This window comes from Quercus lobata, chromosome 10, assembly GCF_001633185.2.
Source record: "Quercus lobata isolate SW786 chromosome 10, ValleyOak3.0 Primary Assembly, whole genome shotgun sequence".
NCBI lineage: Eukaryota > Viridiplantae > Streptophyta > Magnoliopsida > Fagales > Fagaceae > Quercus > Quercus lobata.
The window spans coordinates 36,445,831-36,517,919 of record NC_044913.1 but is presented as its reverse complement, the minus strand read 5'-3'; the positions used below and the strand labels follow the sequence as shown (position 1 = coordinate 36,517,919).

Sequence of the window (72,089 nt, the reverse complement as noted above, 5' to 3'; positions counted from 1 at the left end):
TTCCTTTTTCTCCACTCAGACTCAGTGTGTCTGTGTTGTCATTGTAATTGTAGTCATATGACCTTGTCTACAGTGGAAGGAAAACCACAAGAGGAACAGTGACTGGAGAGCTGTATTATTAAGGCTGCAAACTCTCTGGATCGCTAAAAAGCTACTGCCTGGTCCAAACTTGGGGGTCATAGTCCTTTCCTCTTTGGCTTGTAATGCAAGTGAAAATTTGGCTTAAAAGAAAAGTGATACTTCTTTTGTCGAAAATCGAAATGATTGATTTTCACGTGGAGCAGATCAGGGTTCAACTCCAAATGTTTTTTTTTTTTTACTATTTTGTTGACTTAAAAAGACATTTAAAAAATAAATTAAACTTTTTTTTTTTAAAAAGAGTTTTAATATATAATATTCACTTCTGATGATTACACTATTTGTTATTAGATCAAAACACAAATTAGTTTTTTGTGCAACCATAAAAAACAATGGTTTTGAAACCCGAACCGTTTAATGAACCTTAAAAAGAAGAGGTTTAAAATTTTTGTGGTTGGACTAGAATCAAAACAAGAGTGAACCGTGATGATATCATAATTAATTTATTAATTATTTAAAATATAAATAAATATATTAAATTAGTAAAATTTGAAAATTTGACTAAAATAGCCCAAAATAAGTATAGATAATTATATAACTTTCTTAATACAAATAAGAATTATTAAATTCTAAGAAAACATAAATAGATATTGAGTTTCTAAATTATCTTAAGTCATGACAAAGCACAATATATTTTTATGGGCAAATTACAATAAACTTGCATGTGGTTTGACCTGTTTACACATTGCCTACCCGTGGTTTAAAACTTAACACTTTGCCTATCTGTGTTTAACTCTATTAAGTTTCCATTACACACCTCCATTAAAATCAAGAATAAAAATGTATTTTCTCTTCCCTTTTATGTCTCTTTCCTCCAAAAACAAAAAAAAAAAAATACATAAAAAAAAACAAAAAAAAAGATCAAAATGGGTTATTTCAAACCCAAGAATATGCATCTCTTAGAACATGGCTCAAATAAAAAAAAAATAATAATAATAAAAAAAAAATTCAAACCTAGAACACAAGAACACAACATTTGTAAATATAGTTCAAATGTTCATAAAAGTGTTCACAAAAATGGCATCTGCCTAAGCCTTGGCCCTTTTTGGGTTTAGATTGTTAGTTGTGGCCCTAAGGCCTTCCATCATATTAGTCCATGAATATCCTTGATGCTGAAAGAAGAAGAAGAAGATGAAAGTGGAGGAATACTGAAAGCAGAAGTAGAAAAAGAAGGAAGTAGGACCTGATAGACACAGCATGGAAATTACTAATGGTAAATTTTGATTTCTCAAGTTCAATAATATTTATTGTTCATAAAAACATACTTAGATAAAAAGAAGAAAGATTGAGGTATGATCACCGATTTCAAAATTGTCATCGAGCTTCCAAAATTGAGATTGTCACGTCATTTACTGAAAAAATTTGTGGCATTAGCTTAGATGAACCAAAATCCTCCATACCTCTGGCAAATAAAAATGCTAGTTGTTTTGGTGAAGGTAGAAGTGCAGTTTCCTTGTTGAACATCAAGATCACATCAAATATGGTTGTGGGTTTGTCCTACAAATGTCCTGTTGAGATACATAAACATAGCACTCCTTTGCTTCCAAGAAAATTGAAACCTATGAAGCGTTGCAGTCCGATTTCCCTCATCCTTGTAGATACTCAATTTTGCACCCATAATTTAATCAAGGAAGATGGCTAGAATGACCATTCATATACCCGAAAAAAAAATTCATAGTTGCATTATATGCATTAATTCATTCATTGCATATCATAGAAACGATCTTGAGATTCTAACAGTCGCGACTATATGTCGGATTTCCAAATCAGACTGTCGGATTGAAAGATATTGCACGATTAAGTTTGCACGGTCTACATGCATTTTGTTTGGGTGGAACCAACCATGCACTATTAATTTAAATTAATTCTGATTGGTTAGACAATTAAAATTAATCAAATAATTTTGTGATTGGTTGTTAGTTAGTGTCAAAAGTATACTTGCATGCAGGGGAATAAAGAGGATAATTAGATAACAACAAAATTGTGGATAATCAAGACTTTTTGGAGTGTTTATCTACAAGATAATCATTGCTGAAAAGACCTGAATCATCAAAAAAGGAGTTTAATTTTTAGAATATGGATTAAAAACGCGTCTAAGTGCAAGTCTTGGCTCAAGAAACCTCAAAATAGGAGTCCAAAATGGATTCAAACTCAAACGCGGGTCCAGCACCCAAGAGGACCATTCGGCACTCTTGAAGTGCCAATCGGCACTTCTCAAGTGCTGATTGGCACAAATTTGAGGCTTAGGCTGAGGGCTTCTTACCTTTTTCAATTTTTTAGAGATAAAGACGTGTCCCAATTTGTATTCTGATCATTTAGCTAATTTTTCAAACATCCCAGCCCCTATAAATAAAGGATGCCTCTTAAAATTCAGGAAACTTTTTCACGCTTTATGATCCCCCTTTTTCTGGCTCTTCTCTTCTTTTGCATTCTCCCTTACGTAAAAGATGTTTTGGAGGCTCTTGCCTTAGGAATTTCTTTTCTGTAAATAAAATATTTTAGGCTTCAAAGAGTTGAATAAATTTCTTTGAATCCTAAAATATCATTTCACTAAGAAGAGCACGCATGCAAGAGGTAGTTAATTTCATTTCTTTTTCTAGTCTTCTCTATTAATTTTGTTTGATGATGCATGTTTGATTATTTCTTATTCTAGATATAATTGCCATGTTTTGTTTAAAATTTTTCTTTATATATGTTCTTAGATGATTGTTTGTTATGATTTTTTCTTTTGAATCTCAAAATCTACTATCAAAGATTTTTTTTTTTTTTTTTTTTAACACACATAACTGAATTTTTCAGATCTAATTTTTTAACTCTAAAAAATTATCTATATTTTTATTAAATGTATATCTGATTTTTTAACTCTAAAGCTAATTTGCATTTTCATTAAATGCAGATTTGATTTTTTTGAATCTAAAAACTAATATGCAATTTCATTAAATGTAGATCTAATTTTTTAAAACTCTCAAAATTGATCTGTATTTTCATTAAATGCAAATTTGATTTTTTAAAACTTTTAAAACTAATCTATGTTTTCATTAAATACTGATCTGAATTTTTTTTTTTTTTTTTTTTAACTTTCAAAACTAATATGCATTTTCATTAAATACAAATCTGATTTTTTTAGAAAAAGTTTCCTTTATGACACAATTGCAGATTTTGAAATTTAAAAGAAGAAATTAAAAATTAGATTGAAGTTTTTTTTTTAATATGTGATGCATGTAGAATAAATTTATCTCATGAGTGTAAATCCTTTTTCAAAAAAGTCTTTTTTTATGTTATATCCAACAACAAATCTGATATATATATATATATATATATATATATATATATATAAACTAAAAATCATTTTTTTAATTGTTCAAAACAAGTCTGATCTTTTTCTTTACAAATCTAATTTTTTTTATCTACATAAAAACAGATTTGATTTTTCTCTACAAATCAAAAAATTTTATTCACGAAATAAATCTGAATTTTTCTAAAAAAGATGATACATTTATAAGATAAATTTACTTGAATTAATTTCAGTCAATGTCTGTCATGTATGTTCAACATATCATTACATCATGCAAAAAGGGTATATTGGTCATTAGAGTCTAGAAGACTAGACTCTGTCTGGGCGGAATGGGTGCCTAACACCTTCCCATTCCGTAACCTAGCCTCTGAATTTAGGTTTTTGAATAGGTAGATTAGTGTCTTATTTATTTATTTATTTATTTTTTGGTAGATTGTAACTAGGAACAAAAGCTTTGTATTCTTTGACATAGATTGTAACTAGGATTCAAAGCATTGTAAGGTTTAATTTACCAAGATTGTATTTATCTTTGTTCAATCAATGACAGTGAAGTATCTTGTTCATGTATTTTGTATTTAGTTTTTCCTTTCTTTTTTTTTTTTTTTTTTTTTTTTTTGGCATAAAAATTAAGTGGTGACTCCACACAACTTACCCAAAAAAGAGTGGTGCCCTTAAAGGCAATCGAATCTCTCTTTTTTCAGAGCACCTTTGTAGTCTCTCACAGTGGTGACTTCGTTGGGGATGTCGAGGGCTAAGCTTTGTGTTAGACTTGAGTGACCAACAATATACCCTTCCCTTTTGCATGATATTGTTGTTTGTTTGTTTATTTATGTCTTGAGATGTTTGTATGATATTTTTTGTTTATGTTGCCATGATTGTTTGTTAAGAGCTTTCCCTAACTGTCATAGTGTGTGCCATCAAAACAACAAAAATGTATGCACACCTCTCAACAATATGGTGGTAGTAGCCATGGATCATCGATCTTCATTAGATTTGGGTACCCAGTGGTGAACTCTCCAACTGATAGCCTAAAGTCACTGGATCATTTCTTATTGACTGTAAAGGACAGACCATGCCGTTCGGACCAATGCAATGTTCATTACATTACAAGTTGGGAGGTGTAATGTCCTAGCTATGGGAAACAATAAAACAACAAACCCACCCTACAATGTAATGACTTAGAACCTACCCTTAGGCCAGTCCATGTTAAAATTGCATTGCAAGTTGTGTGTGTTTGTCTTTGATTGATGTAGATGGGGACTTGGCTTTGATTGACCTGACCAAGCCTTTTCTTAGGGGAGAATTTGGTCAAGATCTGAAGGAAGGCTTCAAAGAGAACCCAAGGCTAACACTCAAGCTAGTAGCTCCAGTTCCAAGCCCATCACGGTACTGAAGCCCATGAGCATAGAAGACACTCTGCTGCTGCAACATCACAATCCCATATTCAACCTACAAGATAGTTCAAGCCACAAGAAGTCTGAAGCTCCTAACAATATGGTAATAAGGCTGAATAAGGCTGAAGAGTAACTAAGAGGAGAATAAGGCTGACCATAATCCACCAACCATGGCAAGTGAGACGAAGATCAATAAGAGGATAAACAAGATGGAAGAGATGATTAAGAGAGCTCGTAAGATGGAGGACCTCATGGAATACCAATCCTTCTCACTTTTCCCCGATATGAGATTGCTCCCAAATTCAAGATGCCAACCTTGGACAAGTTTAAAGGGACTGGCTACCCAAAGTCCCATTTGAAGATGTATACGAGGGCCATGTAACCCCTAGGAGCAACTGAAGAACTACTTGCTCAAATGTTCCAAAATATCCTAACTAGAGCCGCTCTTAAGTGGTTCCTCAACCTAGATGATGCTAGAGCAAGGAGTTGGAAGGACATCTGTCGTGAGTTTCACAATCAGTACAAATACAACATAGAAGTGGATATAACAAGGAGGGATCTCGAGACCATGAAGCAAGAACCAAAAAAATCTTTCTCTACCTTCATTATCAAGTGGAGGTCCAAAGCCGCACAGATGATGAATAGGCCAAGCGAAGAAGAACAATTAGATATGGTTGTAAAGAATTTATTACTTGTATACAATAAGTACTTGTTTGCTCAGTTTTTTCCTAATTTTAAAGCTTTGATTGTTGCTGGAACCCAAATTGAGGATGCAATAAATTGAGTGTGAAGATGTAACTGAAACCATAAATTACCCGACATCAACAAATGAGGGGGATGAATGTTCAAATATTGTGTAAAACACCTATGAATGTCTAGACCCCCAATTTACAAATTAGCAACACAATCTTATAATCAAACAATGTATGTGTGGAATATGAAAATAAACTAAAACAGAATTGGTAAAATAATTTAAACCGAAATTAATCACAACCACAACAGTAATTAAAAGGCAAAGATTAAAGGAAGAGAGATGCAAACAAAAAGACAACACAGCGATGTGTTATCGAAGAGGAAACCGAAGTCCTCGGCAAAAAACCTCTCCGCCGGCCTCCAAGCGGTTAATAATCCATTAGAGAATAAAGTTAGGATACATGAATAGCAAAAGACCCTCCAAACTTCTTGTTCCAACAGGGTTACGCCGAACCTTGTCTTCTCTAACTTATTGGATCCCGCAATCGCCCATTGCATCAACCAAAATGAATTGGTCCTTTATGAATTGCTTCCCAAGTACCAAAATACCTTTTCATAGATATGGGTATGGTGAGATAAGGATTTGGCTAATGTACCTCTCAAGGATATATCAATGGAGAGGGTGAGAGTAGAGGAATTTGGAGAATCAAAGGATGAAGATTGTGGATGAGTCAATCTTGCTTTTCTTTAGGGTTTCTCTCTCAAAATTCTCTCTGGAAGCTTTCTACATTTCGTGGGTATAAGAGTATTTATAGTAGGGTGAGTGAGGAATGTGAACAGTCAGTTTTCATCAAATAGGGCATTCTGGGGACTCGAGCTCGCAATTGGTACGAGCCGTGAGTTTGAGTCGCGAGCTAACTACCTAGCCAATCTGGAAGTTTTGTCATGTAATGCTTCAGCTAGTGTGACCCTTCAGCTCCCCTGCATGCTTCACATGTGCCACCTTTGGCGACTCGCCAGTCGCGAGATCTAGTCGCGAGGCTCTTCTTGAGTGCACACTCTTGAGCTTTTCATCACACTCTTTCACACACTACCATTACATGATTCTCACCTAAATACATGGTTTCTAAATGCTGAATTACAGAAAAAAAAAAAAAAAAAAAAAAAAAAAAAAAAAAATCACGAAATAAAGCCAACAAAATGATTGAATAAATTCAACCTTACAGGGCAGACACTTCAAACCCCAATCAAATCACCCAATACCTACAAATGGGGGGAGACACTTCGAACCCCAATCAAATGGCCCAACATCCACACATGGGGGGAGACACTTCAAACCCCAAGACACCGATCTATATGACCCAACAAAGATTGCCTACATCACAAGGTGGGGAGACACTTCAAACCCCCACATTTGGAGACAGACAACCTAATAGAAGCCTTGAATAAATCTGCCCAACAAACACCTATTGAAGAAGAAGAGGTCCTCAAGCAACTAAAGAAGACACAAGCCAATATATCTTTATGGGGTTTACTCATGACCTCATACAAGCATCGTCAAAATCTAATGGACCTTCTCAACCAAATCCAAGTCCCTACTACCACAACTTCCCAAGATTTGAATGCTATGATTGGGTCCATAAATAGGGAACTCACTGTTTCCTACTCTAACAAAGATTTGACAAGGAAGGGGGGAAGCACCACAATAACCCATTGCATATTACCGTAGATGCCAAAGGTAAAAGGATTCCTATGGTTCTAATTGATGACGAAAGTGCCTTAAATGTGTGTCCTTTGAAGACTGTAAGTTGCTTGGATTTAAGCATTGAATATATTGTGCCTATTGATCAGCATGTGAGGGCATATGACAACAGCAAAAGGGAGGTCTTGGGAACCGTGATACTAGAGCTCACTATAAGACCAATGATCAAGAAAGTGGAGTTTTAAGTCTTGAACATAGCATCATGTTTCAATATGCTTCTTGGGCAACCATGGATCCATGACACAGAGGCTATACCTTCATCCCTATACCAAAAGGTTCGATTTTCACATGAAGGAGCCATAGTTACTAAATATGGCGATACTTTGACCGTGCCAAAGTCCATTTCTGGTATTGATTCTGAGAAGGAGCCATTAACCTTGGATGGCTTTGAAATTGATAGACTTGGCTTTGAAAGAAGTGAAGAAGAAGTGTAGAGGATCCCCATGGACTTTGCTCCCTACAGCAACAATAACCTGGTGGCAATGATGAAGAGAATGAATTACCTTCTAGGAATGAACTTGGGGAAGACTATGAAGAAGTCAATTGTTCAAGACCCAATAATTCCTACTGCCACACCACCTTTTGGGCTAGGCTATAAGCCCACTGATGATGACTTGTTAGAGATGGAGGTGAGAAGAATGGCCCGAGCCATGGCTAAAGCAAAGGGACTTCCTTCTCCCCCGGAACCCCTAAGGCCTTGTATTTTCACATTGAATGGAAAGTTTGTCAAAGCTGGTGATAGTTAATGCTATTGGGGATTCCTTGAACCAAGGTATGATCCTGAGATAAGAACAATGATGCTTGGGTTTGAGCCGTTATTTAATTGCAACAACAAGCTTCCATAATTAAAAGAGGAAGACACAACCTAGGTCCCTACTGATTGGGTAGATTCCATGGACCCTGATGTAATGACTACGCTTCTAGGAGATGCCATTTGCAATATAGAAGAAGAAGAGTATTGGGAAGCTTGCCAACATGCATTGAAAAGCCCGTATGAAGCAAGGACAAGTGATGAAGAAGGTGGACAAGTCCCTAGTAATGAAGATGAAGGTAGCAATAACAAGGGTGATAGTAGTAGTGATAGCAGCAGTAGTGACAATGGACATGGTGAGGATGATAGCAACAGTGATAGTGAAAGCAACAATAGTGAAGACTATGATAGCCAATATAGCGGCAATGACTGGGACAAACCCCCTTGTGATAGAGAAGATGAAGATGAAGGGCTTTACTATGAAGACTATGATGATGATGTAGACTATTATGATGGAGATATAGAAGATGATGCTGAAATTGAACCTATAGACATGGGAAGCGATGCCAGAAATGATCAATGTAGGCTAGTAAACGTGCTAGAGGCTGCAAGAGAAGAGATTGAAGAAGCCGATGATGTAGACTATGATGATTACCCCTATGGGCGTCTCTCGGATTGGAGCTGCATTACTAACGTTAGTTCAAAGTCATGCCCTCGATATGACAAGCATGGTAGAGAAATTCTTGAGTTAGGATCATTCTACAACTCAGAGCTTGGCTCACTAACCCCATACACTGAGGAAAAAGATGACATAAATGCTAGATTGGCCGCTCTAGACCAAAAACTTATGATCCATAGTCTCAAAAGCCTAACACTTGAGAATTCTGAAAGTGATGACGAGAAGATGGAAGGGAATAAGTCAGAATACCTCCCTCAATACACCCACCCGAGCAACAAAGGAAAGCAAGATCTGTTTAATGAGTTAATGGACAACATAGAGCACTTGGATGCTTGTGTGACTGCCAAGCCCACATATATGGAGATTGATGATGAAGGCATGGATTATATGGATGAAGACCCCTTGGTACTGATGTTGAGGGAAGAAGGAACTCGCTGGGAGCCACACGCCATCATTGAAGCCACAACTTAGTTGAGGAATTGGGCATGGGAGGGAGCCGCCCACCCTAAGGAGGACTCTGTGAGAAATGTCAAGACCGTCAAGCCAATCACTTCTATCAAGAAGAACAAGACCATCGAGCTAGTCACTCATGCCAAAAACATAGTTTCTATTCCTATTGAATATGTTTCTGTTAGTATTATTGTTCCTATTGAGTTTGTTTGGATAGTATTCCAATAGAGTTAGTTTCTGTTGAGTCTGTTAAAAACTCTTTTCTTTATAATATGATTTTTGATTCTAGTTATTTGCTGGCTTTGAATGTTTTTATTTATGAAATTGGTAAAGAAACTCTTAATGATAAGGAATTAAAACAAGGGCATGTAAAACCTATAAAAGAAGAAACCCAACCTATTAACCTGGATCTGATGATGAACCTAAAATGATACAAGTGGGCAATACCTTAACCACCTCTGAGAAAGATGCATTAGTTACCTTACTGATAGAATTCAAAGAGGTATTTGCATGGTCATACGAAGATATGTCTGGTATTGATACAAATATAGTACAGCATTGCGGTGCTGAAAAAGGATGAGAAAGTTAGAATGTGTGTAGACTTCCGAGACTTGAATAAGGCTAGCCCAAAAGATGATTTTCCCTTGCCTCACATTAATATCTTGGTTGATAATACAGCAGGACATGCCTTGCTGTCATTTATGGATGGGTTTTCATTGTACAATCAGATAAAGATGGCTCTAGAAGATATGGAGAAAACTTCCTTCATTACTCCATGAGGGACGTATTGCTACAAGGTCATGCCATTTGGCCTTAAAAATGCTGGTGCTACTTACCAACGTGTAACCACTACTTTGTTACATGATTTGATCCACAAAGAAGTGGAAGTTTATGTTGAAGACATGATAGTGAAGTCCAAAGATCTTAAGGGCCACATACCATCCTTACGAAAGTTCTTCGAAAGAATCCAATTCTATAAGCTGCGATTGAATCCCAAGAAGTGCGCTTTTGGTGTAACATCCAGAAAAATATTGGGATTTATGGTAAGTCAGAGGGGAATTGAAGTTAATCCAGAAAAAATCAAGGCCATTGTAGTGATGAAGCATTCCAAAACTGAGAAGGAGATTCGAGAGTTTCTAGGGAGGATACAGTACATTAGCAAATTCATAGCCTAGCTCACCATGACATGTAAACCAATTTTTCAATTACTCAAAAAGGAAGTCCCCACATTATGGAATGAACAATGCCAAGAAGCTTTTGAGAAGATTAAGAATTATTTGATGAAGCCACCAAAATTGGTTCCATTGGTACCTGAAAAGCCATTATTGTTGTATCTCATAACTACGGATACAATGATGAGGGCTTTGCTTGCTCAATACCTAGAGGAGTCTAAGAAGGAGAATGTGATTTACTACATCAACAAGAAGATGTTTCCTTATGAAGAAAAGTATTCACCACTTGAGAAGACATGTGTAGCACTTGTATGGGCAACTCACAAACTCAGACATTAAAAATCTGTGAAGGGGAGAGCAATTGCTAATCACTTAGCCCACTGTTCACCAGAAGAAGCTAAAGAGATCCAAGGAGACTTTCCAGATGAGGATATCATGAAGATTGAGGTAGAATCATGGATGATGTATTTCAGTGGAGCAATTAATTAAAATGGAAGTGGTATTGGAGTTCTCCTAATTTCTCCAAAAGGGACACATATCCCATTCTCTGGTAGGCTTAACTTTCCTGCCACTAGTAATGTCACTGAATATGAAGCTTGCATTATGGGGTTATGAGCAGCCTTGGGTCTTCGAGTAAAAGATTTGGAAGTATATGGTGATTCAACTTTGATAATTTCTTAGATTCAGAATAGATGGAAGATCAAGGAAGAGAGGCTGATGCCTTATCATGAATGTCTTCAAAAGTGGGCCTCAAAATTCAGCAAGATCCAATACCAATATGTGCCAAGGATGCAGAATCAAATTGCAGATGCTTTAACAACAACTGCCTCCATGATGGATGGACCTAAGGAAGATGAAGCTAGACCCATAGTGATGGAACAAAAAGAGGAGCCAGTTTATTGCATGTCAATAGAATAAGATGAGGGAAAGAATGGGGAAGGTGAATGGTATTCAGACATCTTACAATACCTCAAGGGTGGGACATACCCACCGTTTGCAGATAAGAATGACCAATTGACCATCAAAAGACTACCACTAATTATATTATTTATGGGGAGAGGCTTTACAGAAGATCATATGATGGAATTCACCTTCTTTGTGTGACCACCAAGGAATCATAGCAAATAATTGAAGAAGTCTATGAGTCAAGCTATGGGCCACATATTAATGCACACATGCTATTGTAGACACTTGATTTTGCACCTATGATTTAATCAAGGAAGATGACTGGAGTGACTATCCATGTACCAAAAAAAAAGTCATTCTTGCATCACACGTATCATTTTATTCTTGCATCACATGCATCATTTTGCCTTTTCATTACATGCATTAATTCATTCATTTCATATCATAAAAATTATCTTGAGATTCTAACGGTCACAACGGTGTTTCCGGTTTTCGAATCAGATCATCGGATCAAAAGATATCACGTGATCAAGTTTGCACGGTTAACATGCATTGTGTCTAGGTAGAATCGACAACACATGATCAGTTTAAATTAATTCTGATTGGTTAAACAATTAAAAGTAATTAAATAATCTTGTGATTGGTTGATAATTAGTGTTTAAAATAGGGATGCATGCATGAGAATAAAAGGGATGATTGGATAACAATAAAACTGTGGATAATCTGAACTTTATCAAGATTTATTTTAAGGTATTTATCTTCAAGATAATTACTCTTAAAAAATCCTGAATTATCCAGAAAAGAGACAAAAAATCATAAACGGAGGTTGAAAACACGTTTAGGTACAAGGACCAGCCAAAAAATCCTAGAAGGAGAGACCAAATAGCACCCGAACACGAGTTCGACCTCCCAGAGCCAATTCGGCACTTTTGGAGTGCCAAACGGCACTTTAAAAGGGCCAAATTTCCCTTGGTTGGGCTTTGGCCCAATGCCCTTCTGGTGACGATAATGCACACCCTTTTCGATCTTTTCGCAAAAGGATGCGGTTGGATTCAAACCTTAATCATTTGTACCCATTTTTTAGAGTCTTCTGGCCTCTATAAATAGAGACTGAACCTCATAATTTAGCACATTTTTTTAAAATTTTTTTTTTTACACTCTGATAGGCATACGTTTTTGACTCTCAAACCACGCATATTTTCTGATCCTCTCTCTACGTGTTGCTGCAAAATTAGGGTTTTAAGGTTTCAAAGAGAATTGAACAAATTTCTTTGAACCCTAAAACATCCTCTCAAGAACAAAGTGTGCTCATGCAAGAGGTTGTTTCCTTCACCCTTCTCTTGTGATGTGATGATGCATATTATATCTTTCTTTTTTTTCAAATATCTATGAATTGTTAGTTGTCCTTTTGTTTAAAGCATGATATTTTCTATATGATTGTTATAATCTTTTTCTTGAATGTTAATAAATTTGCATGTGAACAATTATTTTTCTTAAAACAAAATAGATTTTCATCTTTATGAGATGTAGATCTGTATTTTCTTGAAACAAAATAGATTGGCATCTTTATAAGATGTAGATCTGAATTTTTCTTTAAAAAAAATTGATCTCCATCTTTACAAGATGTAGATTTGAATTTTTTCTCAATACAAAAACTGATTTGTATCTTTCTTAAGATGTAGATCTGAGTTTTCTCAAAAAAAGAGATTTGCATCTTTATGAGATGCAGATCTAAATTTTTCTCAAATCTGATTTTCTTAATACATGCAAATTGTTGAAATAAAGAAAGAGATTATGTATTGCTATGTTTGTGTTTATTTTAATTAATGATTGCATAATTTTAGATTATGAGTGAAGTTTTCTTCTTAGAAAATATTTTTTTTTTTAAATATATAATAAAACAGTTTTGAATTTTTGTCATCAAAAATCTTTTTATTTATTTTTATATAACAAAATAGATCTGAATTTTTGTCATCACAAAACCTTTTTTTTACATCCCACAAAGTAGATATGATATTTTGAATCAAAATCATTTTTTTAACAATAAAAATAGGTCTAATTTTTTAAACAAAAGAAGAGATTTCATCCATACATAAATTTGTGTGATTTAATTTTTCATTCACATGTTCAACATATCATGCATGACATGCATAGCATAGTAAATTGGTCACAAGAGTCTAGAAGACTAGACTTTGTCTGGGTGGAATGGGTGCCTAAAACCTTCCCATTCCGTAACCTAGCCTCTGGATTTAGGTTTTTGGTCTAGTAGATCTAGCCTTATCTTCATTTGTTTTGGGTAGAATGTGTAAAGTTGTGATTTACAAATATGTATTTTGTTGGCTTTTATTCCGTGCAAAATTTGATTGTAATTTTATTCAATCATTTGTACCCTGTATTTATTGTGGGATTTGTTTGTAAGGGTTGTGTGATAGAGAGAGAGTGTGAAGAATCAAGCAATTGAAGCTAGAAGATTTCTCGCGGGTTGCTCATGACTAAGCATCCCGCGAAGTGAAGCATGTGCCTTGCACATGACTAGAATGCGAAGAGTCAGTACAGATGGAGACAGTTGTGTTTCGCGAGTATTTCACGGGTAAAGCCTTCCCGTGAGACACTTGCGAAACATTCTGTTATGCCAGATTGTATTATCTGATGCATACTTTCTGTACCCACACTATATATACCCACATTACCCACAAATGTGAAGGAGTACAACTGAGAGAAAACCCTAGTCAAACACCTTGAGAGTTAGAGATTATCATACCCATATATCTCTACACATAAGCTTGTAGATTTTTTCAACTCCTATCTCTCCATTCCATACCATTGAGAGGTTGATAGCCCAAAAACTTACCACACCCTTTCAGAGTGTTAAGTGAGGATTTGGTGCTGCTGGGAAGCATTGGAAGAAGCCAAGGATGACAGATGCAATATGGAGCTTGTTGCGGGATCCGGAGAGCTAGACAAGACACGGTTCCTAGAAGCCTTGTTGGAGTAGGAGCTTGGAGGGCTTAGGTACAGCAGGTAGATTAGGCTTGGAGGGTCTCTTACTAACCCATGTATCCCAACTGATTGTCTAGTGGATCGATTACCGCTTGGAGGGCGGCGGAGAGGTTTTTTGCCGAGTTCTTCGGTTTCCTCTTCGATAACACATTGGCGTGTTATCTGTGTTTGCTTTCTTCTTCCCTACTCTTTTGCATTTCATTTTACTACTGTGATTATATGAATATATGTTAGAGTAGTTTGTTTGTTTATCTACTCGCATTTACACTATTCCGCACTTAGAATTAAGTTAGTGTAAAATCTATCGAGCTGTAACTTTTATTTGGGGGTCTAAACAGCCCTTGTGTTTATAACACATTTTCGAGCTTTCAGAATGTAACTAGGACAACAAGCTATGTAAATATTTGTTAGATTGTAACTAGGATCCAAAGTTATGTAACTTTTTAATTTTCTTTCAGAATTTTATTCAATCAATGAATGGAACTATTCAGTCATGTATTTTGTAATTAGTATTTTTTCTTATTTTTCTATATAAAGAAAAATAAGTGGCGACTCCATACCACTTACTCAAAAAGAGAGGTGCCCCAAAGGTACCTAAATCTCTATTTTGAGGGACATGTCTCTCATAGCTATCACGAAAGATAATAAGGCAAGGGTATTATTGGACCACTATGGAAGCCGACTACGCAGCTCATGTTCGCAAGTGCCATCAATGCCAAGTCCATGGAGATTTGAAGCACATGCCACCTATGCCATTACATACCATGACTTCACCCTGGCCATTTTCTACATGGTGAATAGATATTATTGGGAAGACTCATCCAACAACATCCAATGGCCATGAATTTATACTTGTTGCTATTGATTATTTCACTAAATGGGTAGAAGCTGCCTCATACAAGGTTTTGAACTCAAAGAAAGTTTCTCAGTTTATTCAAACTGATATCATTTATAGATATGGAGTACCACATGAAATTGTCTCTAACAATGGATTGCATTTCAAGGGAGAAACAGAAAAGCTGCTGCGACAGTTCAATATTCAGCACCACAAATGCTCACCTTACCGTCCTCAGACTAATGGGGGAGTTGAGGTTGCTAACAAAAACATAGGGTGAATCTTGAAAAAGAGCACGAAGAACTACAAGGATAGGCACCTACAATTACCCTATGCACTTTAGGGGTATAGGATATCAATTCGATCTTCCAAAGTAGCTACTCCTTATTCATTGGTGTATGGGATGGAAGCAATCATTCCCATTGAAATGGGTGTCCAATCATTGAGAACAGTATTGGAAAATGATATCCCTGAAGAAGACTAGTTGCAAAGCAGATATGATCAATTGTGCATGCTGGATGAGAAAAGACTCAAGGCCCTATATCACATTCAGGGTTATCAAAGGAGGCTCAGGAAAGCTTTTGACAAGAAGGTAAGAACTAGAGATTTGAAGTTGAGATATTTAATGCTAAAAGAGATCCGAGCCTCGATTTAAGAAACAAACGGGAAGTTCAAGAAAAATTGGGCCGGCCCATATATTATCAAGCAGATATACTCTGGAGGAGTAGTGAGGTTGATGGACTTAGATGCAAATCCTTTCACTGTACCAACCAACATGGATCAATTGAGGAAACACCACATTTAAGGTGGTAGTCTGAAAACACCACGTCTGAAGTGGTTGTAAATTATGTTATTTCCATTCATTGGCTCATAAAAAAAAGGGTAGATTGAAAACCCAAAAGGGCAATCTACGCAAAAGGAGAGTAAAAAAAGGAAAAGAGAGTGAGAGAGTCTGCTAGGCTAAAAACTTGAAAAGGATGGCCTAGGCAAAAATTAAGGTAAATAAAAATGAACTATGTGATGACTTAATCCTTCTGCCAAGGAGGTACATAGGCAACCATACATTGGTTTGGTCACAACTTTCCCAAACCTACCATTTATCCATTAAAAAAAAAAAAAAATCCCAAAATTCTACCATTCCATTAAATCATGCCATTGCACAGAAATCAAAACTCAAACCCTAAACCAAGCCATACAAAAAAACCAAACCCTAAAAACCTAAACCCTAAATAGAACCATTAACTTGAAAGTCCTAAATAATTCCTAAGCTTAAGAGTTTCACATCAACATTTAAAATAAATATGTTCAAAGCCAAAAATAAGAAGATCATTTCGTCTTCAGTCTTTTCTCTTTTGGTTGATCATTGATTTCCTCTGTGCTAGATACTTTGTCACTTTTGTCCCTCCTTTTGAATTCATAGTTGTCATCATCATGTCTTTCTTGATTGTCTCCAAGAAATTGTTTTCTCATAGCAACCATGTAAGCCTCTTTGTCAGCAACCTTGTCCACCAACCAGTTAGAGTATTCTGTAATCATCTTATGAAAGTGAACCTTGACAAGAGATTGATCCACTCGGTCAGTCATCTCCAAACCCAATAACATGTTACTTATAGAAATAGGATGTGTGTCCACAGGAGTGAAAGGTTTTCTTCCTTTTCCACCGAGCATTCCTTATAGAAAGTTGCCCTCCTTAATCCAACTATGAAGATGTGATTTGATCCTAGAGACTACGGCAAAGGGAGTGGACACTTCCACCAATAACAATTCCATCAAATTAACGTACCGGATTTCGTGCAGAAATTTCACCTAGTCACTTTTAGTTTGACACTCAGTTTTGATGACAGTCCTATTAAGAAAACTGCCAGGACCATAATTACCAACTGTAGGCCTAGCAATCGTATCTAGTATTTCCATCAACCATATCTGTAAGGTCAAGGGACTTGCAAGAAAGTTTTATGACTCTCCACCATGAAATATAGAGTCCAATCCTAAAAGAGTTCCTGCTAAGATCAAAGAAACAGGATTATTGCCATCCTTAATTTGACTCACAATACTTATGGCTCGAGCATTCATAAAACCGTGCCTTCCAGAGCAAAGCAAAATTTTTCCCATGAAGCCAAAGTTTTTCTCCATGTTGTCAATCACTCCATAAGTACGTTTGTTAATCAATCTTGAAAGAATTGCACGAAGATTCACCATATGTCATTCAATCATACTACTAGTTATTGAAGCAAGAAGACCTCGAGCATCAGACAAAAATTCCCTATGCTTGGGATCACAAGAAACTACTACGGATTTCTTGCTTGGATTATAACCCAGAATAGCTTAAAATTCTTCAATTGTGGGACAAAGTTTAGCAATTTTGAACTGGAACACATGATCTTCAAGATCCCAGAACTTCACAGCAGCACGGAGGAAGTCCTACTTGATTTTGACGCTTCTCAAACCCTTAATTCCCTCTAGTTTGTAGGTTGTAAAATTGGTCTTGGTACTAAAATTAAAGCTATGAACCCATCTATTGATATCAAGAATGGTTGAATGAGAAGAATTTTGGTTGTTAGCCATAGGTGACTTTTGCTTGTGATTATTGTGTCTTGCTAACCTTGATGTAGAGATTTGTTTACAGGATAGATGCTAAAATAAGCTACCTCAATCCTTAACCAGGTTTAAATAAGTTTCAAGAGTTTGTAGCTAACTAGGAGAGTGTTTCATGGTCACAAACATAGGAAATATTTTTCAAAAAACTCAAATACGCGATAAACACATTGAAAAAGCATGAAGAGTTGGCCCACGGTGGGATGTGCCAGTTGGCACCTTGAAGTGCCATTCGGCACTTTAAGAGTGCCGATCGGCCCTTTGAAAGTGCCGATCGGCCCTTTGAAAGTGCTGATCGACACTCCTCAAGTGCCAATTTGCACACATCACCACCAAGGACCCACTTATCATGTTTTGTGTTTTTGGGCACCTTTCATATCCCTTTTTGACACTATTTAACACTCAAAAAGATTTTTTTTTGTTAAACTGGGGCATTCAGACATGTCTTGTCCATTTGTAAAAAAAAAAGGGTCACCTTCGTAATTTCTTGCAAAAAATCTAATCAAAATTGAGATTTTTCAAAGTCAAGTGTTTGATATCGTATTTTGTCCGCCCTTGATTTGCATGCTAGACCCAAAAAAAACCAAAAATATCATTTTCTCTCTATGGGGCCGCGAGAACATCCAGAATGACGTGGTGTAACTCATTCGGACATCAGAGCACCCAAAGTGCCTTTTCCAGCTAAAATGACCAAAATGCCCCTAGTCAACCTAGGGTTAACCAGAGGTCAAACAAGGTCAAAATCCACAAAAAATAACACCTTTCATAGTTTTTCATCAAACCCAAACTTCTCGAAGATTTTTAGCCACTTTGACCAAGTTTAACCAAAGTTGACTCTAGGTGGGCCCAAAAACCCTAATTCTGATTCAGTCATCAGAATAGGTTGAAACTAATGTCATTGCAAAAATGATCAAATTCTCATTCCGGAGACTATTTATTGGTCGAAATTGTAGTTAGAACAACTGAGATATCACGAAAACCGGGTTAACGCATTGATTAATAAACCGCTAACTTCCTAGAGCCATAACTTTTGATCCGACCATTGGATTTTTGAGTTCCATACCTTTTTCGAAACTAAAAATCAAGATATTTCCAAGGGTTTCAAGATCAACCCAATCAGAGGCCTTTTGAAACCGGCAGTCCTTGAAGAGCAGCCTCGAAATTCGCACCCGGGGCTATAAATAGCCCCAGGCATGCCCTAGACTGAGGGGACACACATTTTTCTAAATTTTTCTCTCTACCCAGTTCCTCTCTACTTTTTTTCTCTCTTCAAAACACCAAAAAACACCCAAAAACACTTCAAAAAAGACATCAAACTTTCTTGATTCTTGCATCTTCACCAACAACTCGAGGTAGTGTTCTTGTACTCAATCTTCTTCTCCTTGGTTCTACACTTTGGATTTGGGTTTCAGGGGCATGGATGTAGTCTTTTTGGCTATCATCCACACCCCTAGCCTTCTAAATTTTTTTCTAGCATTTATATATATATATATATATATATATATATATATATATATGTTAGCTTAAATAACATGATTTATTGCTTTCTCTAGCATGCTTCTTGCTTTATGTGTGTTCTTTCCTTAGATCTGTATGTTTATGTGCTATTTGCCACATTTTATGCTTAGATCTACGTCCTTTCATGCTTATATATTTAGATCTACATGCTTAGGGTTTTATGCCATGCTTTCCTCTATTTTGTTTCTCTTTTTGCTTTATTTTGATGTTAGGGTTATATGCTCACATGCTTGATATCATTTCTATGGTTATGCTTTGCTTGGATCTTTGTCTTCGTGTGCTTTTTGCCATGTTTTATGCTTAGATCTGCATTCGTACATGCTTACATACTTGGATTCATGTTCTTCCATGTTTATGTGCTAGCTTTCACACGTTCACACACATTGCCATGCTTATATGTCTAGATCTATGTTTTCACATGCTTACGTGCTTGGATCTATGCTTTACGTCATCTTCCTTGTGCTTGTGCACTCCATGCCATGTTTGTGTGCCTAGGCCTAGACTTTTTGTCATGCCATGTGCTATTGTAGCCCTTTTGTTCCTTTTATCACATTTTCTTGTGTTTTGGCCTTTTGGTTCAAACTTGATCTAGGCCCTATGGTATTTGTCATCGTCCATACACCTTGGCCCATATCAAAGGGTTTGGATCACCCATTTTTCATGTCTGTGCTTGCTTGCTTCTATGCTTTATGCTTGTGTTAGCCTCTCTTGTTCTAGACTTTGCCACGTTTGGTGCCCTTAGTGGGTTCATGGTTGTATGGTTACATTCGACACCTATGAGGCCTTGTTTGGATGTACCCATTCGGGATGCATCGCCATGATGCCGGTTGTTTCATGCACACCTATCCCCTTTTCCACTCCATGCGACAATTACTTACCATGTTTTTTTTGTGCCACCCATTGGCTTTATGTGCATCTTTACATGCTTGTTGACATGTTCATGCACGAGTCTTGCTTGTTAGTGTGTCATCCATGTTTCAACACAATGAGGCTATGGACATTGGATCCAAACCTACATTTGTCCCTCGTGGACACCACCTTTTGTTTGCTCTTGCTTGTTTTCCCTTTACTTGTTGTTTGCTATCTTGCTTGTCTGCTCCTTTGCTCGCATCTTGTATGCTATGCCTATCATTACTATCTTGCTTGTTCGTGTTGCGCCCTTTTGCTATTATCTATGCATCTCTCCCTTTCAATTGCTTGTTTGCTAGTTTCTTGTCTTTACCTTTACATGTACCCACATGGAGTGAGGACACATGGAGCTAGGGCGCGATCTCCTAGGCACAAGCAAAAAGGGTGTGGATGCAAGCTTGCCAATATGAGTCGAGCGGCTTTGTTCAGTAGGTTTAGGGTTTAGCTTTTCCCTTTGGTTATGTACTCTTTTAAACCCCTTCCTTCCTCCTCCCTTTCTCCTTTAGATGGTTTGTATTAAGTATATGATGCTATGTACCATTCGTCCTTATCTCTAGAGTATGGCGACCCCTGTTTATTTTCCTGTACCTATATTTTAGGCCATGCTCTAGGGATGTAGTCAACTAGAAACAGGTGACTAATCATACCTTAGAAAAACCCAATGATTGGTGGCGACTCCACTTACCTTTGGTAACCACCTAAAATTTGGCCCAAATTCCTGCCACAAAACCAAAGGTAAACCTACCTTCCTCCATCGAGAGAGAGAGAGAGCACCTGAAGCTCCATGCGAACAACACACATGCATATACATCGGGAAGGCCTCCAACGAGCCCCAAGCATCGAAGCTGTTGCCACAGCGGGTGGTTGAACGAAGGCATGATGGCAACGGTCTTTTTCGCTTAGCTGGTCGAGGCTAGGCGTCAACAAACTTGAAAGTTCAAATATGTGTATAAACACCCTTGAACGTTTAGACCCCCAATTACAAAACAACCAATTCAAGGTTTATGACAAATACTAAGTGTGCGGAAAATGAACACAAGCTATAAACAGAATTGGTAACCAATCTAAGCCAATTAAAATCACATCCACAGCAGAAAATAAAAGGCAAAGATTAAGGGAAGAGAGATGCAAACACAAGGACAACACACAATGCGTTATCGAAGAGGAAGCCAAAGCCCTCCGCGTAAAACCTCTCCCCCGCCCTCCAAGCGGTCAATAATCCACTAGAAAATGTAGTTGGGATACATGAACAGCAATAGACCCTCCAAGCCTAATCTACCCGATGTACCTAAGCCCTCCAAGCTTCTTGCTCCAACGAGGTTGCGCCGAACCTTTTTCTTTTCTAGCTTACCGAATTCCGCTATAATCCATAGCATCTGCCATCCTTGGCATTTTCCAATGCTTCCCAAAGCTTCAAAAACACTCAACACTCTAAATGGGTGTGGGTAGTGTTTGGATAGAAATCTCCTCTCAATAGGTATGACAATGAGAGAGGGAATGAGAAGAGACTACAAAGATTTCTCTCTAAGAATAAGTAGCTCTCTCTAATTGAATGGGTGTTTTGAAGAAACCTCCCTTAGGGTTTTTCTTTCTCAATGGTCACCCATATTTTGTGGGAATCAGGGGTATTTATACTGGTGTGTGAATGGAATGCAAAGAGTCAATTTTTCCAAAACAGGGCTGGCTGGCGACTTGACCTCACGACTTGACTAAGTCGCGAGTTCAAGCCGCGAGCTAGCTGAATGGCCAGTCTGGATTTTTGTCCTGTAGTGCTCCAGCTGGCATGACTGTTTAGCTCCCTTGCATGCTCTGCGCATGTGTAACTTTTGGTGGCTTGCAAGCCGCGAGCCTCCCGCGAGTCCTAGCCGCGAGTCTCTGCTTCACTGCACTGTCTTGAGCATTTCTTCACACTCTCTCACACACTACCCTTACATGATTCCCACCTAAATACAGGGTTTCTAAGTGCTGTATTACAAGAAAATTTGTCACGGAATAAAGCCAACACATGGTTGATTAAATTCAACCTTACAAAACTGGTGACTCCACTGGGGATTGGTGAGCATTTAGCCTTTAGAGCTTTTGATAGAACCATAATCTTTGGACATTGGCTTTCAAAAACAAAAAAATTGGCATGGGCCTCCAGGGCTTTCCTTTTGAAAAAGGTTTCTACTACTTCCTAGTAGACTATTTTCAAAAGATCAAAAAATCATTTTCTAGAAAAATCCTTTTTCAAAAAGGGAGGCTTTGAGGTATTTTCACATGGGGTTTTATAGCTTTCCCCACATGCTTTACTACTTTTCTTCACATGCAAACATAGAAAATTTAATTTCTGCTACACCTTTATCTGCTTTCCATATATATGTCTGTTGCGCTTTGAAAAAGTCTTTCCCCTTCATTAAGGATTGCATGACATATACACCCTTTTGAGCCGAACCCGGGCTCCACATCACTGGCGTAGTCTTATCTCTTTTGGGGATTTCATCACCCTATCTTTAGATGTATGGACCAAAATATTGGCAGTGTTACCCATAGTTAGATTTAGGGCTGATGTTGTAGGCACTTTTGGGTCCATGGGTGGACAAGAGTTGCTGAAAAGGCCCCCTTAAGCCTTCCTGCCCCATAATTTCCATGAAGGGAAGGGTATGGCAATTAAGTCCCCTAGGACAGGAACCACATACTAGTTAAGCCTTTGCATACAGTTGGCCTAGTTATGTCAAACCTGTGAGTACTAGATCAAGCCCAGAGCCCATCAAGACTAGGTGAAACCTAAAGAGTTGACATCCAAGCTTAGGAAAGGATACCCTTATAGGGCTAGAGGTCAGGGGAAAGTGTTTTGTAATAGGTGTGCCCTTTTTGCTTGCGCCAAAGAAATCGTGCTCTACTCCAGGTTCCTTCTATCCTGCTTGCACAGCATCCATGATTAAACCCCCTTGGAAAGGCAACCCCATTGCTTGTACATGCTAGACCATACCCTAACCCTAAGGGTTTACAACCCTACAAGGGCACTTATGCATACATTGATTGGTTCTGTCACCTAATTGTTCAAAGATAAAATTTTTGGCAAGTAACTGAAACTCCATTCAAGGGGGAGGTGCTACTGGAAAATTGTCAAGAATCCCAAGACATCATAAGTCCAAGAAAGATTGTTAGGGGGCCGTGATCCTCAGAGAGATACAAAGGTTGAAAAGACCATGCTGTCCATGTTATCAAGGGATCCAAGTGTCCGAGAGCTTCCCCGAGAAGTCCACATTGTCAAAAGCCAAGTTCTTTCTTGCAGTTGCACTTCTTGTAAAAGGCCCACTATTGGAGCCAATGAACTCAGTTTGTAGAAAAACAAGTCTTGTACAAGCATGTAATCAAAGAATTGGTCCTTCCCGTATTGTTAAGAATATCATGAAAGTTTCAGTTACTTGCCAATCTTGTGCATTAATCTTGCATAATAGTAGAAAATCATCATGATAAATACCCGATCAAGGGTGCAAGGCCAATTTTTTCTAAAAATGGTAGATGCATGTTAAATAGCAAGGGCATAACCTAACTTGATTTTGGTGTTGTGTTTCCACTTTGTCAAATGCACCCTATTTCTTTCACTTCCCGCTTTCTCAGGATCAAAAGATTGCTAAAAGGCAACAGGCTAAGCTACCACCACATTGTGATCCCATTATCACTAGGTCTCGTGCAAGAGAGATGTCTACTAGTGGTACTTCTCCCCTTGAGGAAACTTTTCAGGAAGTTGCTCTTCTGAAGGAGTAAATGGTAGAAATGATGCGTATGATGCAACAACTAGTTGTAGGAGGAGGGCTAAACTCTTTCGGTCATAGTCAAGAGGGTCCTTAAACTGAGAATAAAAATCTGCCTTCGTTAGTACAGGAACAAGGCCATCATGTACCGCCCCAGGGCAATGACCAGGAAATAGATCCTTCTAAGGAAAAGAACCTTGAGTCTAGGTATGGCCAAGTTAAGAACTAGGTGGAAACTCAAGCTGAGAAGCTTTGTATCATAGAGGGCTCCAGTGTCCACGGAAGCGTCGATCTAGACAATCTGACCAACTTCCCTCAGGTCATTATGCCTCCTAAGTTCAAGGCACCATAGTTCGTCAAGTATGATGGTACAGGAGACCCTTACGTGAACTTGCGCATTTTCTATAGGAAGATGGCTCCCTACAGGGATAATCACCCCCTACTTTGCCAGATTTTTCCTGATAGTCTAACTGGCCCCACAGCCACATGGTATGTGAGATTGGAAAAGACCTCTAGCTGGAGGAAAATGGCCAACTCTCTCTTAGAGTACTACAGGTTCAACACCGAGATAGCTCCCGATCGTATTGTTCTTCAAAGGATGGAAAAGAAGATTGGGGAATCCTTTCGCAAGTATGCTTAGAGGTGGCGTGAGCTAGCTGCACAAGTGCAACCCCCAATGATGGAGAATGAGATGATCAAGTGGTTCATTGACAACCTCAAGCCTCCTTATTATGAGAAGATGATCAGCACCTAAGTCACTCATTTCGCTAGCCTCAACCCTATCGGGAAGTGCATTGACAAGGGTATTAGGAGCAAAAAGATCATGGATTCTAAGTCTCTGAGTTCCATAGTTGAATGACTAGTCACAAGACTAAGGAAGCCGATGTTCATATGGTTGATAATGCCTCAGAAAGGCCTAGGGGTGTTGCTCCCGCTTATGCTACCCCAGCTACTAGACCTTATCAGCAACAGAATTAGTCTACTCAAGCCCCTAACAGAGCTTTTAATCAGAAAGGAAGGCCAGATCAACCATGTCCCCCCAGGAGGGAAAACCGGAAGTACACTCCGTTACCCATGCCCATGGCAAATCTCTATGCTTACCTATTAGAAAGGAAGTTAGTGACCCCACTGTTTCAGAGGCCTTGAGAAGGTCCTCTCCCATCGGGATTTGACTTGTCTAAGAAGTGTGAACATCATTTTGGGGCTAAGGGGCATACTCTAGAAGAATGTTTCCTGTTGAGAGATCATGTCCAAGATCCCATAGTTAACAAGTTGATATAGTTCAATAATGCAGCCGCTCTGAACATCATCACAAACCCTTTACTAAAACATTAGGAAGGGAATGTGAACGGCATAATCATGGTGGAAGAAAGGATTCCGAATTTCTCCTCACCGTTATTCCCATGGAAGGCTATGCTTCGATCCTTGGTCCAAGAGAGCCACCTCGATCTCAAAGGTATGGGAGCCCCGGGATTTGATTGGGGAATCTGCTCATTCTGTGACAGTGAAGATAGTCATGCCCTGTTTGATTATAAAGTGCTTCAAGCACAAGTGCAAAGTTTTGCCGAACGCGGTATCATTTGGGTTGAAAGGGAAATTGTGCGAAAAGGTGACTGTATGGCAGCCAGCTTATGTCCTCTAGCTACCCAGTCAGGAGCCAGTTGCAATGCTATATCAATTTGGTCAAAGAAGGAGCGGGACGAATATTTATTGAAACACCTTGGCCAAATTGCTCCAGCACCGTCCTCTTTAGTGGTCATTGAGGAAATCGTAGAATCACCTACAGATTCAAGGAAAGGGCAAGTCTCGCCAGCCATTAAGGGATTCACTCCTCTAGTTCTTGCCTTACCTGTGGTCACAGGGCCAGCCTCACCATCAGTTTAGTAGGGAACCGCCATTTCTCCTACTATCTGAGGTTTTGATCCTCTTATTTTGCCAAAGCTTGCCTTAGGAATCTCTGGGGTATTTGGCTCAAGGGCTCTTAAAGCCATGTTGCCAAGTCTGGTGGTCATTAATCCAAAGACGTTCACCATAGCGCCCAATTTGTAAACTCAGGAAGGTGTTATCATTCGGTTGCCAAAGTCGTTCCCTTATGAAGATAGTCATTGCGTCCCTTGGAAATATGATGTGTCCTTGATCTCCACTCGAATCATAAAAGAGGAGGTCTGTTCCAATTTCTCTTCAGGTCTATTTGAGCTCACTAGGAGTGGACGTTGCTATACTCTCGAGGAGGTAGAAAAGAGAAGGAAAAAGATGGGTAAGGGTACCACTAAACCCATTAGGAACAGAGTTACAACCGAAGAAGTAGAGGAGTTCTTGAAAGTTATTATTAAGGACATATTTTATGTAATTGGCTAATTCTTTGACAAAATGCATTTTACTTGTAATTAGGTAGATCTAGGATGTATTTAATACTTCAAGGAACAAGAGTTCAACTCTAGTATTGAAGCCATGCAAATCTATCCAAGAAACAAGTGAAGAAGTGTTGATTTTTTAAAGCTTGATAGTTGCTCGACACCTCTCGATAGCTAGGCTATCTATCGAGCTCTTCAGCTTCTTTTTATCGCAATCTCTATACCTCTCAATAGCGAGGTCGATCAATCAAGCAACTTTTTGTCCCCTTAATAGCTCCTCAAGAGCTCTCGATAACTCATAACAGATAGGCTCAATAGCTTCTCAACACCTCTCGATCGATTAAGAATTACGAAATTCAAATTTCCAGATCTGATTTTTGGCCCATGTTTATGTATTTGTGTAGGGTTTCTTTTCTCACAATCCTAGACCTATATAAGGCTTATTTTATAGGCCGTCACATAAGAGAATACAAGGAGAACATATGCAAAAGGTGACCGATGCCTTATTCTCTCTGAAAGAAGCTACTGCATCTTTGCGCCTTAGGGTTTTGTAACCAAGTGCTTCTTGATCTTCATTGTTGATGAAGTGAAGAACTTTGCAGCCAGCAATCTTCTTCAAATTGGTATGTTAGTCACGTACTAAGAGCCATGCATCATTAGTTAGTCACATACTGGGATCCATACAAAAAGAGTGGCATTCATATATTGAAAAGTTCAAAGGTTCTAAAATAGTAGAAGGTTTCTACTATGAGTTCATCTACAGGGATTGTATAGTCTAGGGATAAAGGTTTTGTACTAGATCTAAAACTTCTCTTTACTATAGTGGATTGCTTTTCGGGAAGGTTTCCCCCCAGGTTTCTTACTGTGAAACTAGTTTGTTTCATTGGTTTTCCTAGGTCATCATATCTTATCTTATTTATTTTTCCGTTGCATGATTTTGACATGATATTGATGTTTGTTTGTTTTAACAAGTTTTATTTATTATAAATCTAATTAACAACTTGGGTTTAAAACTTGTTAATTCTATTAACCGGGGTCTAAATTTCCCAACAGTTATCAGAAACTTAGAGTATAGTGTGATTCAACATTTAAACAAGTTGCCAGCTCAGATATCCATCTTGGCATTATTACTATCCTCTGAGGTCCACTACAATGCTCTCTTAAAAGTCTGAGAATACAAAGAGAACATATGCAAAAGGTGACCGATGCCTTATTCTCTCTGAATGAAGCTACTCCATCTTTGCGCCTTAGGGTTTTGTAACCAAGTGCTTCTTGATCTTCATTGTTGATGAAGTGAAGAACTTTGCAGCCAACAATCTTCTTCAAGTTGGTGTATTAGTCACGTACTACGAGCCATGCATCATTGGTTAGTCACGTGAATTCATCATCTACAGGGATTGTAGAGTCTAGGGACAAAGGTTTTGTACTAGATCTAAAGCTTTTCTTTACTATAGTGGATTGCTTTTTGGGAAGGTTTCCCCCTAGGTTTTTTTACTGTGAAACTAGTTTGTTTCATTAGTTTTCCTGGATCATCATATCTTGTCTTATTTATTTTTCTGCTACATGATTTTGATGATTTTGACATGATATTGATGTTTGTTTGTTTTAACAAGTTTTATTTATTATAAATCTAATTAACATCTTGGGTTTAAAACTTGTTAATTCTATGAACTGGGGTCTAAATTTCCCAACAGTTATCAGAAACTCAGAGTACAGTGTGATTCAACAGCTAAACAAGTCACCAGCTCAGATCTCCATCTTGGCGTTATTGCTATCCTCTGAGGTCCACTACAATGCTCTCTTGAAAGTCTTGAAAGAGACACGTATTCCTACAACTGCTATAGAATCCGCCTTCGAAAGGGTCTCAATAGTGTTGGCCACCAATCAGATTTCCTTTACGGATGATGAACTACCACGAGAAGGTAGAGACCATACTTTGCCCATGCACATTATAGTAAAGTGTGAGGATATGATCGTCGCCAGAGTACTGATTGAAAATGGGTCAGCCCTGAATGTTTGCCTGATGTCCACTTTGGAGAGTCTGAATGTGGATACCTTTATTATCCCCCCTACCACCATGATCATTAGAGCTTTTGATGGCACTCTCAAGGAGGTGCAAGGCAAGATCTAGCTAGCCATTGGAGTTGGCCCTATGTTCTTCACGGTCAACTTCTAGGTCAACAAGGTGGATTCCCCTTATAATATGCTCTTAGGAAGGCCTTGGCTACGCACTGTGGGTGCGGTTTCTTCTACTCTTCATGGAAGACTCAAGTTCCCATTTGAAGATCTAATGGTCACTATTATGGCTAAAGAACCCCTGACTTTCTTCAAGGAGACTTCTGTCCCCCTACATTGGTGCTAATGCCTTTCTGGAGGTAACTTTTCACAGTTTCGAGCTAGTCTCCATGATTTCTAGAGCTCCAGAACTTGAGTCTGCATGGCCTTCCTCTACTTTAATGGCTGCCAAGGAAATGCTCAAATTTGGCTATTAGTTGGGCCAAGGCCTTAGTGCCGTAGGACATGGGAAGGCTTCTTTGATCGAACTCCCAAACAACAAAGGAGGTTTTGGTCTAGGCTACGACCCCTCCGATGAAGAAATTTTTTAGGCTTCTAGAGGAAAGAAAAGGGAGTACATTGGCCAAGGGATTTCCATTCCCCACCTCAGGGTCACTTTTTCAGCTCCGGCCGAGGTAATCAGATTAGAAGCAACGTAGGAATCATGTGAGGAAGAATCAGATCTGGCTTGTCTCATCTGCCTTTGTCCAGAGGAATTCTTAGTGAATGCCATTATATCCCTAGGGGATGATTTGACTAGTACTATTAGGCCTTATGTGTCGGGCGAGATAGTAGGCCATTGGAACATCAAGGCCTGCTTTATGGTTACACCGATTGTGTAAGGAGTATTCCATTATCGTGTGGTTGGGTCCTCCAATTGCCTAAAAGAGTTGGAATGGCATATCTAGTTTGTTTTTCATGTTTTTTTCCTATTTCCTTTTTATCATTATCAGACATGAACTTTGTTATCCCTCTATCTACAATCCACTAATGAAATTATCCAGCGTATAATTTATGAAATCCTTGCATTTATCTCTTTATTTGCTTTCTTATGAATATGTGTGTGCAAATTGTCTTATGTTTCCTTGTATATATGTCGTTCTATAGGATTTATTCTAATTCCCAAGTAGTTACATCGTCCTGTTGCTATAACGAGGATATTGATGACATTAATTAGACAATAGAGTTGGAACATGACATCGAAGGATTAGAGGAAATTCGAAGTCTGCCTCGTGATATTTTGGAAGCTCTAAACAGGGACAGCAAAGGGTCCAAGTCCAACATCGAAGAGATAGAAACGGTTAGCCTTGCCAACGAAGGCGAGAATGAAAAACCTATCAAAATTGGGGTAAACTTTCCTAAAGACATGAAGCCTGAGCTTATAGTGCTACTCAAAGAGATAAAAGTCATCTTTGCTTGGTCCTACCAAGATATGCTAGGGTTAGATACCAAGATTGTCGTACATAGAATTCCAGTTAAGCCTGAGTGCCCTCCAATGCGACAAGCCCTTCGAAGAATGAAATCTGAGATCATTTTAAAGATCAAGGAAGAAGTTGAAAAAAAATTGAATGTTGGTTTCCTTATTACAATAGCCTACTCAGATTGGGTCGCCAGCATTTTTCTCGTGCCTAAGAAAGATGGGAAAGTAAGCTTATGCGTTGATTACATGGATTTAAACTAGGCTAGCCCCGAGGATAATTTCCCATTGCCACACATTGATACCCCGGTTGATAATACCGCTACTAATAAGTTCTTCTCCTTCATGGATGATTTTCTCAGGCTACAATTAGATGAAAATGGCTGAGGAAAACAAAGCCAAGACAACATTCACCACTCATTAGGGAACTTATGCATATGATGTCATGCCATTTGGCCTAAAGAACACCGATGCCACCTATCAGCGAGCCATGGTAACCCTGTTCCATGATATAATGCATAAAGAAATTGAAGTCTACGTAGATGACATGATTGCCAAATCCCGCACAGCCGGGGATCATTTTGTTAGAAAAACACATGTTTGTATCGCATACAAAACATACGTTAACGAATCTACTTCATTCACAACTGATAACATGTACTATGTAAATTTCAGAATATAAGAACAAGAGAATGTACCTTGGTGCTGTGAAATTCGAAACGAAAGATTAGAAGTACTTGGGAACACTCTTAATCTTCACTCCAATTCCACTTGTACCCAAGAAGTGTGGTCTTTCAATCAGTTTATATGAATGTGCTCAGTTTGAAGGCAACGACAAGCCAGCTATGGCTCACTAGGCTCATTACCCTCTCGGCCATACTCCATGCTTAAAGTGGAGTGAATGTAGGATCTCGCATGTACTAGCTCTAATGCTAAGCCATTGGCCTAATAGTGAACCAGATTATCAGAAACTCTCTCTCGTGCATCCGAGACCACACAAATCCTACATTGGGGTAGTTTATCTTTGTGCATCTCGTTTAGCACCTACAGATGTCTTGAACTCATTTTCCAAAACTTGGTTCAGCCCTGGTATTCAAAATTTACAACCGAAAACACTAGAACCCATTCTTAGTTGTGTGGCAGCTTTTGCAGCCTATTTGGAGGAAAATGGAAGTTATTTCTCATGAGGCTACCTCAAGAATCCCGTTCTTGGATTTCTAGCCCGCTCGGGTAATAACAGGAGTGATCATTGCATACCTCCTCATGGCGTGTCTAAGTTATCTCGTTCGGAGTGTCTACACTCGTCACTAGTATTATGGCATGGCTTGCGAAGCCGAGGCCACTGGCAGCCAGTCTGCAAGCTCCAAACCTCGTAAAACCCTAATCTAGGTAGTTTATTTTGCGCGGTTCTTTCCTCCTTTGTCCAATATACAAGAATGGGTCTGTCCCACTAAGGATGTGTCTCTCATGTCGAGAATCACATGAAACCCAGAACTGGGGCAGTTTATTTCATGCGATCTCTCCACTTTCTCTCCCTCTAGCGAGATGATCATTATTCAAAAGCTACTGACAAACCCATGAAACTATAGTGCAATACAAATGAATGTCATACAAGCTGGTTCAAAACCACCATCTACGATGAAAATGCGATAGTGCATACCTACAGCAATAGCCCTCTCAAAGGCGATACCTTGAATGGTACATGTAAGTCCTACCTAGAGGCATTGTTTCTTGCATACAGCAATAGCCCTTTGAAAGGCGACATCTAGAATTGTACATGTAAGTCCTACCTAGAGGCATTGTTTTTGCAAACATTAGTAGCCCTTTTAAAGGCGACATCCAGAGTTGTACATGTAAGTCCTATCCAAAGGTATTGTTTGTTGCATATATATATATATATATATATATATGATCATATATATGAAAATGCATCATAATTGGTATTGCATTTGGGGAAATGCATGAATTGTTGATATGGAAAAATGAGCATCTTTTATTTAATCTTTCATAGGGAAATCATGGATTTTATGGTATATTAGAAAATTTAAAGATGCCTGTCTTGTTATGTGGGAAATTGATAGAAAATCTCCTGACAAGAATGAAGTTGAAAACCTTACAAACTTTGTAGAAGTTAGATTATTTAAGGTTTTTCTAAAACTACCTGGATATAAACTATATGTTTCAAACTAATGTAACCTGTGAGCTTTATGTGGTTTTAACACCATGCCATGTGTGATTTCCCGGTGATCACTTGATTTGGTTTTCGTAGTCTTTGTGACAACCAAATTAGATCCAAGTCAGTGCCCTTTCACTTTGGATAACGCGTTCTTCCCTGCTGCCCATGTGGGGAAGAGGTTCCTTGATTGTGTGTGGGTGACGCTATTGTCCATGGGTCCAAAAGACCACATGAAAAAGAGGTCCTATTTGACGAGCTCTCTCTACTACCCATGGGGGGAGAGAAAAACCTTGAGGGTATGGGTGAGGTTGCTGTCCATGGGGCCAAGAGTCTATATACTAGAGAGGACAATATCATGCCACTTGTGAATGGGGTGGATCCCCTGACCGGTCTATGTGGTAGTGTGGTATCTTTGTGATAATTTACCTTATGTTAGATATATGGCTTTGAAAATTATATTGTTGGTACTCACAAATTATAGTATATAGTTTCACGGTATTTAGTTTAAGAAATTTTGTGTTTCATTATTAAATCATTCTTGTCATAGCATATTATTATTATTTAAAATGAAACTTGAATTTCCCCCACCCCCATTAATTATGCTACTTATTAGGCTCAATCTCATTCCATTATTTTATAAACTTTTCAGAGTAGGCAAGAATCATTTGAGACAACTTTTTGGTGGCTAACAGTAGTTAGACTAATTACTGATGGAGGCTGAACTTTTGTAATAGAGATATTAGATGATGTACATCTTAGAATAGGCTTGACTCATTCTTTTGTATAATATAGTGGTTGTGACTTTATTCCCACTGATGGGACAAGCTGATGATATGTAATTATTATTCAGACCTCTATTCTTTTGTGGCCAATGGTCCTTGTAATTATTGCTTAGAGCTCTGACTTACTTTGAGAGTATATTCAATGGAACTATTATGATAATTCTTGATGTTGGTACTTGATATGATTTATGTGGATTGGATTGTCAAAAAGGAAAAATCTACAAGTACTTTGAGACGTCTTTCTCATGCTTTGGACCCTTTGGGGTTTGGGCTGTGACAACATATATATATACACACATATATCAGCATAAATAAAGGTCAGCTAGGGTTGCTATACATGTCCTAAATGGAGTAGGACTCAAAGTCTTAGATAGCCAAGACATCATGGGTTATAATCCCATGCTATGCACCCACGTGTAAACTTATTCAAGCCACCAATCATAACATATACCAACCACATGACCTTTTGATTCATATAATAAGCAACCCCTTGGTCATAAGATTGGCTACCATCTCGATCGATATAAAGAATTGACTTATTCTCACATCTCTTGCAGTATATTCAAAATATAGTGATACATCAATGTGCTTAACCCTTGGAATGGTTGGTTCTAGCCTTTAATCAATGAGATAGTAGGCACTTTATTGCAAACATATTGACGGGCTTTTGTATACCTTATCTCTATATATATATATATATATATATATATATATAAAACCGAAACTTTTGAAGTTTCCACAATTTTCCACATCAGCACAATATTAAAAAATAAAAAAAAAAATTAAAAACTCTTTTCATTTAAAAAAAAAAAAAAAAAAAAACCTAGCTTAACCCCACTCCTCTCTTTCGAACCTTACTCATTCAAAATTCAGATGCTCTCTCTTCCGTTCCTAATCTGCTTTTCCTTCTCCTTTGACAAGTTCAGCCGTTCTCTCTTTCTTTCTTAAAACCAAAAACTGTTTAGTTCTTTTTCCATCAATGGCAGAGAGAGAAAGAGATCTAAGGGCTGCCACCATGTCAAACCATCACCCCACCTTCAACCTAGCCTCCACCCATATACTGCCAGAACCGCTATAGTGCAGGTATTTTTAGACAAGAAAATTTGGTGTTAAATATGATTCAAGTTTTGTTATTTTGGGTTGAGTATCTTATTGGGTTGATGGTCTTTAATTTAGGCATTTGGGTTATTGGTTTTAATTTCAAAAGAAAAGAAGGTGAGTATGGGTTTTTTCAGTATTGGTTTCTTTTGAATTGTATGTACCAGTTGATTTTGTTGAATTTTGGTATGTGTATGTGATTCAAATTTGAGAAAATTTTTAGTTGAAATTTCAAATACAGTAGGTTTGGATAGATTAGTGGTTGATTAGAGTTTAAATTTCATGTTTTTGATGAACAAGTTTATGGATACCCAAATTTGTTTTTATTTTTTATGGATGACCAAGTTTGTGATTTTTTAGGGATATTTTTGGGTTTTGCATGTTGGTTTGTATTACTTGATGGATACAATCAGGCTAAGACAGACAGGTTTTTCTATTGACAGCCTAGGCGACATGGGGGAGGCATTGCTTACTTGAGTGGCAATGCTTTTGCTTTGTCCCTATGTAGATACTATTTCATATGATGGAGATCAATAATGATTATTCTAATGAAGCCACAAATGTCATTGCAGAAAATTTTATTAATTTTGAATAGTACAACTTTTCAAGTAGTCATGGGTTATGCACCTGGCTTCATTTTGATCCAGGGGTTCTGATTCAAGAGTACATGTGTTTGTAATCTGTTAAGTTAATAATTCTTTGGTAGAAAATGTTATCTTGAGTTATAACATGTGAAGAAGAAAAACCACTGTACTTCACTACATTCAAAACTGAATCAATATATTTCAGAAAACTTGTAGCTACAAAGGCATCATGTTTGCGTCCGAGTCAATTGGAAACAACACTCAGAAAAAGCTTATAAAAATAGATATTAGTTCAGACACTGTGTGTCCATGGTGCTTTGTGGGCAAAAAAAATCTTGACAAAGCTATAGCTGCATCTAAGGATCACTATGACTTTGAGGTTTGCTCTCTCTCTCTCTCTCTCTCTCTCTCTCTCTCTCTCTCTCTCTCTGTGTTTGTGCGTGTGTGTGCACGCATGTTTGTGTTCCCACTCTTATCTTTTATCAACTACATTTGTAGATTAGATGGCATCCATTTCAACTTAATCCTTCTGCCCCAAAAGAAGGCATCAATAGGAAAGAGTATTACAGGAAGGCATTAATAGAAGCTCGGATGTCAAAGGTTTTCCAAAAATTCTTTGAATCACTTATATACATATCATTGATTTGTTTGCATTAAGTTTGATTTGGCTGGTCATTGTATGCAATAAATAATTATGACTGCTTTGCAAATTTTTAGGTTTTTAGGGGCCATGGATTGGAATATAACCTTTCAGGACTCATGTAAGCATAAAAACAGTTTTAAATATATGGATAACTTTATATAGGTGAGGAAGCTATGAAGCGACCTTAATCTATTGGAGATTCCACTAACATTGTCTTAAATGCACACAGGGGAAATACTCTAGACAGCCACAGGCTTATGCATTTCACTGGGCAACAGGGTCTTGATAAGCAACATAATCTTATAGAGGTGCTCTCTCTTGGCTACTTCACTCAGGAAAAATTTATTGGTGACAAGTAAGTTGGGCTGTAACGTTTGATCTTTATATTTTCTAAATGTTTAGGCTGTTTGCATAAATTTTATTTTCCTGTAAACAATTCTTAAAATTATTTTTCTTATAGATTGATGTTTTGTTTAACATGAATAACATGTAGAATGCACCCCTCCTCCTCCAAAAAATAAAAATAAATTCTTTCAAAGATCATGAGTTATTAGAGACTAAACAACTAGATAGATCTTCATTTTGACTTTAGCTCCACACGTTTAACTCACTTATCAAAATAAAATTGTAGGAAATTTATTGCTTTCTAGAACCAAAATTTCTGCAATTATTGACCATTCTACTTTAGTTTGACATGGCACTGGCAGTCAACTAAAACTGCTGGTCCCCAGCAGTTTGTGCAAAGAGTCACTTCTTTGCATAAAATATAGATTAAAGCTTCTTAGATTGTGGAAGAATCTATTGCAGAGAGATAATTAGAGTCAAAGCAATTATGTTGCTACTGCAATTCTTATAATTCTTTTGAATAAGAGTATGAAATTGAAACTTTGAAAGTTTTTTGCCTGTTTGTTGTTGATGATTCTAATTACTGGAAAATTTCATTTATTGTTGTTTTGGTTATCATCAGTTGTCTCATGAAAGAAAAGCTTTAATCAATTTGAATATTTTTAGTGGAAATTGAGCTATGGGTTTGAATTTTTTATGATTCATATGTTAGAAATTGAGATTGGTATTGATGGTGAGATAGGTTTATATAGTAGAAAGGAGATTAATTGAATCATAATGGTCTCTAAGGTTATCAATTTGAAAGTTTAAGGGATATTGATAAGTAGGTTTGATTTTTTAATGATTAGAGTTTTGAACATAATGGTTTCTTCTATTAATTTTTCTTGAATGTTGGCTGAAAATTGGATTCCTATGGCTAGATTGCTGAATAAATATATTGCTTGAAATTCATACAGATTGTCAGACTGATCGCTGCTCATTCTCTCTCAATCGCGTGCTATAGTCCGCCCCCTCATAAAGGAATTGGAAGTCATGATACAAAAATTTTGGTGGGGAAATCGCAGTGGCTCTAGGGAGACCCATTGGGTTAAATGGGATAGGCTTTGCGAAGCTAAGGAGGTTGGAGGAATGTGCTTCAAAGAAATTGAGAAGTTTAATGATGCTTTATTGGCTAAGCAAGTTTGGCAGTTGATAAATAATCCTAATTCGCTTTGTCATCGTGTTTTTAAGGCGAGGTTTTTTCCGGATTATTCTATTCTTGAAGCTAGGGAGTCTATTGTAGGTTCCTATGCATGGAAAAGCCTTCTTAGTGCAAGGGATGTTATTTGACAATGGATGATTTGGTGTGTAGGGAATGGTAAATCTGTGCGGATTAAAGGAGATCGTTGACTGCCAAACCAAGCTTGTTGCTCTGTTATTTCGCCCTTGCCTTAGTTGGCTGATGATACAAGAGTTAGTTTCCTTATTGACCAAGACAGATTTGCATGGAAGGAATCGATGGTTAAGGAGCTTTTTCTCCCTCACGAAGTTGACATTATTTTGGGAATTCCTCTGAGTTTTCGACGTCCACTGCTTACAAACTGATTGTTTCAGGTGCTTCTACTTCTACTTCTACTGCAGGTAGCTCCAATTTGGACAATCAAAGGAAATTTTGGAAGGTCTTGTGGCAACTAAGGGTTCCTAATAAAATCAAGCTTTTTGTGTGGAGGGCCTGTAATGATGCTCTACCAACTGTGGAAAAATTGCATCAAAAGCATATTGCTCCATCTGATCGGTGTAATCTCTGTCAAGAGCGGTCTGAGGAAGTTGTGCATGCTCTTTGGCTGTGCAAGGACATCTCGAGAGTTTGGTTGTCTCTAGAGTGGTTTCACCAAGCGGTTCCGGTTCAACCTGTAAGTTTTCATGAGCTCCTATCCAGGTTCATGCATTGTTGAGAGGAGTATTGTGCTGAGATTTTTGTCATTGCTGCGTGAAGCATTTGGAATCATTGAAATGCGTTGCATTTTGGGCGAAACGCTCTCCCTGTGGATCATATTTGCAGCAGCGCTAGTAGTTTTTTACAGGAGTTTTTGGCTTCCCAAGAAGAGGAGTTGGTCCTTCCCTGCCCTCCACCCTTGCAACGATGGTGTCCTCCAGCGCTTGACATTTTTAAGGTTAATTTCGATGCAGCGTTCTTTCGGTCTTCAAACTTGGCTAGCTTAGGTGTGATTGTGCACGACAGTAGTGGCGCAGCTGTTGGAGCACTCTCTGTTCCCATTTCTCTTGGTTGTTCAGTGGCTGAGCTGGAAGCGTTAGCCTGTCTTAGGGCTATTCAGTTTGCGCTTGAGATTGGCAGAGTGGTTTTTGAAGGGGATTCAGCTGTTGTTATTGATGCTCTTCGACATGGGTCAAGTGAGCTCGCCAGCTATGAGAATGTTCTGGTTGATATTCGAGTTCAAGTTTCTGCTTTCCAGTTTTTTTATTTTAATTTAGTTAGTCGTCTGTGTAATTCTGTTGCTGATACTTTAGCAAAGAAAGCTAGTTCAGTTGTGGGGTTGCAGGTTTGGTTGGGAGACCATCCTGCTGACATTGCTCCTTTTGTATTGCGTGATGTTCATTGATTTTATTTTTTGAATAAATTCCCAAGCCTGGGGTCTGGTTTCTCAAAAAAAAAAAAAAAAAAAAACAAACAAACAAAAAAGAGCGATCAAGGGGAGAGTCAAGCTCCAAGATTTTGGTACCCAAATCATGCCTAGCTTAACTGCTAATCGACACAAATTACATGCAAGTCTGGAAATAGGTGTTGATACTTTCGGGCTTCTTGTGCTATATCCAACTAACCCAAGAAAAGAGAGATACACATCAAAGTCAGAGAGTATTACAGATTGCATATCATCTAAGCAGAACATTTTGAATGATCATTATTGTGTTGTGTGCAAGTTAAACATCAATTATCAATCAACTATTTGAGTCTTAGTATACAGACAGAACCACGGCAAGTGTCATTCAATCTCAATTTGTTGTGGAACTTCGTCTGTTTTTGATCCCTCAGCATCAGCATCAATTTCTTCCTCTACAATTCCGGAGGCTTCCGCAGTCCGTGTAACCCATTCCTTGAGTGGGTCTTCATTCATATCAAGCCTTAAAAGACCGGCAAACATCCCACCCATGAAGGAAACTGGCTCCTATAAATTTCTTCAGAAGTATTAGAAAGCGTACTCCACTCTTTACACATAAATGCATTTCATGGTTATTAATATAAATTTTATGGGGAAACAAAAAGAGGGTAATGGAGTACAGTATACATTTAAACTTCATTTGACAATAACCCAGAAAGATACAATAAGCAAATGTTCAATGATCCAATAAAGCCGTACACATGATATAAATCTAATAAGAGTGATAGTGTCTGCTTCCGACACCACACAATAAGATGGCTGCTATTTTGTTTTACACCCAATATTACAATTAATTACTGCATTCAGTCAGAGGCCCTCAAAGTGATATATACCTGAGGGGAAAGAGTGTTATTAAATGACCGAAAAAAAAATTTTGATGCAGGACAATCAAGAGAAAATAAAAGAACAAGAAAATTAAAAGATATCCCTAAGAATCAGCACCTAGAGGTTACTTGAAATCAGCACCAAGCAAGAAGGGCATCAGCACCTAAGGTGTCAGGAATCAGCACCCAACAATTTGGAAAATCTCTAATTTGAATTTCATTAATCAATCGTCTACTAAAATAAAATAAACCACTTGAAGCCTTTTTATAGAGCTTCCAGGAATAAAAGTTCATAAAGTATAAAACTCTAAAATGATAACATTCTAAAATACTAACTCATATCTAATCTAATCCTTATTTGAACTAAAAATAAAATGAAATTCTAGGCTAATCCAATCACATAAAATATCCAATTTCCTACAAGATGAAGAAAATCTAAAACAACAAATTCCAAAATAACTTTGGTTATGCTCCCGCATCAATAGTGCTGAAACACAAATTCAAATACGCAATTACACAACAACTAATCCAACAACAATCCAATAAAATTGAAAAATAATATATTTTCCTCAAAATCTCATTTTTGAGCTGTGAGCTCTTCACTTGTCAAAGAAGGAATGTACATGGGACGTGTATTTGTGTAAGGCTTCAACGGTTCCCAAAATATTTTCTACCATCTTACCGTTCAAAGCTATGCCTTACCCATGTTTACATGTTTACCAATGTGTGGTAGTTTCTGCAACTGTGTGCGTGTGCATGTGCATGTGCATATGGTTACAAGTTATACAAACAGAAACCATATGCAGTAGATAAAGCAAATTTGAGAGACTAAAAACATTGATCTTGCTGCCAATGAACTCTAGTTCAACTGGTACCTCCTCCCTTTGTAAGTGCTAGGTGTAGGGTAAAGTTGTGGGCTCAAGACCCACCAGGTGTGAAAGCTCAAATTAGTGTGAAACGTTAGAGCTTGTTTAGACCCCAAAATAAAAATTACGGCTAAATTGCTTTTACCCTAACTTATCAAAATACGGAATAAGAGTAAATAAGCGCAATATGCCGATAACACTACTCTAGGCCATATTCAACCACAATGAACAATAAAAGTTGTAAAGTTGTAATTTACAATTATGTGTTTTGTTGACTTTCATTCCGTGCCAAATTTTATTGTAATTTTATTCAATCTTTTGTACCCTATATTTATTGTGGGATTTAATTGTAAGGGTTGTGTGATAGAGAGAGAGAGTGTGAAGACTCAAGTAATTGAAGACAGAAGAGTTCTTGTGGGTAGCTCGCGACTAAGCATCCCGCGAAATGATGCATGTACCCTGCACATGACTGAAATACGAAGAGTTAGGACAAATGGAGAAAACTGTGTTTCGCGAGTAGCTCGCGAGTAAGCCTTCCTGCGAAACACTCGTGAAACATTTTGTTTTGCCAGACTGTGCTATCTGATACACACTTTCTGTACCTATACTATATATACCCACATTACCCACAAAAGTTGAGGAGTGCTTCAGAAAGAAAACCCTAGTCACAAACCTTGAGAGTTAGAGATTGTTATACCCACAATCCTCTACACAATTGCTTGTGAATTTTTCTCAACTCCTACCTCTCCATTTCCATATCATTGAGAGGTTGATAGTCCAAACATTTACCACACACTTTCAGAGTGTTCAATGAGGTTTTAGTGCTGCTGGGAAACATTGAAAGAAGCCAAAGATGGCAGATGCAACATGGAGCTTGTTACAGAATCCGGAGAACTAGACAAAACACGGTTCCGAGAAACCTTGTTGAAGTAAGAGCTTGGAGGGCTTAAGTACTTCGGGTAGATTAGACTTAGAGGGTCTCTTGCTAACCCATGTATTTCAACTGATTGTCTAGTGGATCGATTACTGCTTGGAGGGTGGCGAAGAGGTTTTCCACCGAATTCTTCAGTTTTCTCTTCAATAACACATCAGCGTGTTATCTTGTGCTTGCATTCTTCTTCCCTACTCTTTTACCTTTCATTTTACTATTGTGCTATAATGTTTATGGGTTAGAGTAGCTTGTTTGTTTATCTGCTCGCATTTACTCTATTCCGCACTTAGTATTAAGTTAGAGTAAAATCAATCAAGCCGTAACTTTAATTTGAGGGTCTAAATAGCTCGTGTGTTTTCACACATTTTTGAGCATTTAAAAGTAAAGCTTAAAGAGTAGGAAATAGAAATGCAAACACAAGATAACAAAGAGGAAATGTGTAGAGGATTGTAAGTAAAACAATCTCTAACTCTTAAGTGTATTTGCAAGAGTTTTCTTCCTGAAAAGCACTTCTTACAATTCGTGGGTAATGGAGGCATATATAGTGTGGCTAAAGAATTTGGTAAAGCAACTTAACTTTTAACTAAACAGAATGTTTCGTGGGTATCTCGCGAGATGGTCTTTCTCGCGAAGTACTCGCAAAATGACAGGCTGGCAATAGCTCTTCAGCTTCTAGTCATATGCTTCACATGTGACCCTTTTGCGGGTTGCTTTTTTGCGAGCTTCTCGTGAGCTAGTTGCGAATTGCACTGACTCATCTTTTGAAGCTTGATTCTTCAGCAATCTCTCACACTCATTCCTTACAAATAAACCCACATAAATATAGGAAAATGATTGAAGAAATTACAATCAAATTTGGCATGGAATTAAAGCCAACAAAGACTAGTTGGAAATCACAACTTTACAAGGTTCATATGTAACTTACCAATTAAAAAAAAAAAAAAAAAAATTGATCTTGCTCCCAAATAATCTTGCTTTACATGAAAAATCCAAACAAAAAGAAAGAAAGAAAAGGAAAACATCCAACTTAAGCTTCCAAACCTAGGTAGCAAAATGTAAATGCACCCTCAACACTCCAAGACCCTAGATGGCCCAATACACTAAATGCTCTAAAGGCTCTTGCCCGCATAACGTGAGGCTCTGATACAAATTAGTCAAAAAAATACATAGTGAATATGTGGTATTCCACGTCTAATGAGTTTATAAGCATATTTAACATCATCATCACCTCATCATTGTCATCATAATAAATAATGGAGACAAAAAGAAACTGTAAGGATCTTATTTTAAAAAATAATAGGTTTGGGGGCAATTAAGAAAAAAAGAATAGGATAAGGACGAGGAGAATATACAAAAAAGAAAGAAGAAAGATAGAAATGCGCTTATAGAGAGAGAGAGAGACCAAAATTCATGATTATTATTAACTTACAAGCTTTATATTTGCAGCTTTCTTTTATTTTAGTTTTATAATAATACTTCCTATTTACATATTTCATTTATACAAGGTTAGTACCAGGATGGTAGAATATCATTGGACAAAGATGCCCCCTATCTGAATTATGGCCTAAATTGTGAGTCATTAGGTAATTCAATGAATAGACCTATTAGTTCAATGAGGCACTGGTTCTTTCACATTTGCCACTGTCACCTCAGCCAAGGGGCAAAAAGCAACTACCTCAGGAAAGTTGCCTAACCTAAAGAGTTTTAAAGCACAGCACTCACATGTATAATAGAAAAATGTGTAAAATTTACCCATTTTTTCCTAAAAATGACTCACTCAATGAGTATATAGTTGTGTTTACAAGTTTGCTACATGTAAATTTACACTAAAACTATTCATTTTGCATTTAATATTTTATTCTTTCTTTATGTATAACGTATCCCGATGATGAAGGAAGAGTGTATGGTGTATGTGAAGAAAGAGAAACAATTAAAAATCAAGAAATTTGATATTTTAATGAAATGCAGTGTATAATATAGATAGTCTGATGTTGGATGTTTTGAAAAGTGAGTAGGTTCTTATCCTAAAATAGACAAAAAATTTTGCACAAGATAATGCTCTTAATGTGTTATTAAGAGCATTGCCTTGCCCAAGTGCCCTAGTGAATAACTGGTTCACTTTTGACAGTACCCATTCATCCCATTCTGCATTCCAAGTCCAGTATAAAGTTGCAATGGAGCCATGAAGTGACAGTGTGGACGTAAGACTGCTGGCCTTAAGAATTACCTAATGCCTCTCAAGGACCCAAATAATCAAGCAACAAAGACAAAAACAGCATCACTGGCTTTGCCATCACAAATCAACAAGAAAATGGAATTTTATGATATACAGTATATTAGCTCCTAGACTAATAATAATCTTAAATCCATGAATTTTTTTATAAGTAAAGAAATTTCATTTTTTAAAACAAAATGAACATGAAATGCATCTGAGCATAGAAGAGAAAAGATAGTTAAATTGAATACATTGTAATTTGTTTGTGAAAGTGTGCTCTAATTACTGCTTCCTATCAGATATTGCAGTAATACGAATCTCTGAGTAGTTGAGTTTATCTTCTTCGTTTTTCTATGAAAGAAAAATGGGTAGAAGTGGATGACCTGAGTTGGCGTCTTCTACCTGGGCATTACCACCCATTGGCCCGGGCCTTAGTTGAGTTTATCTTTTGGATTCATTTCTTAGTGTTTCTTATATAAACAGAAAAAATAATTCCATAGTTCTATTTTATAATTAATTTTAAAGGAAAAACACATCTGTAACATGCTGACAAAACATTCAGTTTAGATTGAGGCATTGGCAAGTTTATGATTGGGGTGGTTATGGTTGGTGGAGCAAATGGTAATGTCAACGCCATGCTGGATGGTGACAGATGTGGCCATGAATTTGGTGTTATCAGTGATGGCCATGGGATAATGTTTGGGGCAGCAGTGGTGGTGGTAGTGATAATGGCAGTAATAAAGTCACTATGGTTGTAGAAATGCAAAATAGATGTGAAACTTGAAAATGAGGGACTAATATTAATGCGTCCGAGTTTTTGGTTTTTACTTTGGAAGTGTACAATGTCTAAGCTAAAATAAACAAGTCTCCAATGTTGTTTCTAAATAGTTGGCTTCAAGTAAAGCAAGAAAGACACTTTTTTTTTTTTTTTTCTTTTTAAGAAATACACTTTTTATAAACAGTAAAAAAGCTTATGCAATCAATTCCAAATGTTAACTTACTTTTTTTCTCATCCAAATGAACCTTTTTTTTTTCATCTTGATTACCAACTAGAGAGCAGTGACATGTGGCGACACTAGGTGTGAAATCAATAGATACAATTAATTACAGTTTTTAGTGAATCCAGAACTGAGACACAAGTTCACCTGAGGCAAAACATGGTGACAGCAACACCCCTCCCTACCCTACCACACAGCCAACACCTTTCCCTCCTCTGCTCCACTCTCTTCCACTGCCTTTCAACCAGCCACCTCCTCCATTCCCTGGTTTCTTTCCATCTCCGTTCCCATTCCCCTCATCTTTTGGTTTTTTCCTTTTCATTCTTTTTGTCCACCTCATTCTTCTACTCTGAACACCCCACCTCCATCAGACCTGCCTTTACAACTACCGTTATGGCCTAGACAAACCACTACAACATCACCCACACCTCTTACTAAAAAATTGCCTCCCCCTATTACAGCCCTTAAACCTTCTCCTCAGGGCAGAGAGGGCAGTAATGGTTCTTTTTGCGTAGACTACAAAACCTTTTCTTTCTCGTTTGATGGCGGGCTGATTCTTAGGCTATTCACGAATGTCGTTGGAATATTAAAAGTTCCGCATGGATGGGTCGTAAGGGTTTGGAATGGATTCTCTCATGTTTTGCCAATATTCGTGATTGGGTTCCAAAAAAGGATTTCTTGTGCAAAAGATATAGAGTTAATAATTAGTTTTTCAAATTCTAGGGAAGGTCGAATAAGGCGGGTATTTTTGTGGAGATAGCTACGTATTATGGTGGAGCTCGTCGTGGTTGGGTTATGGTACCTACGAGCTCAAACCGGTCTGGCTGGCGCTTGTTTACTAAAGATTTAGATAGTTTCCTAGCAGGTTCAAACACCGTTTGGGTGAAAGGGAGGACCTCTGATGAAGCTGCTGCTGCTGGTCCGTTGGATGGTGGTGGACAAGTTGGGAAAAAATCTGTCAAAATCAGTAATCAGCGGAAGTTTAGGAATTTTGAATTTTCTAGAGCTAATTCAGGACATAACGTGCTGAAGGGTGATACTATGGTTGCTGTTTCTTCTATAAATGGCAAACCCACACGTAAGTTTAAGTTTGAGTTGACTTCTGCTAAATTGGCACTAAGGGTGTCTAAATTAGCTGGGGGAAAACGTGTGGCAACTTGGATGAACCCAAATACTCATCACAAGTCCAATAATAGGTTTTTTTTTTTTTGATAAGTAATAAGAATTCATTGATAATAAAAATAAAGACACCCAAGCACACAGGGAGTATATAGGGGTGAACAAGTCAAGAACGAAAATTACAAAAGTCAAGTAAATCCAAAATAGAAAAAGGATGGTTTCTCCACACAGAGAACCATTCAAGTAAGGTTCGGATGAAAAGAAGCTTGAGGTCAGGCATAGCACACTCAATGTCTTCAAAGCATCTACTATTCCTCTCCTTCCAAATACACCACATCAAACAAAGAGGAACGACCTTCCAAATAATTCCATTGCGGTGGCGACCAAAGCGACCTTGCCAGCAAGCAAGGACCCCAACAACAGACAAAGGCATGACCCAACACACTCCAAATAAACCAAAAACCATATCCCATAACTCCGAAGCAACCGGGCAATGAAGAAAAAGATGGTCAACACTTTCACTATTACACTTGCACATATAACACCAATCCAAAATGCAAACCTTTCTTTTCCTTAGATTGTCAATAGTCAAACATTTCCCCAAGGCTGTGGTCCAAACAAAAAAAGCCACTCTAGAGGGGATCTTCTGCTTCCAAATGCTTTTCCAAGGGAAAAATTGCTCACTATGGCCAACAAGAAGATGGTAGCATGCACTAACCGTGAACCCCTTACTCTTACAAGGCAGCCAATATCTCTTATCCTTCTCGATTCCCCTTACAGGAGGGCTATAAATGGAATTGATGAAGCTCCTAAAAGCTTCCAATTCACGATTATGCACCTCCCTACAAAACTGAATCTCCCAATGGAGGACTCCATTGGAGAACCTCATTAGATCCGCCATACTTGCCTCTTTGCTACAGCTAATCCTATATAATTCGGGATAGCGGACTGCGAGAGAAGAAGTCCCACACCAACAATCTAGCCAAAACTGCAATTTTGAACCATCTCCAATATCATACATAATAAACCGAGATAAAGAGAGCCACCCCCTGCTAATATTTTTCCACAAACTGACACCATAAGGACCAGAGGAAGAGCTAGAACACCAATCACCCCAATCACAACCATACTTTACCTCTATCACTTGACGCCAAAGAGCATCCCTTTCTTGCCCAAATCTCCAAAGCCATTTCCCTAAAAGAGCTATATTGAAAGTTCTCAGGTTCCTAATCCCTAAACCACCTGAAGAAAGCGGGGTACATACCGTAGACCAATCAACCAGATGAAATTTGGGCTCATCTCCTAGGCCACCCCACAGAAAGTCCCGCTGAAGTCTAGCAATACGGTTGGCCACAGAGGCAGGAATAGGGAATAAAGAGAGAAAATAAGTAGGAAGGTTAGAGAGAGTGCTTTTAATTAAAGTGACTCTACCTCCCTTGGATAAATATAATTTTTTCCAGCCTGCTAATTTTCTTTCCATCTTCTCAAGAATTGGATTCCAAATAGACTTGTCTTTAAATTTTGCCCTCAAAGGAAGACCCAAATATTTCATTGGGAGAGACCCTTGTTTGCAGCCTAAGATAGCCACCAAAAGATCCATGTTATGAACAGCCCCCACAGCCACCAGCTCAAACTTACCCAAATTGACCTTCAGACCAGACACAGCCTCAAACCAAATGAGCACCATACGGAGAATCAGCATTTGATCAATATTAGTATCACAAAAAATTAGAGTATCATCAGCGAAAAGGAGATGAGAAACCATCAAAGATCTACCAGCAGAAGCACCTGCATTAAAACCTGACAAACGACCTTCATGGACAGCCTTATCCAACATTCTACTGACTGCCTCCATAACCAGAACAAATGATAAGGGGGACAAAGGATCACCTTGCCACAACCCCCTAGAACTTCCAAAGAACCCATGGGGAGTACCATTAATAAGGATAGAAAAACAAACAGTAGATAAACAAAAAGAGATCCATCGCCTCCACTTATCAGGAAAACCACAACGCTCAAGCAAGAGAGTAAGAAAACCCCAATTCACATGATCGAAGGCTTTCTCAATGTCTAGTTTGCATAACAACCCTGGCTGACCAGACTTCAATCTACTATCAAGACATTCATTAGCAATAAGAACAGAATTGAGAATTTGCCTAATAATAGTGGGCCTAGTTTGTTAAAAATTGTATCTAGGCGTGATAAAGCCCATGTAGCTGACCCGAGAGGTAAGGCCCAAGGGAGGTCTCTTATCCTCTTGACTTGGGCGTGAGTGTGCTTTGTTTTCAAAATGAGAGTGTGATGGGCGAGAGCTCTAAGCCACTGATGGAGTCAATGGTGATGCCTGAGGTTTCGATGGCAGTTTTGTTGCTAATATCCAACTCCGATCAAGCTTCAAAGCTTCTCACCTCCATCCCGACGAGAGCCTTAGCAGATCCGGAGACCGGAAAAGCCTCGACGTCAAGAAGGAGCTCTGCCGCGGTGGTTCTCGACATCGATAAGGCTGTTTCTACTATGGGCTCAGTCTCCAATGCCGAGGTAACTCATGGGCTAGGCAATCAAGACCTTGGGTTCACCAGTGATAGGGTGGTTAGCTCGGCAAAAGCGGCAATTGAGGCTTCGTGTTGGAATGTAGAGTCGCCGATCCTTGGTTGGAATCCTTGGGTGGTTCAAAATCGGTTTTCTCCTCTCTTTGACCTGGGAAATGGGGTTGAAGATGAGTTTGTGGAAGGGGAAGTTCATGGAGAAGTACAGAGGAGTAATCACCATGATGATACGACACTACAAAGGTCAGTGGATTCTATTGGGGAATTTCAGACAGATTCTAGACTTCATCTCCTACCATGGGAGACCAGTGAAGTCTTTGACCATAGCTGTGGTCGTGGAGAGAGATTTTTGTGCGTTGGAGTGTGACCCTTTGTCTCGGGGGGAACCCAATGATCTCAGAGAGTTGGTGCTGGTTCAGAACTCTACAGAAGGAACTCGGGTGATGGAGTCAATGTAATGCTGTTAACATTAAGGACTTTTGCCCTATCAATTTGGTGGGCAATGTGTACAAGTTGTTGTCCAAGGTGTTGGCTAACAGGTTGAGGCCGGTTTTGGATAATCTCATCTCTGAGACTCAAAATTCGTTTGTTGGTGGAAGGCAGATTCTAGATTCAATGCTCATTGCAAATGAGTGTCTGGATAGTAGGTTGAAGAGCCGGCTACCGGGTGTAGTTTGCAAGCTTGATATTGAAAAAGCATATGACCATGTTAACTGGAAGGCCTTGTTTTATCTGTTGGACTGGATGGGTTTTGGGCTGAAATGGAAGGGGTGGATTAAGGCTTGTGTTACTTCTGTCTGATTTTTAGTCCTGATTAATGGATCCCCTGAAGGTTTTTTTGAAAGCTCTCGTGGGTTGAGACAAGAAGACCCTTTATCCCTACTTTTGTCTCTTGATAATGGAGGTTTTAAGTAGAATTTTGAAGACAGAGGAGAATAACCTTATTCGGGGTTTTCATGTGGGAGCAGTGAATTTTGTTGGTGTGCAGATTTCTCATTTGTTGTTTGCAGACGACACTATCTTATTTTGTGATGCCTTTAGGGAGCAGTTGCTGTCCATAAGGTTGGCGTTGTCTTGCTTTCAGGCTTTTACAGGTTTGAAGGTTAATGTTGGGAAAAGTGAGATTTTCCCTATTGTGGAGGTAAATAATCTAGCTGCATTGGCTAGCATTCTTCATTGTAGAGTGGGGAGTTTGCCTATGGAATATTTGGGGATGCCGTTGGGAACTTCCTTTAAGACGGTTTCGATTTGGAATCCTATTTTGGAGAAGATGGAGAAGAAACTATCAGTGTGGAAGCGTCTCTATTTATCTAAGGGTGGTGGTAGACTCACATTACTAAGGAGTACTCTCTCAAGTTTTCCAACGTACTTTTTATCTCTCTTCACTATTCTTAAAGCTGTGGCTGCTAGAATGGAAAGTATTCAAAGGAATTTTCTTTGGGGGTCTTTTAAGGGGAGTTTCAAATATCCTTTGGTGGCTTGGGAAAAGGTGTGCTTACCTGTTGAATTGGGTGGTTTGGGGATAAGAAGTGTTGCATTGTTTGATCAAGTTTTATTAGGGAAATGGTTGTGGCATTATGGGCATGAAGTTACCTATCTTTGGCAGAGAGTTATCTCCACAAAATATGGTTAGGGTCAAGGGGGGTGGTGTACGAAAGTGTGTAGGAGGACTCATGGATATGGCCTTTGGAGAAGCATTCATGAAGGGTGGGAGAGTTTCTCAAAGCATCTGTCTTTTGTAGCAGGTGAAGGCACCTGTATCCGCTTCTGGCATGATAGGTGGATTGGGGACCGGACAACACCCTAAAAGATCTCTATCCTGAGCTTTATGTGTGTTCAGCTGCCATAGAGGCTTGCATCTCTAAGGTTTTGTGGATTCCAGAAGGAGGTACTTCTAGAGTGTGGGATTTAAGGTTTTATAGAGCTTTTGAAGATTGGGAACTAGCTGCATCTTATTCTCTACTTTAGTTTATCCAACCTCGTATTCCTCGAGGTGATAGGAGGGATACCCTTTGTTGGCGGCTCAAAGGTGATGGTAAATTTGACACCCGATCTTATTACCTAGCAATTCAAGGTACTCTGAATTTTTTGTTCCCTTGGAAGGGTGTTTGGAAACCAAAGATTCCTAAGCGAGTGGCTTTCTTCTTGTGGACAGCTACTCACCATCAGATTTTCACGTTGGATAATCACATGCTTAGGGGTCGCCCTTTGGTAAATAGGTGTTGTATGTGTTGTTGTGATGGGGAGTAGGTAGACCATCTTCTACTTCATTGTTCTATTACACATACCTTATGGACCTTCATACTTCAGGCTTTTGGTATTCATTGGGTTATGCCAGGATCGGTGGTGGGATTTTTATCTTGTTGGTATCAGTGGCTTGGGAAGCATAACTCGAATATTTGGAATTTGATTCCAGGGTGCTTAATGTAGATAGTCTAGTTAGAACGAAATCGTCGCTCCTTTGAGAACAGGGAGAAGACGTTGGATGAGTTAAAGGTTTTATGCCAATGCAATCTTTTTGAGTGGTCTCATTGTTGGGGCTTTACTGTTTCTTCGCCTCTTTCAAAGTTTATATTTTCCCTTAAATTATCTTTCTGATCTCCCTCTCTTTTGTTTTGTTGTTTTTTTTATCTATTTCTTGTTGTTCATCATCATGAACAACTTGTACTTTTCATTTTTTCTCATCAATAATAGTTCTCGTATTACCTATCAAATAAAAAAGAACTGAGTCACAAGTCAGAATGATAGAAATAAACTTGTCCGCATTCAACAAATGAAGGATAATAATTTGCCAATTATTTGTTTCATACCCTTTATTTTCATCAAAACTACATTTAGATGCGTATCAATAGAGAAAGAGGGGGGTAAATTAGGACAGCAATAGAATTTGAAGCACGTAGCATTTTTTTTTTTTTTTTTGGAGGGAGGGGGGGTGTTTCTAAAGAAATAAGGAAAAGGTATTCTACTATAAATATGATCACAGAAGTTATCATTCCAAGATTTTTTTTTTTTTTTCTTTTATACATTAAATAAGCTCATTATAGATGCTTAGCAAAGAGACAAGAACAAAATATTCATCAATTGTTCAAAGCCCCCTTCCCCTTCCCAGGAAAATTCTTCTAGACAACACCATATATTAGGCATTAAGTAATTCTAAATTTGAGATACTTTAATAGAGCCCTATTGGGAAAATGCTTGTGGAGAATTTGGCTATGAGAGAGAAGTGTTATAGAGAAGGGTTATAAGGATTAAAAATGAAGTTGAGGAGGGAGATTGGTGCTCTAATTCTGTTCCAAGATCCTATGGGGTGAGCTTATGGAAAACTATTAGTAGTGGTTAGTCTACTTTTTCTCTCTACATTCAATTTCAGATTGGAGATGGGACTAGAGTGAAATTTTGGCATGATGTCTGGTGTGGGGATAATCCTTTGAGTACGTGTTTTCTAGATTTATTTAGAGGAGGCTTATGTGGCTAATCTCATGCAGTTTCCTAATGGGGTTCTTTTTTGGGATTTGAAATTCTTGCGAGAAATTCATGATAGGGAATCAATTTCTTTGTCTGTTTTTTAGGATGTTATATATGGAGTCTCATTGAGAGGTATTGGTGAGGATAAGATGTGTTGGACACCTGCTAAGAGCAAGGGCTTTGAGGTAAGCAGTTACTATCAGGCTTTGTTGGGTGTATGTACTCAGTCCTTCCCTTGGAGAAGTATTTGGAAGCAGAAGGTTCCTTCCAGAGTTGCATTTTTTGTTTGGATTGCAGCTTTATGAACTATCTTGACTATTGATAATTTACATAAGAAGAAGGTGTTAATTCTAGATTGGTGTTATATGTGCAAAAGTAATGGAGAATCGGTAGACTATCTTTTACTACATTGTTCTATTGTTTATGAGTTGTGGTCTATGGTGTTCACCTTGTTTGATATCCATTGGGTGATGCCAAAGTCTGTGGTTGAGCTCCTTGCATGTTGGCAAGAAAATTTTGGTCATCATCATAATGGTGTTATTTGGATGGTTGTCCCTCATTATTTGATGTGGTGCATTTGGCAGGAGAGAAACAACCAGTATTTTGAAGATTCTAAAAAGACTATAGTTGATTTAAAACTTTATCAGATTGGATGTCTATCATAGGAAGTCATTCTATTTTTTCGGTCTATGGTTTGATGAATGCTTGTAATTTATGTATTTAATTATTTTGGTCCCCTGCTGTATACTTCCTGTATACTTGGGTGACTCATTATTATGTCTTTGAATAAAATTTTCTTTACTAATAAAAAAAAACTAATAATAATAATTATTATTAAGCATTAAGACAGCTTTCCTGCATGACAGTAGCCACCAATAAGCAGAAGATATTTTTACACTATTAAATTGCAATTCAGTAGTTAAAAACTGCAACCTAAAAAACACTAGTCTAATCAAAAGATCACCTGCTCATTGGTTTAAAATTTTAACATCCCTTTATGTATATAAACATGTAGTAAAAAAGCTTTCTGAAATGGAGCTAAATTATAAACAATTGTTAGTGATAAAGAGGCAGAAAAGTTATAAAAATAAATTGTCCAGGAAACAACATATTACGCCAAAGTTGAAATAAGTTCTTTGTAAAACATAACATCCAAATTAAGATTTTCTGTCCAACGATCTTGATTAAAACTAGTTTGGAAACTTAAATATTGAGTTTTCAAGCAATACTGTTAAAGCCAAAGAGCTCTAACTCAATTGGTGCCTCCTTCCTTTATAAGTGTAAGGTGTAGGTTGAGGTCATGTCTTCAAGACCCATCAGGTGTGTGCATAATTAACCACAAAAAAAAAAAAAAAAAAGTGTAAACTCTAGGGATCAAGTCCTTTTTTTTGATAAATAAATTTACTCAAAGGGAGTAAACAAATCAAATTACAATATGTGAACTGACCTATTCAGAAAGAATTACATCCTCAAGCCCAGAAGCTCTAAAAAGGTCTTTAAAAAGTGAACAAAGGGATGCTGCCTAGTAACAGCTATCCACTCACATAAACAAGAATGCAACAACAATTGATTGAGTACGTGAATATGCCGTTAGACAACATCAAGTGTTCTACTATTTCTCTCTCACCAAACGGTCCACAATACACTCAAGGGAAATAGTCTTCCAAATCAACTTCCTATGATGAGAAACATTTCTTTGACAACATTCCAACATTTGAATCACTATTTAAATAATTCGATAATTGGGGAAGAAGGAATTTGAAACCTGGATGTCTCCGTTGGAAACACCACAAGGTAGTAACCAGTTGAACTACAAGGCTCTTGGCTCCAACATTTCAATCACTATCTTTGGCATAACCCAAGAAACCCAAAAAAGAGTAAACACAAATGATCACAAGTCACTTGCCATTGAGCAACATCAAGTGTCGGTCTTGGTCAGTATCATCTAATGTTGACTGTGTGTGTCTGAGAGAGAGAGAGAGAGAGATGTCCAAGCAGAAAATACATACTTACAAGGGTAAAACTTAGGTAGAGTTACATAGGTACTATACGTTAGGTTCCCACTTAAATTCAGTGGCTGCATCAATGCAGTACCGATATAGATATCTTTGCCACAGACAACTAAATTAAATGCAGCCCATGCGTTTGACTTTAATTGGGGAGCTTAAGGTACAACACAACATAACACAACACCTAAGTAACTGCACATAAATTTACTTGAAAGTCTTGTTCACATGCAAGCAATCTAAAAAAAAAAATTCTCCAATACCCAAAAAGAAAATCAAGAAATAAAGTGCTCTATTGTGATTACTTTGGCTCTTGAAAGAAAAATTTCCAATAAGTTCCAATCACATAAAAGAACAAGCATTGATTTCTGTTGTACGAGGTTGTGTTTTGTGTTTTACAATACAATAAAAGAGTAGTAGGAGAGGAGAGGCGAGAAGAAGCTAACCTTAAGAGCTTGTTTGATAATGGGATCATCGGTGGGATTGAAGAAAGCTTTCACTTTAAATCCATTTTTGTTAATCCAATTCGTAGAATGATAATTACCCAATCGAACACCGTTCCTGCTGCTGGGTCTCAGCTCTTTCCATGATGTTAATGGGTTCTTCAATTTCCACTGCCATTATTAAAAGTTTCGAATAAAAATGATTTGATGAGAGGAGAGTGATTAAGGAGGAGAGGTAAGGTCACGCACCAGTGCACATGTTGTTGAGGAGCAAGAATTGAGGAGTGATACCACTGACATCTTTTCTTTTCTTGGGTTTCTCTTCCTTTCCACCACAAACTAAGCTCCCAAATTTCTTGGGTCTGCCTCCCCCTTTATTTATTTCTTTCATCCCTTTGTTTGGGAATACTAGCATTTTACCCCTTTTTTTTTTTTAGCAAAATGTCTCTATTTTGAAATTATTTAGGTTTATTTCTCTATTTTAAAACTCGATTGCTTTAAAATCGAGTTATGCCCAATCAAACTTATTAAAAAAAAAAAAAAGTATGGAACTCGAGTTCCATTTAAAACGCTACTATAGGTCTCCACAAACGCAACTATAGATCAAACTAAATAAAAAATAAAAATAAAAATTGCACAGAACTCAAGTTTAGGGAGCTCAAGTTCCATTTAAAATGCCACTATAAATCTCTCTGAATGCAGCTATAGGTATGGAACTCGAGCTCCATGAACTCGAGTTCCATGCAAATTTTTTTTTTTTTAAGTTTGATCAGGCATAACTCAATTTTAAAGCAATCAAGTTTTTCATTAATTTCAAAACAGGAGCATGAACCTAAATAGTTTCAAAACAGAGACATATTGCTAAATTTAAAAAAAAAAAAAATAAGGGTAAAATGCTAGAATTCCCCTCTTTGTTTTCTACATTTTTTATGAATGAAATTTAACATTTTAAAACATATAGGGCAATTGGTAAGGGACTTTTAGTAATGTTGTTCGTATTTTTTGAATATACATATGGGTAAAAAAATATGTGAAAATACGTGTAATATTGTTTAAACACTGGAAATTATTGTTTAAACAACAGTAACAAATGGGCCCATGAGCATTCCCATCAAACATTCTAAAAAATTTAGCATTTACTGTCTTAAAATCTACTTTATCAATTTTAACATACCACTTTACAATATACCCAACATTTAACATTCTTTTTTTTTTTTATTATTACAATTTCATTTAAATAATATTATTTTTATTTTACTACTGTGTCTCTCCCTTTCTCTTATAAAACCCACCACTTTACGTGTAATATTATTTAAATACTGAAAATTATTGTTTAAACAACGGTAATAAATGGGCCATGAGCATTCCCATCAAACATTCTAAAAATTTTAGCATTTACTATCTTAAAATCCTACTTTATCAATTTTAACATACCACTTTACAATACACACAACATTTAACATTCTTTTTTTTTTTTTTTTTCAATTTCATTTAAATAATATTATTTTTATTTTACTACTGTGTCTATCTCTTTCTCTGATAAAACCCACCACTTTCTTCTCAATCCAAGCAACCCCAGTCATAGCCACATCCATGGCTAGCCACTGCCAGCCACCACCACCATAAAAAATAATAATAATAATAATAATTAATAAAAAATAAAAACCACCAGTCGACAACCACCAAAATCACAAACTCAAACCCACAACCTCATCACCAACCAAACCCACATCCTCATACCACCATCAACCACAAAAACAACCCAGATGCAAATCCGAACCCCACCATTGCAGCCTAGCCTCACCCTAATACCAACAGCCACAATAGCAACCACAAAACCCACCACCCACCCACCCCGATCTCAACCCCAACCACAAAACCCACCAAAATTAGATCACATCCACCAAAATCAAATCCCAAAATCAGCCACACTTGCCAAACCACCATTGCCCAAACCCATGAAATCAACCCAGATCCACACTCACCGATACACCACACTCGCCGATACATCGCAGACCTACACTCACTGATACACCACAGTCACCGATACACCGCAAACCCACACTCGCCAATACACCACCAAACCATGAAATCAACCCAAACCCATGAAATCACAAACAAGGATGATCCACCACCATCCACAAAATCAACTTGTCCTATGGAGAGATGAGAAAGATCAACAGTCAAAGAAAGATCAACAGCTGCACCAGCTCGTAGAGAAAGAGGAAAGTAGAGAGTTTAAGACTGAGATTGAGAGCGTATGGTGGTCTATGAAGGAGAAAGAGAAAGAGAGGAAAGTAGGGAGTGAGAGAGAGAAAAGGAAAATAAAATAAAAACTCTAACATCTTGCTATAGTAGAGTCTCAAAAATGAGATTATCCTTTAGCTCGGTACTAATTTTTTTAAGATTTAGAATGTTTGATGTAAGTGGGTTTTTATCATTTGAGGCAAGGAAGTCAATACCGTACTGGAAGCTGTACTGGTTTAGCTAACGATACGATATATTTCAGGTACTGGTCAATACCAGTATACCATTTCGAGTTTACTGCTATTTTTTACTATTTTATACAATATACAAAGTTATAATGATATTTTTTTGATAAATATTTAGTTATAATGATTGTTTTATTGGTATGTTTAATGTTTTATATAATACTTTAGAGTAAATAAAGAGGGTTTTTTTTTAAAAAATAAAAAAAAAAGTAAATAAAGAATACTCTTCAAGAAATTATATAGAAAAGTATCTACTCCAAAATCTGAATCAACAAAAATAAAAATATAATATTCTCAACTCATTAAAATCAAATGTCTACTCACTGTCATGTCATCTAGTTCAAGTCTTAGCATTGGCTTTTTTACATTAAAGGTAATTTCTCTTAAATAAATAATGAAAGAAGCCAACTCATTTCCCACTAAAATTACGGTTTCCAAGCAATCTGATATAGTTTTCCAAGCAATCTAATAAACTCCTTTCCAGTCCTTTACTTTATCTTCCCAACCCACTTCTCAATTTTTGTCTCTTCCTCTCCCCACTTCTCTATCCATGTCTTCCCCAGTTCCTCAAAAAATCTGTAACAACAAAGTCTCTCTTTTACAGGTTCGGTCTTTCATTCACTCGACTTCTTTCTCTCTCCCAAAAGTGGAATTTCCGGTTTTGTAAGTTTAAAAAACTAGAGTGTTCACCGGTTACCTTTTGCATTTTTCTCCTTCTTTCTGTTAGGTTTTCTTGGCTTACTCAGATTTGCATTTCGTGTTTCGGCCCGGTATCCATTTACTAGCTGAAACAGTCGAATTTCACCAGTACAGCTGGTATTTTTTTTTGTACGAAACAGGGGTGTATCGATATTGATGCACTGGCCGGTATGGTATAAATTGGCCGTACCGGTTGGTACGATACGATATTACCCACATTGATTTGAGGTGCTAAAAATGCTAAAATATAGCATTTTTAGCACCTTTGATGAAAATGCTCTAAATACACTACTAGTATTTATGGGGTGTTACACCAAAAACCAATTTTGTTCCTTAATTTGACCATAAAAATTTTAAGTTGAAATTTTGTTCTATTCATAAAAAAAAAAAAATTATGAAATATACACACACACACACACATAAATTAAGTCTACGTTTACATTTTAAAATAATGAAACATTGTGCCTTTTCATTTGGTGGAATAAGAGTAACGTTTCAATACCATTTTTTGCTATGGTTGGTGTTCAATTCCACTGTTCTAGCGGGAACTTATAAATTTCACACATTTCCTAATAATTTTAGCTTATATTTCGTTAGAAAAAAATGAAAAACTTCAAGTTCATTTTGAATCTAATAACTTTTTCACCCCAACAATAACAACCAATAACAACTTGCTACTTAGGATTTGTTGTAAAAATGCTGTGAAAATGTTGTGAATGTATCATTTCTCTTCTTTAAAAGATAACACCTATAACTAGAAAAGTATACTAAGCCTCCGTTTGGATACCAATAAAAAATGAAAATTATTTCACTATTCAATTTATTTTGCTACTATTCATGGGCTCCATTGTACTTTTTTAGCTAACTTTTACCTTTATCTACAGTACTTTTAACAATAAGTTTTCAATTTCAACAAAATAAGCGATATCCAAACAATCCCTAAACTACAAAAATAGACAACGTTTTGGCCTTTTAATATTCCCTGAGTAATGTTATAGTCATAAATTATTTTACAACATTTTTAAAAAATTAACATGACAAATTCTTATTAGTTCTAATATGGGTCTACCACTAACATCACATTTATGTTTATTAATGATTATTTGAAAATTACATAAGCCACAACAACAGTTTGTAAAAATATTGTAAAATAGTTTGTGTCTGCAGTATTACTCATATTCCTTTCCCAAAAAAAAAAAAAAAAACTTTCTTAATTCTTCTTTATATTCGTCTTCTCTCTCTCTCTGTAACTGCATAAAATTGAAACAATTTCTTCATTTTCCTCATTTGAGTTTGACACAGTATGATATATCCCTATAATAACAAGTGCACAAATTTGCACAGCCCTTCCTTCTTCTTTATTACTCGCCTTTCTTTGAATCTAACAACAATAAAGAAGTGGGCTTAATCTAAACCAGGTTGACATCGCCACTGTTGAAGGCGAAAGTGGCCTTCACGATCACCTCCTAGCCCGTCCATTAGTCTGACCCAGCCGACTGGGCCTTCATTCAGAAAATCCAATCATTGCTTTGTGGTGTGCTTCTTTTCCTCTTTCTCTTTCCTCTTAATTGATTTTTTGTTTTTTGCGGAGTTTCTACATCTTCTTCTTTCTTTGTTGTCAGAGTTATACCAAAGAAGAATCATTAAAATTCTGGTATTGAATTTTTTTTAATGCAATTTTTATTGGATTTTTATTTTCCTGGGATTCTTTAATTTGGTTTTGATTCTGGGTTTTTTTTGGTTTGATGTATGGTATTTTTTGTTGTATTTATCTTACATTGGTTTTCCCTTTCTATAATTTATTATATGGGCATTGTAAATGTAAGTTAGTTTTGTACATTAAGAAACAGTAAACAAGTTTAATGGGTAATATAATCTTTCAGTTTTTTATATGCTGGACTGTGGAATGTATGTTGGGGCTGCTGCTATTTTGCATTTTATGGCGATTTTATTTCTGTTTTGAAGGTTTAGATTGGTTAGTATGTTCGTTCAAGATTGTTGAACATGTGTGTCTCATTTTAATTTTTAAATTTATTTATTTATTTTTTGAATACCACAACCCCCCCCCCCCCCCAAAAAAAACCAATGATTTGTTTAAACTAGTGAAATTTAAGAGTACTACACCATATTTTTAGTGGGGTGATTGAATGTATTAAAGTTTGTTTATTCCTCTATTTAATAAACTAAATTTCATTCAATAGTGGGAGTTAAATTTAGTTTCAATTGTTAATTTGTAATATACACATCTATATCACTGTTTGATGTCATTTTCATCATTTAATGGATTGTCTACAATGTGTTTTATTATAGTTGTCGATAATACCCACATTGCTCTATTTCAAAAGAAAATCTATTAAAACAACCTACATTTAGATTGGACACTACAAGTCTTGAAGGATGGGCTTTCAAGTTAGTTGAAGGTGAAGGTGATTCTCCATATTGTTTGTTCCGTTTCACTCCATTTTTTCCTCCTTATTGTTTAGTTTATTTTCTGCAAAAACAGTACAGAAGCAATGTGTACTATTTGTTGATATATAATTTCAAATCTTAATTACTTAAATCTGAGTTTAATTCAAAATCAAACTCCAATTCTTCCCATTTTTTTTCTTCTGTTCCAATTCTTCACATGATAAGGTTGGGGCAGCCAAACATTTGTAGAGAAAAATCTTGGTAGATTCTAATTGTCTTTTGTAGAATTCGATGTTAGAGTTAAATGAATACCATGCAACCGACACGATATCTTTGAAGAAAAAGAAAAAAAAAAAAACCGACTCTTTTCTGGTTCTATTTCTTTTGCTCCCAATCACTTTGAAATTTCTGATTCCACCGAACATGTCGAGCATTCTACCTCCAAGGTTGCCCTCAACTCCCTCTCCAACCATATTCCTCTCACTCCTTAAAGTTTGGTTGGTGTTTCAATAAGGCCTCACTCCTCTCACTCCTTAAAGTTTGGTTTATTTCAATTTTGATTCATGGTTATTTTGTTTTCTTGAGTTTTTATCATCTGGGTATTAGATTTTCAGGATTGACTTGAAGAATTTGGATTCTTCTAATGTTTGACTATTTTTAATGTATGAAAATTTTTCATTTTGATCTTTTTCAAATTTCAATTTTCTTTGTTTAATATGGATTGCAGTGATTCCTCTTAGTGGATTTCTATATCATCCACACAGAGGTTTTGCACTCATTGTTGTTTTTGATATTATGTGTGTTCATTAATCTTAACTCATTGTGTATGATAATTTCAGTATATTCTGATATATATATATATATATATTATGTTTTATAGGTTTTTTGACTGTCACATACATGTTACAAGTACACTTTGTCACAAAGCTATTCAATTACTTGATCATTATTAGGTTTAATTGTAAAGAAATTAAAATTGGGTTTTTTGGATTTTAGGGAGGCATTACTCATCAAGATTCTGCAAGCCATAAGGATACAATTGAACCCTATGATGTTTAGGTAAAGACATATTTTAAGTATGTTGGAAAAATTTGTTGTGTTTTAAGGTCTTTTATGAGAAACAAAGATGGATTTTTTTTTTTTTTTTGGTTTGATCTGTATTTTATACAGTCTAATTAAATATTTGGGTTTGTTTTAGTTTCACTATTAATAAAATATTTGGATTTGTTTTAGTTTCACTATTAATGTTCTGGGATATCACATAAAGTTGAATTTTGTTGTTTTTTCTTTGTTCTGACATGTTGTTAATTGATATAGAAAAGAAAAAAAGATGAGATTGTTGGCCAATAAATGAGGTAGAGCAGGGCAAAGGAAGATAGTATAAATTGGGGCATTGCAAAGCCAATACTCACTTTGATTGGTAATCTTGTTACTGCATAATTTATATTTTTTTAGAATTTGTTATTCTTATTCCATTGATATTGTGAGCTATAGATGGTTCTCTTAAAATAGAACCACTATAGGCATGAGAATTACAAATTTCATAATGATTTATGCATTAGTTAGAGATAATAAGTGCTCAAGTATAATATTTCCATCATTTGTGAACAAATCCTTGGAAGTTAAGAGTTCAGTACCACTGACATCTACATTCTTTAAATTCTTTAGATATTTAAGCATGCTCAACTTAAATACAAATTAGCTATGTAGTAGGGGAATTGTACATATTATTAATTACTCTAAGTCACTTTTACCCAGATCAACAAAACTTTGAGTTGAACAGTCGACTGAATTCAAATACAAGAATCATGAATGTAAGCTATTATGTCTTTCACAAATCTGTTAAGAAAATTATTGGACTAGCCTTGGCCCTAATGTAGCACAAAATGCTATAGTAAATGCTGTTAACCTAGCAAGTTATGACCAAATGAAACAATTAACATCATAGCATTATGTCTTTTAAGTTGAAATTATTTTGTATTTCAAAGTTGTTTCTATGTTAAACTACTTCCAAAATGTCCTGATTCTCTATACTTATGCATTTAGACTGTATGGTGGAAGAATTGTGGTTGGATCTGTATCTAATTAAGATAAATTGGTTCTTTTCTTTTGTCTTTTCTTTGAGTTTTTCTGACTTTTTCCTTTCATCTTCCCCTTTTAAAATTAGCATAAAATTAAAATGATCTATGGCCCTCTCTCATGAACAATAACATTTAATTGTTTGCAAAGACTTGAGCAATTGAAATTTTTTACCTTTTTTATTTCAAAATGGTAGCAACAGTCACCTTCACCTTCACCTTGCTTCATTTATAGTTAGGACATTTTGGGCCTACAAATGAATATGAATTGGATGCCTGCTCTGCTTGATCACTTGAGAAGTCTAAGATGTTTAATTTTCTCTATCCAACTTCACTACTGACTCTTTTGTTTTTTGTTTCCTGTTTTTATTTTTTATTTTTATAATAGTTATAATGCCCGAACGGGTTGCAACACGTCAATCTAGATGTTTCCATGGCCCCATGGAGAAAAGATAATATTTTGGAATTTTCGAGGTCTAACATGCAAATTAAGGGCAGACAAAATACGGTATCTACACTTATTTTGATGTGCCCCATAATATTGAAATTCTGCACTTAAATGATTCTAATGTATTTGAAAATGAAATTAATAAACAATTGGAAAAGGAAATTGAACCTATGGAACCAACTTTTGAAACTCTTAATATGGCAAATGATGAGAATCCACGCTTAATTATAATTGGTTCAACCCTAAATGACAAAGAAAGGAAAGATCTCAAAGAGCTTCTCGCAGAATTTCAAGAAGTTTATGCATGGTCCTATGAAGATATGCTTGGAATTGATCCTGAGATAGCTTAACACCACATTGATACCTATGCTCACATAGTACCTAAAAATCAAAGAAGAGGTCACAAAACAATTGAAAGCTGGGCTCATCAAACCTGTACACCAAGCTGATTGGATAGCCAATGTTGTGCCCTTACCAAAGAAGGATGGAAAGGTAAGGATGTGCGCGGATTTCAGTGATTTGAAAAAAGCTTGCCCTAAGGATGATTTCCCTCTTCCTCATATAGATGTCTTAATGGATAATATTGTTAGGGTTTATGCCCTAAAATCCAATTTATTGGCATGACATAAATAATTAAATTGTTTAATTATATGAGACTATTTATTAATGAACTACTGGGACATTATCTTAGTCCATGAGATACATGGTATGTGATTTATGTGAAAAGTCACAGAAGATATAAATCACAAGTTCTTTGTAAATTCATAATTTTAGTTCGTAGTCGGTGATGAAATTGGGCGTTTCATCTGCGAAGATTATAACATATCAACTACGATGATTTGTCTTGATCATGGAAGTGGAGACTTCTAGTTGGTATGTTGATATGTTTTAAGAGTTAAGACATATTGAACTAGACCGCTGTGAGATTTATTATTCTCTTAACGATTATCAAATGAATAATAAATCTCACGACTTCTATTTACATCAACTCAAATCCTGAGAGAATAATGGACCTGATCATGAGATGTAGGTTGCTTTGATATATCAGGAGTGAGATCTATACGTTATGGTCAAAACCTCAGTATGTTGGATAGTCGCATTTAATGTTGATGGAACATATATTCACAAGATGGAATTCATAGTCTCTTAACGGAGATATAAAATATTCCCTTGAGATAAGTTTAATGGATTTGGTTATTCAGAGTGTTGGGCCCAACCACTTTAGCAAGGAGTTACTAAAGTATATATATTTATGAAATTGGATTTCATAAATATATATTGAATAACATAAAGGATTAAACCGGGTACTCAAGGATTAAGAAGTAATAATCTTCAAAGTGGCAATCTGTTTCATGACTTTGTATTACTACGAATATTTTAATGAAGGGGTTGCATGTATAATAAAGTCTTGGGATATAATTTATTAATAAGGCTTAGAGTGCAATTATATTCATATAGTGGTATTGAATATAATTAATGGTAACTTTAGACTTGTCAAGAGTTGGCAGAAAGGACCAAGGCCCATTGGAGCTAAAGTCTTATTTATTCCCTTTTGGTCCCACTCCAAGCCACATACTAGAGCCCAATTGGAATGGCCCAAAAGGCTGGCCCAATTAGATAATCAGTTATATATAAGGAGAGAAACATACAAAATTTGATTAAGGGTTTTTCATAAAAGTCTTTTCATAAGAGTTCTCATAAAAAATGAAATAGTGTATGTAAGTGTTGGACACTCTTTATTCTCTCCTTGGAAACTGATTGAGAGACCACACATCTTGGGCATTAAGTGGAATTGGAGTGAAGATTAAAAGTCTTCCCAAGAACTTCTGATCTTCGGTTTTGAATTTCACCACACCAAGGTATGCATTCTTGTTCTCAAATTTTGAAACTTACATAGTACATGTTATGAATTGCGAATGAAGTAGATCCGTTAATTCTTTCGCTGCGTATGTTTTGTACGCGATACAAACATGTATTTTTCCAAAAAATATGGTCGGTAGTGCCTTGATGTCTTTCATGGATGGTTTCTCAAGATATAACCAAATCAAGATGGCTTCTAAAGATGTGACTAAGACTACCTTCACCACAGAATGGGGGAAACTACTACTACACAGTAATGCCATTTGGGCTCAAGAATGCCAGAGCAATAAATCAAAGAATGGCCACAACTTTGCTACACGACATGATGCACAATAAGGTAGAGGTGTATGTTGATGACATGATTGTGAAATCCAAGGATAAAGGGGGTCACATAATTAATTTAAGGAAGTTCTTTGAAAGGATTAAAGAGTATAGATTGAGGTTGAACCCTCAAAAGTGTACCTTTGGAGTGACAGTTGGGAAATTGCTAGGCTTTTTGGTAAGTGATAGAGGGATAGAAGTTGACCTCTCAAAGATCAAGGCCATACTGGACATGCCTCCACCCAAGAGTGAGAAAGAAATAAGGGGATTCTTTGGTCAACTACAGTATATCAGCTGGTTCATTGCCAAACTCACCTCCACTTATTAGCCTATCCCTCCTTCATCAACCCATCCTAGTACCCCCGAAACACGGTAGGCCATTACTACTCTACCTCTCTATCATAGGAGATGCAATTGGGAGTATGCTTGTATAAGAGGATGATGATAAGAATGAGAGAGCCGTATACTACCTAAGCAAGAGGTTCCATGTTTATGAGACATGATACACACCCATAGAAAAGTCATGCTTTGCTCTTATAAGGGTCGTGCAGAAATTGAGACACATCATCCTACCATTCCAGATATTGATAGTAGCCAGAATGGACCCACTGAAGTACCTATTTGAGAAGCCCGCCATGAGTGGAAGATTGTCAAGATGGTTGATCCTATTGGCAGAATTTGATTTAAAGTATGTGGGCAGAAAAATTATTAAAGGAAGCGTCATGTCAGATTTTTGTGCTAAGAATCCCATAGAAGGAGAAGATGGAAAAGAAGATTTCCTAGGTGAGGATATTTTGGATATTGAACTAGGGGCATGGAAGATGTACTGTGATGAAGCCGTGAATCAATATAGGAATGGGATAGAAGTACTTTTGATCGCCCCCGATAGATCTCATGTGCCTTTGGTGATCAAGTTGAACTTTGAGGCAACGTTATGGATATTGTTCTGTTCTGGCCGGAATGGCCGGAAAATTTCGTATCAGCAAGCAAATTGGAATGGCAAGCCCCTCTATTCCACCTCAGGTAAGATTTCGGCCTATTCTGGTGTGTTTTGGTAGTTCCGAGCCGTTTTAGTTAATTTCACTTGAAATAAAAGATTCGGCCGGTATGAGTTTGTTGCACATAAAGTTGAACTTGGATCTTTAGAATAGACCAAAATCAATTTCATCGTTCCTTTCCTTAAACACATTGTAGTCTTTTGCTTCATATGATGAGTTGTAGAAGAATAACAATATCAGAACTAGAGGAATGTTGTGGCTCACGTAGTCATGCTTAACAAATTTGGATATCCATCAAAGAGAGAGAGAGAGAGAGAGGAGAATAGAGAAGAGAGAATAGAATTGAGAGGAAAACTGAGATAAGTTGTGTGTGAGAGTAAAAAAAATAGAAAGAAAGATGAAATCATGAAAAGATAAGATAGTGTGTCAGTTAATGTGTAGATCTCATAAAGATGGGATAGAATTCAAAAGTGAGAAGTGTAAATATCAAGGAGTTAGATACAGAAGACGTGTGTGGATAAGAAAAAACAAGAGGAAAAAAATTAAAAATAGGAAGAAAGTGAAATATGGTGGGTGAGGAAAAATATAATAAAAAAAAAGTTGTAAATAGAGTTGGCTTGGCTAGTGTGCTTTAGCCAAATTATGAAAGCACTATCTAGGCTTATTTCAAATTTGCCTTCACATTAAAAAAAATTATCTAGTATTTTAATTTAAATAATAATATTTTAAGTGAATTAATTAGATTAATTTTAAAATAACAAATTTTATAAATGTATGAAAATATAACTTTTATGTTTTTTTTTTTAATATAAAAATTAATAGGATATGAAATTATATGTATATATATTATTTTTTTAGGAACCCTGAAACACCCTAAAATGGTACACCAAAATTAGTTGGTACCAAAATATTCTATTCCATTAGATAAACCGAAATGGGGTTCGAAACGGTATTCATAACATTGCTTTGAGGCAACTAATAACATTGCAGAATATGAAGCTTGTACCACTGGAATGGAAGCTCTCTGAGAGTTAGGGGTAAAGGAAGCAGAGGTCTTTAGGGATTCAACCTTGGTCATAGCCCAAGCGCAAAAATTATGGAAGGTAAAAGAAGAAAATTCGAAGCTTTATCAACAATATTTAGAGGATTTGACCAAAACCTTTGATAAAATTAAATACACTATCATCCCTAGGGCTCAGAATTAGTTTGCAAATACCTTGGCTACCTTAGCCTCCATGGTTGAAATACTTGAAGGAGTATGGACACAATCCTTAGAGATTGAATAGAGTTATGAACTAATGTACAAAGGGAAAGCAAAATCTTCAGTCTTGGCCATAGAAGAAGAAGGGTTCCTTGGTATTATGACATTATGAAATTTTTGGAATTGAGAGTGTATCCTAAGGGGGCCGATAAGAGAGAACGTCATTCGATTAGGATGATAGCTATGTAATATATCCTATGTGGAGGACAGCTTTATAGGAGATCTTATGATGGCATACACTTCCATTGTTTGAAGAAAGAAGTCGAAAGAGTCATGGAAGAAGTTCATCAAGGGATTTGTGGTCCTCACATGAATGGGAGAATGTTAGCCAAAAAAATCCTAAGGATAGGGTACTATTGAAATACAATGGAAACCGATTGTGTAGACTTTGTGAGAAGTTGTCATGACTGCCAAACACATGTAAACTTGAATCATGTACCACCTAGTGAGCCATACAGCATGACTTCTCCTTGGCCTTTGTCAGTCTAGGGCATAGATGTGATTGGAAGGATAACCCCTAAGTCTTTAAATGGGCACGAGTACATCCTAGTGGCAATTGACTACTTCACCAAGTGGGTAGAGGCGGCCACTTACTCCGTATTAAAAGCCAAATATATGGCTCGGTTCATAGAGAATAAAATCATTTGCCAATATGGGGTATCACAAGAGATCATCTTAGATAATGGCTCCCACTTTGAGGGAGGTTTGAAAGATATGGAATTTTATAACATTGGGCATCACAAGTCTTCACCATATCGACCACAGACTAATAGGGCCGTAGAAGCAACCAATAAGAATGTCAAAAATATCCTAGCCAAGATGGTGGTAAAGCTCCCATTCGCCCTATAGGGTTACGGAACTTCTATTCGAGCATCGACTGGGGCAACCCCTTTCTCTTTGGTCTATAGAAGCAAGGCAGTCCTTCCTATTGAGGTAGAGATACAATCTTTATGAGTGCTAGTGGAAACCAAGGTCTTAGAGGAGGATTGGATGAAGGAAAGATATGAGCAATTGGCTTTGATAGATAAAAAGAGATCTAGGGCACAATATCTTGCACAAGGGTACTAAAAGAGGATTGTTAGAGCATTCAACAAAAAAGTGAAACCTAGGAACTTTAAAGAGAGGGACTGGGTCATAAAAGTGCTTAGAGATGAAACTTTTGATCCAAGAGGGAAGATGAAGCCAAGATGGTCTGGGCCTTTCATTATTAAGAAAATCATGTCAGAGGTGCTACAAGAATTATTGATTTGGATGGAGAAGAGATGCTTCATCCAATCAACATGGATAGGCTCCGAAGGTATAATATTTAAAAGAAAAAAAAAGGAAAAAAAAAAAAAAAAAGCTTTCTAGGTTGAAAACCCGAAAAGGCAGCCTAGGCAAAAATTAAGGCAAAAGAACCCCGCTAAATTGAAAACCCGAAAGGGCAGTCTAGGCAAAAGATAGGGGAAAAGACCATGGACATAGCGAAAATTCATATAAGGACATCATGGGCAAAAGTTACATGGCACGGAAAAAAGAAAGAAAAAGAAAAAAGAAGAAGAAATATAATGAAAATAAGCAAATATAATAAATGGATGATTCTCTTAATGCTCAAATTAAAAGATAATAAATTGTTTCCATAGGGTAATTGGAACATTCCAATCCTTTATTAAATTCAAAAGAAAAGACATGAGAATCATAAAGTGCAGAAAAGTAAAATTTAGGGCATATCAAGGTAGTGAGTCCGCCTTCTTTCTTTTTTTGGACCTATTATAAGCTTTTTCATCCATGTGAAACCACTTCATGTCAGCCTCTAGCCAAGCTTTGTAGCCCAAAGTAGGATGAAGAAACTGAGGGAAACAAATGACTTTAGCCACCATCCTTTTCAACCAAGTCCCACAGATCCTACCTAAGACCGTCTCTATGAAGACAGAGATATGAAAGAAATTATCATCACTAGGAATCCCTTGACGATCTCTAAATTTCCTTGTAATATGGTCTAGGGAATAATAAGGGCAATGCTGAAGCCTAACCAAAGGAACACAATTGTCTTTGAAGATGCAGTTGACCATGGTTGTAATGCGCCACCATTCCACTACCCACTGAATATCTGAGACATCAATATGCTTCATGAACTCATTAAAACTCATCTTGATGCGTTTAGACCTACAATCACAATAGTGCTTGGGGAGATATTGTTAGGATTAGTGCTCTTAAATCCTATTGTATGATGCAATGTATGATATTAAGTATGACATTTTGTATGACTTAATATTGTGATTGATAAAGTTATCTTATTATTATCTAAAATAATGGTAACATGAATATTCGGACATTATCATATAGTCCATGAGATGCATAGTATGTAATTTATATGAAAAGTCACAGAAGATATAAATCACAAGTTCTTTGTAAACTCAGAAATTTAGTTCATAGTTTGTGATGAAATTGGGTATTTCATCTGTAAAGACTATAACATATCAACTAAAATAATTTGTCTTGATCATGGAAGTGGAGACTTCTAGTTGATATGTTTTAAGAATTAAGACATATTGAATTGGACCGCTATCAGATTTATTATTCTCCTAACGACTATCAAATGAATAATAAATTTCACAACTTTTATTTACATGAACTTTTAATCCTGAGAGAATAATGGACCTTGTAAGGTTGAATTTTATCAACCATCTTATTGGTTTTATTCCGTGCCAAATTTGCTTGTATTTTAGCAATTAGTAACCCTGTATTTAGGTGGGAATCATGTAAGTGTAGTGAGTGAGAGACTGTGAAGAAATGTTCAAGATTGTACAAAGATGTAGAGACTTGTAGCAGGGACTCGCGGGTGACTCGCGACTGGCAAGCCGCCAAAGCTGACACACATGTGAAGCATGCAGGGGAGCTGAAGAGTCATGCTAGCTGTTGCACTACAAGACAAAAGTCCTAGGCTGGCTAGGCCGTTAGTTCACGACTTGAACTCGCGACTCAGTCCAATCGCGAGGCCAAGTCGCCAGACCACCCTGTTTGGGAAAAACTGACTCTTCGCATTCCTTTCTCACCCCACTATATATAGACCTATATACCCGTGAAATATGAGAGCTTCCAGAGAGAATTTTGAGAGAGAAACCATAGAGAAAAATAAGATTGATTCATCCACAATTTTCACAAGAGATTCTTCAAATTCCTCTACTCTCTTCCTCTCCATTGTTAAATCCTTGAGAGGTACATTACCAAAACCTTTTCTCAACATACCCATATCTGTGAAAAGGCCATTTGGTGTTTGGGAAGCAGTTAGGAAGGGACCAATTTCATATTGGTTAATGCTATGGTCAAGTAGTGAAATCTAGTAAGCTAAAGAAGAAATAGGTTCGGCGTAACCTTGTTAGAGTAGGAGCTTAGAGGGCTTAGGTACATTGGGTAGATTTGGCTTAGAGGGTCTTCTGCTGTTCATGTATCCCAACTACATTCTTTAGTGGATTGTTTACCGCTTGGAAGGCGGCGGAGAGGCTTTACACCGAGGGCTTCGGTTTCCTCTTTGATAATACATCGTGTGTTGTCCTTATGTTTACATCTCTCTTCTCTTAATCTTTTTCATTTAATTTCTGTTGTACATGTGATTTTATTTGGTTTAGATTGTTTATCAATTCTGTTTTAAGCTTAAGTTCATATTCCGCATATTAATTGTTTGAAATTAAGTTTGAATTGGTAATTTGTAAATTGGGGGTCTAAATGTTCATAGTGTTTTATACACTAATTGAACTCTCAGACTTGATCATGGAGTATAGGTTGCTTTGATATATCAGGAGTGAGATCTGAAGTAACGGTCAAAATCTCAGTATGTTGGGTAGCCACATTTAGTGTTGATGGAACAATATTCTCAAGATGGAATTCATAATCTCTTAACGGAGATATAAAATATTCTCTTGAGATAAGTTTTATGGGTTCAGTTATTTAGAGAGTTAGGCCTAACCATTTTAGTAAGAAATTACTAAAGTATATATTTATGAAATTGGTTTTCATAAATATATGATAAATACCTTATAAGGATTAAACCGGGTACTCAAGGATTAAGACGTGGTAATCTACAAAGTGGCTGTCTTCATTCATGGCTTTGTATTACTATGAATATTTTATGAAGGGATTGCATGTATAATAAAGTCTTGGGATATAATTTATTAATATGGCCTAGAGTGCAATTATATTTATATAGTGGTATTAAATATAATTAATGGTAACTTTAGACTTATCAAGAGTTGACAGAAAAGCCCAAGGCCCATTGGAGCTAGTGTCTTATTTGTTCCCTTTTGGTCCCACTCCAAGCCACATACTAAAACCCAATTGGAAAGGCCCAAAAGGCTAGCCCAATTAGATAATCAGTTATATGGAGAGAAACATACATAATTTTTATAAGAGAACTTGAAGTGGTTTGTATGTGAGTGTTGGACACTCTCTATTTCTCCCTTGAACAAATTCATAGAAATGGATTGAGAGACCACACTTCTTAGGCATAAGTGGAATTAGAGTGAAGATTAAAAGTGTTCTCAAGAACTTCTGATCTCTGGTTTTGAAATTCACCGCACCAAGGTACACTCTCTTATTCTTGAATTTTGAAATTTACATAGTATATGTTATCAATTGCGAATGAAATAAATTCGTTAATTTTCCACTGCATATGTTTTGTATGTGATACAAACATGTATTTTTCCATCAAATGTTATCAGAACGGCCTTCAGTTTCGATTCTGTATAACATGTTTTGTGAGTTTTGGAATTAGAGATAATGGTTTCATGATGTTAGAAGATTATATATGTATTTAATTCTCTGCATGGTTGTTGAAACTATGGTTTGATAAAAACTAATATTGATGTTATGATTTTGTTTAAATTTGAATTCAAGTATGTTGAATTGAACTTTAAGGCTATAACATCAATGGAATTCAGTTTTGATATCAAATTCTATCTATTATGTTCATATGGTGGTTGTTTGTTCATGAAAAACCATTGAAAACTGTCTACATCTTCTCTTTAAAAGCTGAAAACACGCGTTTTTCATGGGTAACCTTCTCGTGAAGTTACTCAAGAAAAATGCCTCTGAAGCACAAAACTTTTTGTGGGTAAGCTTTACTTGCGAAACAGTTGTAAGATAGTCACGAAAGTTTCTATCTAAATTTTGTGTTTCCACTATTTTCCTTTAACTCATTCTCGCGGGAAGAGTTTAGTCACGAGATTCTTGCGAAAATGCCTCTGAAGGGAATTTTGAATTTTTTTTCTAAGTGTTTTTAATTGTATAAAGTGCAAGGCTGTGTGTGATTAGATTACACATGTTTACAAAATAAAAAACCTTTAATTTAAAACATCTAGTTGGAGAGAGATACAAGGGTTGGATCTCACGGCCCCCATTGTCGGTTTATAGTAGTATGATTAAGGACCTCGCCTTGGCGTATATGCCTTGCTCCCTTCAGAGGGTGTTTAATTCATGGAACTACTAATTAAACTTCCTAATGATGGATGATATGTTTTTTTATATTAAGAACGACCACGCTATCGTGGAGTTACTTAATGACTCACATAGAATTCAGTCAATGGTGTACACGTTTAATGTTAACCTCCCTTCGAAGCTATGTCATTATTACTTAGAGGCTAAAGGAAATATGGCATGTTATTAGTGTTTGATAAGAGTTATCATGATAGCACTAATAATGAGAATAGTTCTCAATCAATCATAGTGTTTATAATTTACTTGCTTCCAAGGAATTTTAAACATGGGATTGGGTTTCATTGCATATATTATATTATAGTTTTATTAAGGTTCCATACTATATGTTTATATGCTAAATTGATAATGTCCAGTTTACTTATTATATTCACATTTATTATTTTCAGATTTGATCATGGCATCATTTAGCCCACTTGTTACTATTCTTAATCAAAACAAACTGACTAGATCCAACTATATTGACTGGAAAAGAAATTTGGACATTGTTCTTACAGCTGAAGAGCATAAATATGTGCTTACTCAACCTTGTCCTAGTTTTCCTTCATTAGATGCTCCTCCTGAGGAAAAATAGCGATATGATCGTTGGCAGAAATCTAATGAGATGGCCAAGTGCTACATCCTAGTATTTATTTCAAATGTTCTATAGCATCAAATGCAAGATGTAGAATTAGCTTCGGACATAGTGCTAGG

The 72,089-nt window shown here is 36.9% G+C and overlaps 2 protein-coding genes across 2 annotated transcripts; one reads left to right on the top strand and one right to left on the bottom strand.

Annotated features, from left to right (window-relative positions):
* Positions 1-34,505: 34,505 nt before the first annotated feature.
* LOC115963074 (uncharacterized protein YwbO-like) lies at positions 34,506-35,305 on the top strand. The gene is made up of 4 exons (XM_031081964.1): positions 34,506-34,682; positions 34,802-34,903; positions 35,021-35,064; positions 35,176-35,305. Exons 1-4 carry the CDS (start codon positions 34,533-34,535, stop codon positions 35,303-35,305), a joined length of 426 nt encoding a protein of 141 aa, XP_030937824.1. The 5' UTR covers positions 34,506-34,532.
* Positions 35,306-38,148: 2,843 nt separating this feature from the next.
* LOC115963196 (UPF0426 protein At1g28150, chloroplastic-like) lies at positions 38,149-53,732 on the bottom strand. The gene is made up of 3 exons (XM_031082123.1): positions 53,611-53,732; positions 53,365-53,532; positions 38,149-38,455 (listed from the first exon to the last, which is right to left on the bottom strand). Exons 1-3 carry the CDS (start codon positions 53,659-53,661, stop codon positions 38,273-38,275), a joined length of 402 nt encoding a protein of 133 aa, XP_030937983.1. The 5' UTR covers positions 53,662-53,732; the 3' UTR covers positions 38,149-38,272.
* Between the last annotated feature and the right edge of the window lie 18,357 nt (positions 53,733-72,089).

Excerpts from the sequence above, each read along its gene's own strand:
- LOC115963074 (XM_031081964.1), top strand. The coding sequence starts at position 34,533 with ATGTTTGCGTCCGAGTCAATTGGAAACAACACTCAGAAAAAGCTTATA. Across the intron at positions 34,904-35,020 it reads TAGAAGCTCGGATGTCAAAG|GTTTTTAGGGGCCATGGATT; the intron begins GTTTTCCAAAAA and ends GCAAATTTTTAG. Across the intron at positions 35,065-35,175 it reads TATAACCTTTCAGGACTCAT|GGGAAATACTCTAGACAGCC; the intron begins GTAAGCATAAAA and ends AAATGCACACAG.
- LOC115963196 (XM_031082123.1), bottom strand. The coding sequence starts at position 53,661 with ATGTCAGTGGTATCACTCCTCAATTCTTGCTCCTCAACAACATGTGCA. Across the intron at positions 53,533-53,610 it reads CCTCAACAACATGTGCACTG|TGGAAATTGAAGAACCCATT; the intron begins GTGCGTGACCTT and ends TAATAATGGCAG. Across the intron at positions 38,456-53,364 it reads TTATCAAACAAGCTCTTAAG|GAGCCAGTTTCCTTCATGGG; the intron begins GTTAGCTTCTTC and ends AGAAATTTATAG.